The sequence below is a fragment of the Miniopterus natalensis genome, chromosome 5 (assembly GCF_054644295.1).
Source record: "Miniopterus natalensis isolate mMinNat1 chromosome 5, mMinNat1.hap1, whole genome shotgun sequence".
Classification (NCBI taxonomy): domain Eukaryota; kingdom Metazoa; phylum Chordata; class Mammalia; order Chiroptera; family Miniopteridae; genus Miniopterus; species Miniopterus natalensis.
In genome coordinates this window covers 56,793,288-56,865,376 of record NC_142085.1, presented here as the reverse complement: position 1 = coordinate 56,865,376, position 72,089 = coordinate 56,793,288, and the positions used below count along the sequence as shown (strand labels likewise).

The following is a 72,089-nucleotide window of genomic DNA, read 5'->3' as shown; positions in this document are numbered from 1 at the left end:
AAATTCCCTATTTAATGGGGCTGTTACCTGTACACCTTAAGTATTACTTTGCCTTTAAATACATTATCCTTCCCACAGCATTTCCACCACCCCAGGCCACGTTCTCCATGAGCAGCCAAGTCAAGTGTTGCTAGGGATGCTAATGAGTAAGGGTCCACTTAATTACCAGTTGATTACAAAGTCTCCAACTCCTCGTGTTTCACTGGAGCGCAGAGGGTTCTACTTTTCAGGAATTGAGTCAGCAGGAGTCTTAACCATGAATTGCTTCGTCTTAAAGAACTGCCACAGTAACCCCTGTGTGTTGAAAGACAGGATCAGAAACCCCCAGCCCTTGCCAAGCTCACCTGTGAGACATTACTAAATGAGCATGCCTGTATCTTTTAGAGGCTGTAGACTGCAAATAACAAAATACCCCATCAAAAGTAGCTTAAGTACCAAGGACATTTACTATTTTGTTTAACAATAGGTCTCCAGGTAGGTTGTTTCAGCTTGGCCCTGCACACAGGGATGCCGGCCATGCCTCCCCAGGAGGTCGCAAGACAGCCCTGGCGGCACTGCCCTGTGCATTGTTACGCGATAGCGTTTCGAAGCAGGGAAGAGCGAGAAAGGCAGGGCCCTCTTCATATACATTTCTTTACACAGGGAAAAGAATTCCCAGAAGCCCTCCAGCTGTGTTCTTCTTACATCTCATTGGCCAGAACATTGCCACATGCCCAATCCCTGCCAGAGATGAATGGAATGACTAGAACTATGATTGACTTAGATCAATCAAGTTTGGGGTTTGGGGGAGAAGCCCATCTTCTCCAAGCATTTTGCCACCACAACCTGAACCAATCTGGAGCCTGCTTAGCAGGAAGAAGGAGCAATGGCTGTTGGGTAGATGCTAATGATGTCTGCCACAGCGGGCTGGGTGAGCTAAGGGAAAGTGTCTCCTGGTAATGAAGAGGTTTTGAAGGTTGCCTGTTCTGACTGAAACAAGAGAATCCAAAGAGTGACACTCTAAGTGAGCTCAGGCAGGGTGCTCTAGCTTGGTGCTACCTGCTGAGGTGAGGTCACGGTCCCTGGCCTCACTGCTGCTCGGTCCTGCCAGCCAGTAGAATCAGGTGGAAAGTTTCAAAACCATCTCAGCCCGCACCCACCCAGATGCCCCGATTCAGTTGCAGAGGAGGAGCACCTGGGGAATGGGTTCAGTGTTTTTGGAGTTAGGAGGCAGCTGTAATGTGCATCAGCCACACGGAGAACCTAGCCTTCGTGATGGCCAGAGCTCTCCTGTCTGAGGGCCTCAGGCAGGACCCAACAGGAAGCAGAGATGTAAGAAGAATCCTTGGCTTTCGGAGCAGAAGGAATGAACAGGATTCTATGCACGACCCAGAGATGTCTCACAGACTCATGAGGCTATCTCTGGATGTCCCTCCCTCCTATCCACATGCCATTTTGGACACTTTTTATATCTTCTCTCCAACTGCCTCCTCTGACCCCACTTAATCTCCTTCTCCAAGTCCAATATCCAAAGTGACTGTCAGACCACAGTCCTGAATTGCCCATCTCTTCTCACAAGCTCTCAGTGTCTGCCCATTGACCACCAAACCAAACCCCAGATCCTCTGCGATCTGTACTACTACCTACTATAATAACTAGGATTTACTTGGGGGTTATAACAGGTGCCCCCCACAGAACCTGGTAGCCCAGAGAAGGCTGTAGTCCCTGGGGCTTGAGGCTCCAGGATAGATAGGCCTCCCGGTTCTCTTAGGTAATGATAACAGTGAGTTGCCTGAAGAAGAAATCCCCTAACTAGCCTGGACCTACTCTGCCACTTCTTGGGGCTCTCAAAATCAGGTTGTTGTTGTTTTTATAAATATGTTTGTGTACTGTTGAGTGATCATGAAATGTAGAGTCCAGCTTCAGGTTTAAATATTCGGACAGAAGGAATCCTAGTCGGTCCCAAATCTAGCTGAAAGCGTGTGGGCTTCAAATACCAGTACCTTTAAGAGCTAAAGATGTCCAGCACACATGTTCATTGGGATGAGATAGTCATATGATCCTTTATGCTACTCAGATAAAAGGTATTGCTATATAGGGTATACAATATTTTCTACCAAGACTGCAAAAGTAATAGCCACAAAAAAATTAAAACCTCATGATAATCACTTTTCCACTTGCAAAGTACATTTCTTCGTTGGAGCTCAGAACACTGCATTTCATAGAACTAAATACACACATGCATGTGAAACGGAGGGAATCTGAACATAGCAGTGGTTGTATCAGTGTCACTGTCCTGGCTGTGATACTGTGCTACATAGTTCTGCAAGGTGTCAACATTGAGGAAACCAGGCAAAGTGTACTTGGGACTTCTCAGGACCTCTCCATATTATTTCTTACAACCACATGTGACTCCCCAATGATCTCAAAATAAAAAGTTTAAAATAAACCACTTCACTCTCTCACTTCCTTCCTATTTCATTTCTGTAAGGCTCAAAGATAAAACGTGATACAAACACCAAAGAAATATCAGCTGGGACATAAACAGGATGATTGTCCCACGATACATCTGGATAAAACACTTTCTGTGTGAAACTTGACCACCAGTGTACTGACCTTAGCTGACCAAGAAAAGTGAGCTTCAGCATTGACAGTCTCAGTGAAATTATTCTTTCCTGGTTCTTTCTAAGTTCACACAGATTGTTAAAATACACAGGGTGTCCATCAGAGTCTTTTTAAATTTTCATTTTGTTTTCAAAGTTTTGGCTTTACTGAAGGATAATTGACATTATTGTGTGTTTTTTTTTTTTTTTAATTTCAGTGTCTCTGTTCTTATTAGGGTATGAAAAGAATAGAAACTTCTCAGTTTTGCAACCATTTCAATTCTGAGAGCTCAAACTCAAGAGAAGGAATTCTTGTGCTTGGACTTAGCAGTGTTCAAAGCAGCTCATTTTCTATCAGCAGTGGAGACTCCCAGCTCCTCCGGGCCCCTGCTGCTCTCTGCCCACTGGCTGTAGCTGCTCCAGAGCCCCCACTGATCCCACTTCCCGTGCCCTCTAATTAAGCTGCAGGGGTCAAGCCCCCAGCCAGCCCTGATAGGCCACCTCCTATTTCGGCCTTGCAGCCACATTATAAAGATCTGCCAGGCTTTGCACTAAGTGGCTTAAGGTCTTAAGAAGCCATGTGACTGCATCTTGTGCCAGCTGGTCATCGAGAACAGCTCCGGACAGAGCAGTTGTCCAGCCGGGACCCACTTGAGGTCTCAATTAGCTGTGGGGAAAGCTCATCTCGACTGGAACAGCATCATCGCATGCTCCCCGAGCACTCAGTACAGGAGTCCTATGCTGAAGTATAGTCCTTACTTTCAAGAATCTTACTGAGAAGAAGGATTAATGCCTCTGTAGGAAGTTTTATAAGATGCCCCAAACCACCTTTTTTGGTTGTGTGCTGTGTGCTGTGTGGTGTGTGTTTTTTGTTTTTTTGGGGGGGTTTTTTGCTGTATAGTATACTTCTTGTTTACTTGGGTCACACACAGAACCCAAAGAAGAGAGTGGAAATACTAAGCTAAATGGGAATGGTGAGCTCTCAAGATCAGAGATCTTGTCTCTTTTTTGCCCACCTTTGGGTATGCTCAATATAAGAATAATAGCTGGAACATATAGATGTCAATAAATATTTGTTAAATAGATGAACAAATGAATGTGGGCTTGAGAGCATGATATTCAGGGTCAGGGCATCATAATGAACAATCTTTATAAGGCAGATATCTTTCCACTGACAGTCACTCAGGACCCTCTAGCCTCTCCCATCCTGCCTCCTGCCAGTTATTTCTGGGCGTGCCTGTGGCTGTGCCACCTCACCTGTGCTTAGGAATAAGTTAGCTTACCTCCCCACTCCCACCATCTCATGGGCCCCTTGATGCCCAGGTATAGGAGGTCTTCCTTCAGGAGCTGTGGTCCTGCCATCCTCCGCACTGATGCCACCCTGGGGTGGGGCAGGCTCTCCTGATTCTGTCTGCATTTTGATCCTGGGCCCTGAGACCCCTGCTTCCACCCCGAGTTTCACACAGCCATTCACAAACAGCACACCCTGGGCGGCTCACCTGAACCTCCCTCCAGGGGGCTCAAAAGCAGTCCATAAGCCTGGCTAAGGGTCAGCCCCTCCTCCATCCCTCTCATTTTCTTGTCTCTCCATTTCTTCCTCTCGGTACCAACACACTCCTCCCTTTTTTATAAGCACAAGCCAAATGCTCTTCTGCAAATCAGCTCCTGCAAACGGGCACCTGCAGGGGTCACCAGCTTCCCAGCTCTATAGTCAGCAGAGGCCTGGTATGAACTATCCAGGAAAGAGCCCTGGGCTCGAGGCCCAGAGTCTGAGGTCAAGCATCACATTGTTCCCTCAACCACTTTGTAAGGTGGGAGAAATCACGGGAGCTCCCTGGCCTCAGTTTTTAGGTGCGTGAAATAAAGTGGGTTCTAGCAGTCTAGGTACCGTGAGAGAGTAAAATGAAGACAAGAGGCACAGGGAGGAGACAGAGGGTGGGAATCAGTGGTGGGCCAGGAAAGGCAGAGAAGGGAATGTTCCTCTGGGCAGGGGGAGGAAACAGCCCACCCCAGAAGCTAACGAGGGGCGCTCCTGTTGCAGTGCAGAGGTGAAAGTCACCCCTTAGGATCCTGGAGCTTCTTCAGGTTAAAGAGCAGACGCGGCTCTTCTGTGCATTCATGTGGGATGGCTGGCCACACTCCTCGTCCAGACCCACACTGTTTTTTCTTCTGTTGTTTGCGACTTTGGTGTCTTTTCTAAGAATCCATTGCCAAATCCAAGGACATGAAGATTTTCTCCTGTTTTCTTTTAGGAGTTTTATAGTTTTAGTTCTTACATTTAGAAGTCTTTGATCTATTTTGAGTACATTGTTGTATATGGTATAGAGAATGTGCACACTTCATTTTTTGCATGTGGCGATCCAGCTGTCCCAGCTATTGAAGAGGGAGGGAGAGACTTTTTTTTTCCAGGCACCTTACCTTGTGTCATTTAAATATCTTCTGATCCAGGGGTAGGGTAACCTAAGTAGAGTTTTTCAGGAAAAGGGGCTGTAAGATCCTGAGGGTGTGAGCTTATCAGAGTGACCGTGCAGGGCTGGTGTGATGCCCTGAGGAAACAAAGCCCGCTGCCCCTCAGTCAGACTGGCCTAGGCACCGGCCTGAGGCTGGCGTGAGGATGGGAGCAGTGGCGCAAAGGCGGCTTCGGAGCAGGAACAAGGTCAAGCTATGTGGAGGCCGCAGCAGGGCTAGCTTGAGGCCACCAGGGGGCAGAGCAGAAGGTGCCAAGTAGGGGCACATTAAATGGCCCCCACCTGCAGGTTTTATCCAGGGGACCTCTTCTAGGGAAAGAAAGGGTTGAGAGGACCCCGGGTTCCAGCATTTCTGGTGGTGGGCTCTGGGAGCCAAAAACTATTTTTGGAACTTTTTGTGTGTCCTCCCCCAAGAGTTACAATTAATTTTCCTTTTCAAAACGGGGTTCAAAAAAGAACATTCTGTTTTCCAGGACCCTGGTGTTCTGTGAGAAACTCTATACTAGCATTTCAAGGGAAGCCACATTCGCCAAAATGTAAATTTCTTTTAATGGCTAATGTTTTTAAGTAACTGCTTATGTTTGTAGCGGAGAAATAAGAGAAAAAAGGAGGAGTGATTTATCCAAAAAGCAGCAGTTTTATTTTGGGGAAGGGATGTCACAGAGAACTGATGTATTTCTGTAATATTAATGTATTTCTAATTTTTTAAATGTCAAAAACAGTTTACATTTACTGCCACAAATTCGGTGAACATTTTTCATTATATGCTAAGCAGAAAATTCGGAATTAAATGTTCAGCAATATTCAGACAAATGAAGAAATCCCCTCCCCCGGGCCATCCTTTGACACAACTAGGACAATCCAATATAACAACCTTCTAAAAGGATTAATTCTGCCTAAAACCAGCTCCTGAAGAAAACCACATGGCACTTTCTGAAAAATTCTTGATAATGTGCACATCTTTATTGTATTTACAATCCGTGAGCCTGGTGATGGATTGTGCGGCTCTGTCTCGGAACATTCTACGACAATGCTGACCAAGGGAACCTTCACAATCAGAACCGTAGGAAACCCTCAATAGTAATCAACATGTACAAAATAAAAGAGCAGTAAGGTTCCATGCTACTTCTATTAAATTAATAAAATATTTAAAACATACTCGTTGCCAGTGATGGTGTAGTGAAACTGGCACCCACATGTACATGGCTGATGACAATGTAAAACCTCTCTGCCAGGCAAAACCATTCAAAATATTTAGATGCTTCAGTGATTTGCATGACCCCAAAGAAGGAGAATGTTTTAGGACTGCTTAATACAAATTAATGTAAGAACATTGGTAAGCTGAAAGCCTCCTAAATATCTGGTGGGGGTGATTGGCGATTAGGTAAAATACTGTACCCACTTAATGAATATAAATGCACAGTCAACACGCTGAGATGCGCATATAATAGAATTTTAAGAGGCACAAGTAGCTCCATCAAGCCAGGGGGAGGGGCAGAATTGTAAGTTCAGTTGTTCCTTCCGTTATTGAAAGTTTCATTAACGTTGCCATAATTTTTTTGTTGTTCAATAAAAACGTTAAATAAATTGCACCAAAGGTACATTATCTTTGTAAGAGGATACAAAATCGAGTCTATGTAGCATCTCAATTTTTCTAACCTTTTCATTGATGCTTGGTGTGGGTAGACTGGCCTGTGATTTCTTCCACACAGTATTAAGTTGCACCCACCCACTGGGCCAGGAGGGCAAATTCTCAGGGTATGAAGCCATTCAGTGGAAATACTGAAGGAGAGGAAGAGAGACAGAAAGAGCAGATTTCCATCCCAAGGAGGCAGTGGAGCAAGGAAGCCAAATTCGGCTGCAGGACACATCTTTTGGGGCATTGTCCACATTTTGTTCTCCATCAGTGGGGTGCACCCCACAGAATGCAGGCCTCGGTGTTTTGCAGCGCCAGGTGCCTACCGTGGTAGACACAGCTTTGCCCACCCAGCAACCGTTCTCCACCTGCTCCTTGCAGAGCTCCCGGCAGTGAGCAGTGCAGCCCACTCGAGCTTGTTGGTTTAAGCCAGAAAGGAATTTACTAGGGAGCTCACAGGATCCCCAGGAGGGATGGAAGATCAGGCTCGAAGGTTACAGAACCTGGAACAATACCCAAATTATACCACCAAACTGCTTCAGTGGAGATCTGTGGCCATGGCCGCTAACATGCTGTGCCCAGGATGTTACCCCTCAGCTGTCTCCGAAAACTAGACTGTCTTTCTGCAATGATCCTCCACCTTCAATAGCAAATGGATTCTGCCTGGCACCCAATTCCTCGATTTTGAATTCAGTCTTATGCAGGGTGTCTGATTCGTGGCCTCCAGGTAACACACCTGCTGACTGGGAAGGGAGTTCTGCTCCTATCTTGGACAGGTAGGACTCACAATGTGCAATATTTCTCAAATATAGCGAGCCAGAAATATGACTAATGTCTACAAAACTTCACCAATTTTGTCCTATTGCCCATTTTACTCTTTGTGACCATGAGCGTTTGGGAAGGCCAGCCCCATTCGCAGCTATCGTGACTGCTGGAAATTCGTGTTGGGGAAATTCCATTTTCTTCTATGGTAACTTGCCAAAAAAGGCACGGGACCCAATTCTGACCAATGAGGCATGAAGAGACATCTGTTGAGGGACTTCTGAAGAAGGTTTCTTAGCTCTTAAAAAGAGGCCCTAGGATACAATAACCCTTTTGTTCTGCCTCTGAAGAGTGGTGGGTGGGGACTTGAAGCTGGAGCTGCAGCAGCCATCCTTGACTGACACACTTAACGTGGAAGAACAAAAAGATGAAATTAATCGGGTCCTCGATAACATCCCTAGCCACTGACTCACCCAATCATCCGACCTCAGGATTAGTTGTTAAGTAAAATAATAATTTTCCATAATGTTGAGTAGAGGTTTTCCTTGCAGCCCAGAGCATCCTGAGCAGCCACCTCTGTGTCCAGTGTGGCAAGGGTGGTTGAGATCAACAGAAACCTAAGACATTGCCACCTCCTTGGGCTGGAGGAGCCTGAGAGTGCATCAGTGAAAATAAAATGGGTGGAGTAAACACTGGCCATTTTAGGAAGGTCCCTTCTCTTCTGAACAGCTTTCCCCCTCAGGTGTGGACCCAGCCTCCACTCCCTCTCTGTAACAGCCCATTCTTCAGTGGAATTTTATTTCCTCCCTCATGTTCAGTAATTGGAGACACCCTGTCCTATGACTGAGAAGGCTGAAGGAGTTCCTGGAGGTTCTTTCTGGCAGAAATGTCCTGTCATCCTCCAAATAGCCAGGGGCAGGCTCAAGACTTAAACTCAGACTCTTTCTCTCAAGACTTTACATCTCCAACCAAGTGACTCAAGGACAGAAAATAGCAGTGCTGTTCATTCATTCCAGAAAACTCCCACTCCACCTGGCTGGGGCCCACGAGTCATTCCTGCTGCCTAGTTGCCCAAAGCTGCCCTAGAGGAATATCTGTTCCGTTCTAAAACCACCATGTTCCCAGGAAACAGAGATTTCAAAACCTGCCCCAATAGCCCAGCCAGAGACATTCCAGTGTGAAAGTTTACATACTTGAAGAAAAACCCAAATCAGAACCTTATGAAAAGCAGTTCCACCTCTTCCTCTAAGGATCGCTTCAGTGAATTTATACTGAAATGCTCTTTATACAAGAAATCCATCCTATTTCTTCTTCTGGCTTCCCACCCCGAATTGGGGGTTTTAAATTATGAAATAAAAAGGCAGATATGAAACAAGCTGCTAAAATTAAACAAACTCATCAAGAAGTTTACAGGTGAACCAACTGTTCACGAATCATTTACGTTTATGTTTCAAGAAATATTGGTATCCCAGATCTTTACTTGTTGGGTCCTTGAGGACAATTGTTTGAAATATTTGAAAAAGCATTTTTATTTCCCGGAACTGTAATAATGAGTATCATGTGACATCCAAGGGCAAGAGAAATAATTATTGAGGATGGAGAGGGAAAACAAAACCATTTCTTTTCGTCATTCTTTTTACTTACATAAAAATTTTAAAATTGTGCTGAAATGTGCATAACATAAAATTTAACATCCTAACCATTTTTAAGGGTATAGTTCAGAGGAATTTTTTTTTTTAAACCAGACCATTTAATGTTTTGGGTTTATCAAATATATTCTCATAAAACTTTCTAATGAAATCAGAACTGTTTAGCACGTTCTCTGAGGAAGTGTTAGTGATAAAGCTCATTACTGAGATAGCAGCACAGTGATGACCTCTCTTCTATTTTTAAACATTGAAACAAATGAGAATGATCCAAGAAATAAAGAGAAACACGTTTATGATACAAGCCACTTGCTTTTCCATTTTTAACCTCTAGCTAATTAAAAATAGTAGGCAATGGTCAGTGGGTCTTGCTATATTCAAAAAGAATTATCTGTCAACTATTATACTTTTAAAACTTTTATTATGGAACATTTCCAATGCATACAAAGTGAACAGAACAGTAGAATGAATCCCCATGTGCCCAACCCTCAGTTTTCACAATTATCAATAGTCTACCATTTTTGTTTCATCTGTAACAAACTGGAGACAGACTCATGGATACAGAGAACAGACTGACAGCTGTCAGCGGAGGGAGGGTCGGGGGCTGGATCACAAGGGTGAAGGGATTAAGCAAAGAAAAAAAGACTCATGGACACAGAGAGCGGTGTGGTGATTGCCAGAGGGAAGGGGGTGGGGCAGGTAGAAGAAGGTAAGGGGGGGATAAATGGTGATGGAAGGAGACTTGGCTTGGGGTGGTGAACACACAGTACAATATGCAGATGATACACTGTAGAACTGTATACCTGAAACCTATATAATTTTATTAACCAATGTCACCCCAATAAATTCAATAAAAAGTAAAGTAAAATATGTTCAAGGTATTGGAAATTATATATTGAAGCTCAAAACTACCTGCAAGCTCGTATCTGGAACCTAGATGTATATAGAACAAAAAAGCATAATTTGGGCCTCAGTACAAAAAAGTGCACAGAATCTATACATCTTCACAAGGTGCTGCCCTGACAGCTCTGCTCCCAGTGATGTAGGGCGAAGCAGGTGGCACAGGGCGAAGCAGGTGGCACAGGCCATATAACTCTTGAGCAGTGAGTACCACACATTTAACCCCTCGGCACAACTAGCCTCCCATTGAGCTCATGGCCTTCACCATGAGACAACACAGATAGGAATTAATTATGTGGAGGTTAGACGGGAACCATACACGAGCAGACGCCGTATACTGTCCAGAAATAGAGCAACTGCGGGCAGGGCGGAAAGAAAAGTGCTTTTAAGGACATACAATTCCAAGCATGAGACCAGTGTTAGCCAAGTTTACATTTGACAAAAGAGAGGGGGTGAGTGATAGGAAAAGAGGAAAGAGAAAGTATTCCTATTACTTTCATATCCAAATTTCCTAAAATAACTTCTATCATGATTCCCCTTTATAAATTAAGATTGAGGCTTAGAGAGGTAACTGGCTTAAGGGACTCCAGCATGTTTCACATAGCACCAGCGCAATATTGTAAATTTTTAGAAGTTAGAGGTCAAGTTGCTAAACGCTTTGCCTTTGATGGACGACAATGCAGTCACTAAAGACGTGCAAGAGACACAGAGAAGGTGCCATTGTTTTAAAACCTCTAACTCTGTTCTACACACACTCAGAACCTATGAATCAATCAATCCTCCAGTCAGTTAATTAGAGTTTTAAGTGGGTTAAAAAGCCACTCTTAAAAAAATAAAACCTATTCCTGGGAGGCTTATATATCAGTCATGCACATCATTGTATTAATTATTTTACTTCCATGGCTTTCTTCCTCATGGCTATTTGAGAGAGAAATGTGTCCTATTTTTTTTCTTTGGAAAGGAAAGAGAGGCCACTATGGAGCGAGGGGCACTTGGAAGCGGGCCCTGAGGGAAGCAGAGCGGGGCTAGGCACCAGAGAATGTCATGGTTTCTGGAAGGCAGAAAGAGGAAAGATGCCAATTGTCAAGAATATATCAAAGACTCTATTGCCTCTCTGGACTTCTCCAGGGTCTTTTTGGGGGCAACTCCTACCGCTATGACCACTGCTGAAAATGCTGCTTGTGATGTTACTGTCACGGAGAACGAGCTCTTCCCTTTTGACCTGCCATCAATCAACACATATTTATCAAGTGTTCAAGACATCCTCAAGCACCCCAGGGATTGCAAAAATAAGTAACCCCAGCTCTTGCCCTCCAAGAGCCCACTGTATGGATTTGGGAGGTGGTGTGTGAAGAGGCTGACAGGTAGATGAATAAATACATATATTGCAAGACAGAATGAGTGAGGTGCCACGAGGAGGGATGAACATTTGTGAATGCAGAAGAGGGTCTGGTTTGGGGACCGAGATGGGCTCTGGCTTCACAGAAGAAGGTTGTTTCCATGTGGGGCACAGTGAGAAAGAACCAATGGGGCCCATGAGAGCTGCCATGGGCAGCCTTGAATTCAGGGTAGAGGTGTTCATTCTCTATCTTGCAGTAAGGGGAGGGGGCACCAAAGATCTGCAAGCGGAGAGAGGTGTGTTTAATCTGACAGCACAGAAACTTAAATTTAATTTTATTCAGACACCAGATTAGGTTCTGTGGTGGCTTGTGACAAAACCATCAAACTATTATCCAAAAAAAGAAGTGAAATGAAAATGTAAGTCCCAATGTATACCCCTGTGGGCAGATAATGGGCCCGTTTCTTCTTGGAATACCATGGCCTTATTTTGACTTTACAGGGTACACAGATAGCTTGAATCGTGGAGAGAGGTAACCAGAAGTTAAAATAGCATGCTTGGGAAGGCAGTCCCTCTTAGCCAAGCAACATGACATTTTAATCTCCCTTCTTTCATTTGGACTGCCTGGCCCTGCCTCCAAGAAGGGTGCTGACATTTTAATAGTATCATTACACAACAAGCTTCCTTTGATTTCACTGAATTTTCCCTCGGACTTGCAGCTCTCCTGACATGGCCGAGTTCCCCGTCAGGAATAGCCCTCAAATTAAATTGCTTCCTTCACTTCTCTGGCCCCTAAGTTATGGAAGCAACATATTTCCAATATCTCCTTTGGGTTTTTATTCTCAAGTCAAATCTTCTGCTCTTGTTAGATTATCGATGCAGCGTTTTATGTCCGCAGAATGCCTGCATGGCTCTCCTATAAAATAAAGCCTCTATTAGCAAAAGGGGTCATTTCAATGACATTTCCTCAGCAGACATTTTATTAGGAGAAGGAAAAATAACAGAGGGGGAGAGGGGAGATAAGGTATAGGAATCAAGGCCAGGAAGTTTGGGACAAAGAAACCATTAAATGGCATCTAAAATATCACTTGTATAATAATGTATGTATCTAGGAGTCCGGGGGTCAAAGACAGGCAAAGCAGGGACAGATGTGAGGAGACAAAGGAGGTGGTCTCTCTCTAGGTCAGGGAGTGGGCTAAGAGACTGGAAAAGAGGCACGAATTCTTCTTCTTTTTTCTTTGGCTCTTTTGGGCCCCGGCGCCTGGCTGGAGGAGCAGAGGACTTTTAGGCTCCCTGTCCTAGGGCCAACCATCACCACAGCCTAAAACAATTCCACAAGCATTTACTGACTCAGGACTATTGCCCTGGAAATGGAACATCTCCCCTACCCACTGACACCTAAAAGCTTGTTAAGGAGAGAAAACGTCTTTCATTCCAGTTAATGATAGAAGGCTTAAAACACAAAGCCTGGCAGGGTAACACTTTCGGTGAACGAACTGGTGAATGACCTTTTCTACTATGGAAGGGGCTACAGGGAACAGGAGACTCTCCTAGGGGTGAGCTATTGAGTAAGGGAGGGAAGAGGAGAGAGAGGGAAGTAGGGAGAGAGGGGGGCAGGGGGAAGGAGTGTTTGGAAAGTGGAGAGTCTGTGACAGAAGAGAGACCTGGAAGGCATCATGATTTGGGGAAGTCACCTGTTACCTTCAGTGGCCCCAAGACATTAAGAACAAGCTGTACCTGGGGTTGACCCAAGGAAGCAGTGCTGGGCCACGTGACACTCCCCCACCTTTTGATTTGTTGCATAAATCCACCCATTTATTATAGCTAGCAGCGTCTCAGTGGGGGAGTTTCAGCTGGTCTTTCAGTTCCTTCAGTCCTCTGTTGGCCAACCATTGTGTCTGCAGAAGTGGTGGTGGAGGTCCAGGCACTATCTGCTGCTGCTTCGTGCAGGAACACCAGCGCCAGAGCCTATGGCTTGTCTCTTCATCTTGGTTTTGCCACAGAAGGCTGGTTCACTTAACATGAAAGCAGATTTCAGTTTTCTTCACCGTTTTCCTGAGAGAGGCACTGTAACCAGTCTTGTATTTGCCAACAAATCAGACCTTGGTGTGTTCAGCCACATCCTCACAAGCTGACTTCAAGCCCAGAAAGGAAATGACCCCCTTTATTGTAATGTTGACCAATTATTGTATAAATTGACTTCATCCTCAGGCGATTGTGTAATTAAAGTAACATTCAATTTGCTGGGGTTTTTTTAATGACTTATTGGCCAGAGAGTGGTATTTCAATCATTGAAACATTAAGAAACAGAAAAAGGAGAAACTGGGCACATTCCCATTTCAGGGTACTACATGGGAACATGGGCAGGGTCAAGATGAGAATTCTTAGGGGACAATCATACCACCTCTTGCTTCACCAGCCCAAAATACTGCTTTCTTCTACCTACCAGCTTTCCTATCTCGAAATAGGAGTGTCTGCTTTACAGGAAATCTCACTGGCTATCGCCGCATCCTGGTGAGGGGTATTATTATCCTGGTTAGGCAGCAGTCACTGCCCTGGCCTGAAGCCACACCACAGCTAAGTACAAAGCTGGGGACAAAGCCAGACCTGTGAGACTGTGGAACCCACACTTCTGACCACAGTGCACACCCCAGGACCTCCCCTGTTCCCCCAGGGCCTGAGGAGGCAGCATAGCCATCTCTGGGCGAAGACAACCCTTCCTCCCGCCAACCACCACCACTAGGATGTTTAGGGCACCAGCAGAGGGAGGATTAACCTTGCATCTCAAATATCCCCTGAGCCAAGAGATTTGCCAGGCTCCTAATGTGGCTGGGGGCAAAGTAACCCTGCAACCAAAGCTAGAGGGAAAGCAGCCTGGCTGAGGCCCGGTGGGAGAGGGTGGCAGGCACTCAGAGGTGTCTGTGATTTATTGGTGGCAGCCATTCTGACCAGTGTGAGGTGGTGTCTCATTGTGGTTTTAATTTGCATCTTCTGATGATCAGCGACGTTGAGCATTTTCTCATGTGTCTCTTGGCCATCTATATGTCCTCTTTGGAGAAATGTCTATTCAGGTCCTTTGCCCATTTTTAAATTGGATTGTTTAATTTTGGGTGTTGAGTTTTATAAGTCCTTTATAAATTTTGGAAAATAAGCCCTTATCAGATGTGTCATGGGTGAATGTGCTCTACCATTCCCTTGGCTGTCCATTCATTTCGTTGACAGTTTCCTTTGCTGAGCAAAAACTTTTTAGCTTGATGTAATCCCATTTGTTTGTTTTTTTCTTTCATTTCCCTAGCTTGAGAAAACATATCAGAAAAAATATTTCTATGAGAAATATTCACTTGAAAAGAATGCATATTCTGCTGCTTTGAGGTGAAATGCTCTGAAGATACCAATTAAATCCATCTGATCTAGTGTGTCATTTAAGGCTGCTGTCTCCTTGTTGATTTTCTGTCTGGAACATCTATCCACTTATGTCAAGGGGGTGTTAAAGTTCCCTACTATGACTGTATTCCTATTAATGTCTCCCTTTATGTCCATTAAGATTTGCTTTATATATTCAGGTGCTCCTATGTTGGGTGCATAAATGTTTACAAGGGTTATGTCCTCTTTTTGGGTTGTTCCCTTTATCATTATGTAGTGTCTTTCTTTGTCTCTTAGTACAGCTTTTGTTTTAAAGTCTGTTTTGTCAGATATAAGTATTTCTACCCCAGTTTTTGTTTCTTTAATTTCCATTTGCATGAAATATCTTTTTCCATCCCTTTACTTTTAGTCTGTGTGTATCTTTTGTTCTGAGGTGGGTCTCTTGTAGACAGCATATATATGGGTGTTATTTTCTTATCCATTCAGCTGCTCTGTTTTTTGATTGGAGCACTTAAGCCATTTACATTTAAAGTGATTATTGATAGATTTGTATTTACTGCCATTTTATTCTTTTAACTATGTTCCTCTTTTGTTGTTATTTTTCTCTTCTTTTTTAAGAAGACCCTTTAACATTTCTTGTAATACTGGCTTGGAGGTAAGAAATTCCTTTAGCTTTTTAATGTCTGGGAAGCTCTTTTTTTCTCCTTCAATTTTATAGTATTGTTGGGTAGAGTAATCTTGGTTGTAGGTCCTTGCTTTTCATCACTTTGAATATTTCATGCCAATCCCTTCTGGCCTGAAATGTTTCTGTTGAAAAATCAGCTGACAGTCTTATGGGAGCTCCCTTGTAGGTAACTGTCTTTCTCTTACTGCTTTTAAGATTCTCTCTTTGTCTTTAATTTTTGACATTTTAATTATGATGTGTCTTGTTCTGGACTTCTTTGGGTTCATCTTGTTTGGGACTCTCTGTGCTTCCTGAACTTGTGTCTCTTTTTCTTTCACCAAGTTAGGGAAGTTTTCAGTCATTATTTCTTCAAATAGGTTCTCAATTTCTTGCTCCCTCTCTTCTCCTGCTGGTACTCCTAAGGCATGGATGTTGTTATGCTTCTGTTGTCCTAAAGGTCCCTTAAACTATCCTCATTTTTTTAAAAATCTCTCTTTTTCCTTTTTGCTACTCTGATTGGGTGTTTTTTCCTACTTTGTCTTCCAAATTGCTGATTCAATCCCCTGCTTCATACATCCTACTATTTATTCCTTCTAGTGTATTCTTCATTTCAGCTACTATATTCTTCATTTCTGACTGGTCCTTTTTTACGGTTTCTAGCTCTTTGTTGAAGTTCTTACTAAGTTCTTTGATGTTCCTTTTTTTTAATCAAAGTTTAAAATGAACTTTACAATGCTAATTAACCTTTCCCACTGTTTGGTATCATCCTAGTCCCTGTGCTCTGTATTTCCCCAACAACAAATCATACTGTTTGCTTATTGATCGGCTAAATCAAACTTTTAACAGCCTATTAAATCACACCAGATTGACTAAGTTGTTTTCACAAAGTCAACATTTTGGACAAACATTGTCGTTCCTTCTTGTCTATCAGCCTCAGAGATAGGGAAGAGTTCCCTGTGGGGGGTTGTGGACATCAGAGGTGACCATATTTAAGGTTCCAGGCTAAATTTAGCCCTCCTGGCTGGTTGTTATTCCAGCAACTGTGGGCTTACCCAGCTGTATTTTAAGCTGAGCCCCAAATTTCCCTGTTTGGTTTCATGTTCTGCAGGATTTTGGTTTAGTTACCAAAATTATAAAGGATTCTTTTGTGGGCTTTCAGGTGATTAAGTTCAACCAGGGAGAGTGAGGGCAAATTGCCTTGCATGGACATAGGAATTTGTGATTTGAAGGGACCTGCCCAGCCAGTGAAGACATTCTCTGACCACTCAAGTTAATTGTCTGAGACCTAGAAAGAAGGAAGGCCATGATTACTAATTTGCACATTCAGAAAACTTACTGTTTTTATGTCACTTATTCTTCAATAAAACTGAAAATTTTTAAAATGCTTACTGTTTAGAAGCACTTTCAAAATTTGCAAAGCCCTATGCTTAATTACAAAACAGTATGCACAGTATGCTACCACTTATGTAGGAAAATAGAAATATATGTTTGTATATGCAAATTATATTTCCAAAAACCTTCACAAGGAACTGGCAATGCTGGTTGCCTCTGGATAGAAAAACTGAAGGACTGAAGGCCAGAGGATTGTGCTAGAATTTTTTTCTGTGTACATGGATTACTTACCATTTTTATGCTTTAAAAATGTGTTATTTGGATAGTGCATCTGTACATTGACATGTAAAATCATGGCTTCATTATTTTATTATTACCACAGTGGTTTGTAATGTACAACCTTCCAACTCAGAAACCCCAGGAAAGAGCAAGCAAAAAGTCACAAAAATGTGAGTACATATCCACGGTGAATTCACAGTGTGCACATGTGCACACACACTGACACACTTCATATTTTCAGCACATAATTGCAGCAGTGTAGTTTTTAAAACAGAGTACTAAATTAAAAGGCTGGAAGCAAATAAGCCAAAATGTTAATAGCACTTACTTGTGCATGGAGGAAATATGGGTTGTTGTTATTTTCTTCTTTATATTTATATTTAAAGAATTTCAACCCCAAGTTTTCCCTTAAAAATAGATGCTAACTCTGTTTTTTAAAAAGCAGTTTCTCATACAGGAAAATGGTAAAGGAATCACATAGCAGCAATTCTTCACATTTTATATTCAGCCTCTTATAAGAAGCATTGGGAATTCTCATTTTCACTTAAAGTCATGTGTCCCATAATGATGTTTTGGTCAATGATAGACTGCATATACAGTGGTGGCCCCATAAGATTATAATGGAACTGAAAATTCCCATCACCTAGTGACAGTGAAGCCATCATAACATCATAGTGCTATGGGTTAATTCACATGTTTGTGGTGATGCTGGTGTAAACAAACCTATTGGGCTGCCAGTCCTATACAAGTATAGCATGTAAAGTTATGTACAGTACATAATGCTTAATAATGATAATGAGCAGCTATGTTACTGGTTTATGTATTTACTATATTATACTTTTCATAGTTACTTTAGAGTGTACTCTTTCTACTTATTAAAGATTGTTTACTGTAAAACAGTAGCTGTGTTCCACCAACAGAAGCCACATACATCTTGTGTTTACCACGTCTCTTGATGGCATCATTTCTCTTGTGCTTAATTTAATCTCATGTTGTTTTGTACAGCAACATGCTATACAGGCTTGTAGCCTAGGAGCAGCTATACCATATAGTCTCAATGTGTAGTGGGCTATCCCATCTAGGTTTGTGTATGTGTACTCTATGATGTTCACACAACAATGAAATTGCCTATGCATTTCTCAGAACCTAATCTCATGCTGAGGCACACGGCTGTATTTGACATCATGAAGCAATGACGCATATTTGCTCATGTCTCATCCTTAGATATACTCATTTCCGCTCAACAAATGTTTATTGAATGAGTATTATGGGCCTGCAATGGGCTGGGTGCTAAGGGTACTAAGATGAATGAGACCCGCCATAGCTCTGTTCATGTGGGAAATTATTATCCTTTCTCTGAGTTTTCTGAAGCAATAAAACTTTTACATTGACTCAAAGCTTTAAATAAAATACTTCTCAGTCATCAGCATTGCATGTAGCCAAGGGTTTATGTCCCGCTTCTGAAGTCTTCCTACATAGGATTATTATTTTTGGTACCTTGCTGGAAGAAAGGAAGCTGGACAGGATGACCTTTAAAGGCCCTGAGTTTTAATCTTTTGTTGGTCTAGTCCTATTCAACAGTGAAATACCAAGACCCAGGGATGGCATGGTAAAGGAAAGACAACAGTTTATCCAAGAACAGACAATTCAAATTTCCTAACAAACCAATCAGAGTAACTCACTTTAAACTGTATATAGAACGGGACTAACCAACAAAAGGCACTTGATAAATACTGACAGGGGTAGAGGATGAGGGAGAGGTGGACACAGGTGAAAGAGGAAGGCTTGATGAGAGCCACTGGAAGTACCAGAAAAATGCTTGGAGGTAGGGAGGGGAGCTTGGGGCCTCCAAGGGGGATCCTGGATCCACAGAAAGAGCTTCTGCTTTGCAGTGTCCCCACTGAGGCTCTCTGGAAGCCTTTTGGAACCTGTCCCTTCATCTTGGCAAAATGCTGGCCTTCAGAGAGCCAAGCCAACTCTGGAACACCCGACTTACTTTGGGATAGTTGGTAAAGTAGGAATGTGGAAGTAGAAAGTAGAAAAATAACTGAGTCACTTGGTTTTGTTTTTTTAGGTTTTTTTGGTATGTTTTTTTACCTGCACCATAGAGACTTGACCCTGACCTTTAACACATCCTTTTAATACACTCTTGACCCTGACCTTTAAAAACACCCAACCCTGCGCCAATTCCTCCATCCATTAGTTTTCAGAGCAAAAACAGGGCACCATCTATTGCTGGAGTAAATCATATAACTGCCAATTGGTTCCACATCAAATCCACACTTTGTAATCTGGCGGGGCCCTCAAGGCTGTTCAGGAGTCACCTACTCAACCTATGTTCTCCCTCTCCTCATGGCAAACATTTTTTCCCTACATCCTCTGTTTTGAACCCTACTCTCTCAAGGGGTGACTTCATCTCCTTTTTTACTAGGAGAGGAGCCGTGTGCTGTGTTTTAGCTCCCTCAGTTTCCCTTCTTTGTATTCAATATTGGTCATTTCTTCCATTTCCTTTTGTCATGGAAAGACTTGAGGATGACTCCCAATAATTCCTACCTCCTGGTATTCAGACCCTGGTGGAATCTCTTCTTCAGTGTGGGAGGGGCCCGTGACTTTTTTCTAACCAATAGAATATGGCAAAGGCGATGTCACTCCTGTGATCACATGACATAAGATTGTAACGTTCATCTTGCTAGCAGACTTCCTCTACTGACTCTCTCCCTTTCTGGCTTTGATGAAGTAGCCCACCATATGGAGAGTCCCACATGGCAAGGAACTTGGGGAAGCCTCCAACTGACAGCCAGCAGAGAAGTGAGATCCTTAGTCTGATAACATGCAAGAAACTGAATCCTACTAATAACCAGAGTGTGAAAGTGGATTCTTCCCCATTCAAACTTCAGATGAGACACCAGTCCTGGCCAACACCTTGATTGCAGCCTCATGAGACACCCTGAAACAGAGGGTGCACTGAGCCATGCCCAGGTTCCAAATCCACAGAAACAGAGAGAATGAATGTGAATTATTTTCAGCTTCCACATTTATGGTCATCTGTTACACGGTGGAAGATAACTAATATACTCCTCATTTCCTCCTTTCTCAAAATCATAAATGCCCCTCCAATTCCTTTCCAGCTCCCCATTCCCTCCACATCTGCTTTTGATCCTACTCTGTTTTCTCTCTTTCAGGTTATTTCTCCAGGTTCTGAGTTATTTAAATCCACATCTCCACACATACCCATAGTCCCACACAACCTGGCTGATCATTTTACTTAAATGTGTGACCGTTGAAGGGGGAAGGAGAGAGAGTGAGAGAAAGGAATCTTAGGAAAAGAAGACAGAGACCAAAGGGACGGTTACCAGAAGGGAGGGGGTGGGAGATGGGCAGAAAAGGTGAAGGGGAATATAGTCAATAATACAGTGATACGGTTTGCATGGTGACAGATGATTACTAGAATTTAGTGGGGTGATCACATTGTAAAGTATAAAAATGTCAAATTATTATATTGTACACCTGAAACTAATATAGCTAATAATATTGTGCACCAACTACACTTAAGTTAAAAAATTTTTTAAAAGAAAGAACTGTTTTTAACCAGTTGGTGTACATTCTTCCAGACATTTTTCTATGCATATTTAAAGGTAGCTAACATTTATTGAATTCTTTTTATGGATCAGACACCAGGCAGTATGCTTTAAAATTAACTAACTTTAACCTTACAGTGATCCTCTGAGGTAAGTACTATTAATATCCCCATTTTATAGACAAGGAAACTGAGGTTTAAAGAGGTCAAATAAAACCCCATTGGTTGTAAGGTATCTATCAGTCAGCTTAGTCTGAGTTATGCTGCATTATCAACATTTCAGTGGCCGACAATAACAAAGGTTTGTTTCTCGCTTATGTTAATGAACTGTGTCAACCATGTGTGGCTCTGCTCCAGGCTGTCTTCATTCTAGGACCCATGCTGAAGCCTAAGGAGCACCCTCTGTCTGGGAGCTAGCTGATCATCAGAATATAAGCATCTACTCAGAAGGGGCATATCTCACTTCTACTCTCAAAGCAGGTCACATGACCAGCCTGGTGTCAATGAACAGAAAAGAATAACCTTTCCCAGGAAGAGACAGTAAATATTTTCAACAATAACACAATCCACTGAAAGTACTGAGCTTAGAGTTTGATTCAGTCTGCCTTTAAAATTTAAAAGCTCAACTACTGTGCATACATATTTGTTAACCTTAAAAGTAGGAACTCTACCCACAGTTGAATTACCTCCCTTTTAATGTAATCTATACTGACATCTTGCTCTATTTGTTCACACAGACTTAGAATATTCTTTTTCTTAATGTTGCAGTTTTGTATGGGGTAGCCACCATTTTACCATTGAAACCCTCCCCTTCCCTAAGGTCCCACTTGGAGGCCTCACCCCGGGAATGACCCTACCTCTTCAGCACTCTGGTTGCATTTGGTGCACACGTCGCCTCTGTAACGTACGTGCCTCATCTCAGAGGTACTTTTACAGATGTCTGTTTCCTTCACTAGATTTTGAGCACCTTGAGGCAAGAATCGTGTCTACCTAGAGATAACGATTTTATCTTCCTGTGCTTGTGCATGCTTGACAGAGATGAGATACTGTCTGTTGATTTTGCAATGTTGTGGAATTATCCTCTTTGCTCTCTCAGTCACGTCGTTACCTATACTGGTCCTTCTGTATTATTTAAATCTCGTGACCCCTTCAGAATTCACGTGGAATTTGTTGGTTAAATGAGTCCTCAAATAGCTCTGCCTTCCACACTTGTTAAAATTACAGCAGCAATAACAACATTAGGAAAACAAAATGGCAAATGGATATTAATACCTCCCTTCTTACTCATTAAAGGAAGAATCTTACAGGAGAAACACAAATGTAATAATGTTCTAAATTCATATCATCAAGTTTTCCCCTCCACTCTTTACAGCAAAAGTGACTGAATAAATGACAATCTTTAAGACAGAGCTGTCAGAACAATGCTGGGCGCAGAAGCATAGACTAATGCCCCAGTGCCAGGAGCACTCGCTAATCATCTAAGAGAAGGCCTTGCCATATGTACTCAAACACACACAACCCTCCCGGGGTTGAAATGCTCCCTTTCTGGTGCCCAGAATGTTTATTTTTTAAGAGTACCAAGTAGAAACACATTCCTAATCTGCATCGCAAACAGGGGGCACCACACTTTGAAGGAGAGGCCATGCCATCTTGGAGGAGAGCTACTGTCCTAAGCAGATCAGCCATAGGTTCTGTCACACCGGGGAGGATTTGCCCAGAAACAGGCATCTTACCATTATTAATTATTCTGTCATTAGCAGTCATCGGAGAGTCCTCTTCATCTAATTCTTACTGAGCACCTGTGTGAGTGGCATTGTGCAGCCTCTCCATGAGAGACCCTAAGGACAAACACTGCATCTCCTCTTGTCCCCAAGCCAGCTTTGTATACAGGAGGTGCTTTGGAAAAGGTGTGAGCAGAGCCCAGAACAACCAAAACTAACAGTATTTCTAAAAATGTGATACAAATACTGGTGGACTGTTAAGCCCCTGATGGTGAGAAGGTGCTCCCGGGGCCTCACCCACCTTCCTCACGGTCTGTCCCCTCCCCAGGCCCCTCAAGGCCATGACCAGGTTTCCGCTCTCACCCTACCTTGTGTGCGGCTCCCCAGCCCCGGTGCTCAGAGCCACTCCTCCCACAGGGACTCAGGCGGGCTGAGAGCTCCCGGCCAGGCCCCAGGGCCGTTATCACCACTCACCACGCCGCTTCCCGTCACGTATCCTGTGCCAACACTGTGTGAAGCCCATCTCACATTTTTCAAAATGTCCTTAGCATCATTTCCTGAGTCTGAACATTTGCTCTTGCTGCAAAACGGCATCCAAACTGAAACTCTCTTTACAAGTCCCCCGCGGGGTTACTGGGACCACAGCCTTCCAGGGGCAGGAGCAAACGCTCGTCTCTTATCAGGGGGAGAGGGGCGGCCCAGCCTTCCTGTGAAACCCCAGCAGCTTGCAAACCAGAGCGGGCCTGTGAGTTTTTATCTAAGTAGAGACCTGCTCTTCCAGTAAAAAAACACACACAAAACCATGTAAGAATTACACTCTCCCCGCGTATTTTGGCATGAGATTATTTTGTAGAGCCATTCCTCCTTTCTCGAAGCTGGGAGGAGGCTACCTGGATGCACTAGGAGTTTGGCTCAGGGCACAGGTGGCGGGTGTGTGTCTCCACTCGGCCTCAGCCCAGCGGCCTGTAAATGACGCTGCCTCACAAGATTTCTCCTTCCTTTAGCCTTTTGCCTGAGCCCTTCCAGCCCCACTTGCTTACATCATCCTGGTTGGATTTCAATAGCTAGTTGTGCCATGTTCTCTTGGATACAAACCACCCATTGGCCACCTCCCCACCTGGCCTCTACCTGCTGAAGAGCAGGAGGCAGAGCTTTGGGGCCGACGGCTGCCAGAGCTCAGCTGCTGCTGAGTCCGATGGGTTTTCTGTCACTGGCGGAGGGGAAATATAGAGGCACGAGAGGTCTGTCCTGCGCCAGGCGATGCTCGCCTGCCTGGGCGGTGAGTTGCACTGTGCTCATTTCACCATGTCCTGGGCACAAAGGGAAAAGATAGTGCAAGTCCTTTGTTCCCGTCTGTTGAACTGCAAGCAGATTATAAAATCTAGCTCACGGCTAACTGATAGGATAATTTTAGCTCCAAGGAAGGAGAGAATCAAATGATGGATAGGAGATCTCTGGAAACTGCAGCCTTTCCCCTTTCATTTGAAGGGTAACTTAGCTGAGTCCTTGGGGCAGTGGGATGTTGTATAAATGTCAAGCTGAGTTTAACTCCATTGTGCTCAACAATGAACACTTTTAATTATTTTAGTGGGTTTTTTAAGTAATAAATGCTGAGTAGCAGCCTGCTAGGCTGCAGCCGTCTTCAGTAAGGATTCTTATAAGAACAAGACTCTAAGAGAAAACTGAGGAAGGTAAGAGTGAGACTAATGTAACCCACTGGAATAATATACTAGAATTTTAATTAAGTAAATTTAAATGCACTGGAGAGCCATCTACACAAACAGTAGGCTAAAACTTACTAGGCTGTGTTTAATACTGAAATCAACATTCATAAGAAAATCTTAACTGTGTGTGTGCAACCAGCAGGGAAAGTGAACCCACTGGGAGCAGGGGACGGGGCACAGAGAGAACCCTCATTCCCTATTCAGAAAAGCACTATTAAAATCCTTGCAGAAGGTAGGAGGTCTCTGATAAACTATAATGGAAATTATACATATAGTACACACACATGACTTTTATAAAGAGATTAAGCCACAATCCATTTAGAAGTTAAGAATACAACTGAAAGCTCATTCCATTTTATAAGAAATAAAACTAATCCCTGTGAAGTCACTTACTCATATAGCTGGATACTTGGGGTGGACTCTACACGGTCCATGTAGTCCCTTGTTAGCTAATTCAGGTCTCTTTCCAGGCCCCACGCCTTGTGAGGCCAGGTCTGAGTACTCTCATTGATTAGGGTCAAGCACACTAAACAATTATATTTAGGAACACAGAGATGATGGATTAGGGATCGCTGGGGCCACAAGATAGAACACATTTACAATCCTAGCAACATTTGAATGCAGGCTCCCAGATCTTAAAGTAAAATCAGATAACCTCCTCATTCCAGATCATTAATGCATAAGCCATGAATTAGTAACGTTACACTTTAGTGCTTCCTAAATGAAGTGTGATTTTCCTTTTTGAGGTGTAATAATGCTGGGTAGACTGTTTGTTACAGTATTCTTTATACTTTTTGTATATTTAAACTATTTCACAGCTTTTAAAGTGTGCATACCATTTGACCCAATGATTCTACTTATATGGGAATTTATTCTATAGCTATGCTTACATATAAGCATTGTTTGAAATAACAAAAGATTGCAAACAGCCTAAAAGTTCTTTAAAAAGAACTGGTATGGATACTATGCTGTATCCATATGGGGAAACTATGCTGTCCACCCAAAGAAAGAGGTGGTACTGACTGCAGTGGCCGAGTTGTCTCTACAATACATCATTAAGAGACAAAACCAAGGAGCAGAGCTGAGTGTACAAAATTCTGTCATCTCTATTTAAAAAAAAAAAAAAAAGTTTATAAGTACAGGCAGGAGGTTATTTCTAGAAGGCTCTACCCCACTCACTCTCCCGTCCCTCCCCCTCCAAAAAAAGATAGCATGGCCTCCAGAGAGGGATAGAGTGGCTGGGGGACAGGAATTGCTTTTAATATCATAACCAGTTATTTTTCCAGTTTAACTTAGCTTTAATGAGATACCATTTGATGAGGGCTTTTTTGTACTCTTTGATTTTGTGCATGTATTATAAAAATAATTTTAATTAAAAATAACTTTTGAGCTAGATTCTTCAGAAGTTTTATGGAGTCAAGTATTAACATAAGATACCTTCTTTGGTCTATGAACTACTAGTAGAAGGTGGCCACTTTGGGAAGAGGAGTTACTCTGATCTTTCATAAAGATAAATGTCCCACATGGTAGTGAATCACCTGGGAAGGTGTGAAGGCCCAGCTTGAGGGTGGGGGAGGGAGGTGACTGGGAGAAGAGAGAGCCAGGGAGATACTCTTACTTCTAGGAGCTAAAAGCATCTTCACTTTTGATATGGTCTGAGTGGTTATGTCCCCCAAAATTCATATGTTGAAGCCTAAGCCCGAATGTGGGAGGTGATTAGGTTTAGATGAGGTCATGAGGATGGAACTCTAGTGATGGGATTAGCAGCCTTATAAGAAGAAGAGACACCAGAGCTTCCTCTTTCTGGTATGTGAGGACACAGCCAGAAGGTGACCATCTGCAAGCCAGAAGGAGGGCCCTCACCAGAACCTGACCATGCTGGCATGCTGATCTTGAGTTTTCCAGCCACCACAACTGTGAGAAATTAATTTCCGTTGTCTAAGCCACCCAGTTTATGGGATTCTGTTATGACAACCTGAACTGACTAATACAACCTAGCACAGAGATGGAGACTAGGAATCTCCCAATGTTATAATCACCATATCTACATTCTGAAATGCTTGCTTGTGGCCCAGTGTTTTCAGACCCCTCTAAAGATATATAAGAATTAGTCTGTGTGCTAAAGCCAATTTAATGTTCTGACTGTACCTCTGTCAGCCTAGGAGGTGGACTTCCCTTCCACCTCTAATGGCTTGAAATTTATGATGTCAACTTGGTCAAAGTACTTTGGCCCTACTCACCAAGGAGGCCCAATGAGGTGCAGGCCGCAGAGCCGGGAGGATGGCGGCAGTCAAGGCAGCGGGCTGGGAAGGCCACGGCGTGGGGATGTGGTGCACAAGTCCATCAGCGAGGGGCTGGAGGTGAAATGTGCACGAGGAAGCGGCTGAAGCATCGAAATGGTCCAGCCTGTGCCACCCAAGGGCGATCAGCCTGTGACCCACTGTCATGCCACCCTCTAGTTGTTTCACATTCACAGAGCCTGTTTATTGCCTAGAAAGCAAACATCTCATGTGAAGAGAGTCCTCTTTCGTCCTGCTCTGTGTTCTCTTTTCATCCCTAAGCACTCAGCAAACAGGAAGGAAGGGAGGGAGGAAAGGAGGGAAGAAGAAGAAGAAGGAAGGAAGGAAGGAAGGAAGGAAGGAAGGAAGGAAGGAAGGAAGGAAGGAAGGAAGGAAGGAAGGAAGGAAGGGAGGGAGGGAGGGAGGGAGGGAGGGAGGGAGGGAAGCAAGGAGGGGGGAGGTAGGGAGGGCCAGGGGAGGGAGGAAAGAACTATTGCCTCAGTGCCAGTAGAATTGTTAAGGTAAATATAAGATAAGGTAAGCATAAACTTTTAATTAAGCAGAGCTACAATTTTTCAATTTTAGGCTTTTTGACAGTATATCTAGAGGCATCACATGCTAGGTAGGTCAGTGGAAGCATGGCTCCTGCTCCTCAGCTGACTCCAGGACTCACTGAACACAGAGAGGACAGCCCCACACCATCTGGTCCCCTCTCATCCACCAGGTGAAGGTAAAATGACTTTCCTGAAGAATGAATCCAGTTCCACCACTGCCAGTGGTGCCCCTTGAGCACTGAATTCCTTGTGCTTCATTTTCCTCACCTATAAAATAGGTCTCATAATAGTACCTTCCTCACAGAGTTACTGTGGAAACGGAATTTCATATTTATTATATACATATAAGTATATATTAATACATGTTAATAATATATTAATATCAGGCACCCAGAGACCATGTAATAAATATTAACTATTATAATTAATAACATCACCAAATGCTCTAAGTTCTCCCTACCTTAAATAGTTTAGTGATATTAACAATGGGGTCACCATTTTGCCAGTGGTTCAAGCATTCTCCGTGCTCTGAATAATGAAGACATGTGCAGTGGTGGGTTGCAGGCAATAAGCTAACTGATGTTGTTTAATAAAGATGAGATTTATTCCACATGCTGGTGGCTGTTCAGTCAAGAAACTTAACCATGAAAATACCTGAATACACCATGTGTAGGGCTATTGGTCACTAAAATGTGCTCACAGGAAAAATCCCACTTCCTGTCATAATTATCACTAGAGAATGAATCCGTGAGGCCAGCCTGTTGGAGGCAGTCCTGGCCATCACACACCGAGCATGAGGCATCTTCACCTTTTGGAGACACTGAGCGCCCCCACCAAAGGCAGAGTAATTCCTACATCAATATATTATAGTCTGCAAATGAACTCATCTATCTGATGTGAATTCAATTTAGAGGATGCTGCCAGACAGAATTAAATATGCCTGTTTGAAAAATTACAGAGAGGGTGTATTTATAACAGTTCCATTTTGATTGAATCAATTTTCTAAGCATTTATCTTTTAAGAGTCCTAGAGGTCTTGCTTACAGGATGTGCCTCCCAGACAGACTTTGCACTACAGCCTCCGCTGCAGGAAAGGACCCCGGTGTGCTTTATTTGGGGCTTTGATAGCTTTCTAAGGGGACTGCTACAGAGGGAAAGTATGTGAAAAATCCCTTACCACAAACATTCCCACAAACAATTCTTCCATCCCTTACCGGGATTAATTATTGATCTGTATATTCTAGGGATGGCAGAGTTACAGCAAAGGGGTTATGATGGGACATGACTAATGAAAAGATCTCCAGACACTATTTGGGGACAACTGACATGATGGCACCAGTACTGATTAAGGTTCTTGTGCAGGAGATAAGGATAGCCCTTTATGAAACCCCTCCCATTGGCCAGGCTTGGCACAGGCACTTTCTATGCACCTTATCATTGGTTCCTCCTGTCAACACTGATGGGTTTATTTCATAGATGAGGAAGTTAAGATTCAGAGAGATTCAGTGAGATTGAAGTAAGTTGCCCAACTCACATAACTGGTTAATGGCAAGGCTGGCATTTGAACCCAAATCTGGTAGACCTCAAAATATATACTTTTACATCCCACTGACCTGTCAGTTTCAATAGGTAAAAGCAAGATACATATGGTCTTTTCCTCCATCACCATTTTCAGAGATATTTCCTTAGCATAAATTCAATCATTAGAAATACTTACTTTTAAAAATCATAGCCACTTTAGAGATTATTCTCTATTTTTAAAGGATATGATTGGAGATGGTAGTGTCTTTTTTTAAGGAAAAAATTTTCCCTGGATGAAATTTCAGTCCTCCTTTTGAGAGTTAATATTCTTTTTGAGGAGAGTTAACTCCCTTACTTTGTATTAAATAAAAAACCACAACAATGAGCTAGAATATAGATCTGAAAAGTTGTCAAAATGCAGTTCACAATGAGGTTTTTTCAAGACAAATATAAAGAGAATGGAAGAATAGAATGAGAAAGTATATTTACAGATCTAGAAAAAGACTAAAGTGAATGCAATATTCAACTAGATAATAGCTGAGAATATTCTAGAATTAACAAAAAACCCCACAGTCTTCTGATTAAAGAAACACAACAAACATTGACCAGAATAAACCAGATAAAACTCAGATATATATGGTGAAACTTTGGAACCTCAAAAATAAACTTTCGGACAACTTAAAAACAACCAGGAGAAAAAAGGCACATTGTCTGCAAAGGAACAATTAGACTGAGAGTTAACATCTCATCTGCAAAAATTGAGGGCAAAATAAAATAGAGAACTATCTTAAGAACTGTTGACCTAGAATTATATACCAAGTTAAATTATCATTCATGAATAAGAGTGAAATAAAGACATTTTCAGACAGGAGCTAAGAAAATTTTCCACTCACAGATTCATTAGGAAAGAACTACAAAAAAGATGGACTTCAGGAAATAGGAAAAATGAACCCATGAGAAAGAATTTAAGAAGCAATAAATTAGAAATGAAAAATCTAAAAATAAAACAATTACAGTTATACTAGCATCAAAAAAATAAACTATTACCCAGCTGGCATGGCTCAGTGGTTGAGCACTGACTTATGATCCAGGAAATCGAGGTTTGATTCCTTATCAGGGCACATGCAAGGTTGTGGGCTTGATCCCTAGTAGGGGGCTTGCAGGAGGCAGTCGATCAATGACTCTCTCATCATTGATGTTTCTATCTCTCTCTCCCTCTCTCTGAAATCATATATATATATGTGTGTGTATATATGTGTGTGTATATATATATATATATATATATATATATATATATATATATATATATATATATAATAAACTAGGAATAAGTTTAACAAAAGTATAAAACTTATACTCTAAAAATTACAAGATTATTAAAGTAAATTAAAGAATTCCTAAATAAATGAAAAGACATTGCATGCTTATGGATTGAAAGACAATATTAAGATAGCAATAGTCCCATATTCATCTACAGATTCAGTGCAATACCTATCAAAATCCAAGCTGGCTTCTTGTGCAGGAATTGAGAAGATGATGCTAAAATTCGTATGTAAGTACAAGGGACCCAGAATAACTATCTTGAACTAGAAGAAAAATTTGGATGACTCACACTTCCAGATTTCAAAACTTATTACAAAGTTACAATAATGAAGACAGTGTAACACTGGATTAAGAATAGATATATAAATCAATGGAATAAAGCCCAAAATTAAACCCTACATTTATGATCAATTAATTCCCAACAAGGGTGCAAAACATTCAGTGGGTAAGAGAATAACCTTTTTCAACAAGTGTTACTGCGATAACTGATCACTACATGTTAAAGAATAAATTGGGACCTCTTCCTCCCTCTATACACAAAAAGTGACTCAAAATTAACCATAGATCTAAATGTAAGAGCTAAAACTATAAAATACTTAGAAGAAACATAAGAATAAATTTTCATGGCCTTGGTTAGGTAAAACCTTCTTAGATAGGACACCAAACGCAGGCCATCACTAACCTGTTTTTTATATACATAGATTTGCATATTCTGGACATTCATAAAAATGGGATTGTATAATAATAGGCTCTTTCTTGACTGGCTTCTTTCATTTAACATAATGTTTTCAAGGTTCTTCCATGTATCAGTACTTCATTTCTTTTATGACTGAGTAATACTCCATTGTATGGATATGTCACCTTCTACTTAACCGTTCATCAGTTAATGGACATTTGGGTTGTCACCACATTTTAGCTAGTATGAATAATGCTGCTATGAACATTTGTGTGCAAGTTTCTGTGTGGACGTATTTTTTCATTTATCTTGGGTATATCTCTAGAAGTGTAATTACTGGGTCATACTATAACTCTCAGTTTAGCCTTTGGATGAATTTCCAGACTGTTTTCCAAAGAAGTTGTATCATTTTATAACCCTACCAGCAATGAGTGAAAGTTCTCATTCCTTATATCCTTGCCAACAATTTTTATTATCTGTCTTTTTGTTATAGCCTTCCTAATAATAATTGTGAAGTGGTATCTCATTACGGTTTTCATTTGCATTTCCCTAGTGACTAATGATGTTAAACATCTTTTTGTGTATATTTTCTTTTGAGATTCAAATCTCCATTTTAAAATTGGGTTATTTGTCTTTTTATTATTGAGTTGTAAGAGTTTTTTATTATAGATGCAAATAATTTATCTAATGTATGATTTAAAAATATGTTCCCATTTTGTGGGTTAAATAGTTTCACTGTTTTGATAGTGTTCTTCAAACCTTTTCAATTTTGATAAAATCTAATTTATATATTTTTTCTTCTGTATAGTATGTGAATTATTCTTAATAAAAATGTTTTGAAAAGAAGCAATGGAGAGTAAATAATTTGATAAATATATAGTCAAGCCTAACAAATATTGAATGTTTGAAATAATAGTAGCAAAAGCACTAACAAAAGTTATGAAGAAAGATGGAATTAAAATACTAGAAATAATATGTGAGAAGAGAGGAAGAATGATCACAAAGTATCTTGAGATCCTAATTTTGTTTAAAAGGAAAGCAAGGGGTGTTGATTAATCTGCAAGATTGTCGAATAGCATGCTTGCTAAATTTAAAACTAAATATTCAAAAATAAAAATACAATCACTTGAAGGAAGAAAATCGATCAGTTCTATAGAAGGCAGGAAAGGAGAAAAAAACAACTTGGTGAATGGAAAGCATAAAATGAAATTAAAGAATAAATTCATCACAGAATGTAATTACAATAATGTAAAAAGACTAAATTCAATTTAAAAGCTGAGGCTCAGATTTAATTTAAATAAATCTAGCTGTATGTAGTGTTTTTAAAATATATTCTTATTGATTTCAGAGAGAGGAAGGGAGGGGGGGGAGAGAGAGAGAAACGTCAATGATGGGAGAGAGTCATTGACTGGCTGCTCCTGCGCGCCCCATACTGGGGATTGAGCCTGAAACCTGGGCTTGTGCCTTGATTGAGAATTGAACCCTGACCTCCTGGGTCATGGGTCGACACTCAACCACTGAGCTGCACCAGCTGGGCTGTAGTGTTGTTTTGAATTGCATTTTCTAACTGTTTGTTCCTGGTATTTAGGATGAAATTGCATTCGGATGTTTTTCCTTGTCTTGGTCCTGACTTTAAAAGGGGTGGTTTTTTGGCATTTTGCCATTAAGAATAAGCTATAGAGGGCTTTGATAGATGCTTTTTTGAGTGTTAAGGAATTTTTCTTTTATTCCTAGTTTACTAAGAGAAAACATATTCAGAATGTTGAGGGAAAATAACTGTCAACTTAGCATTCTATACACAGTTAAACTATCATTCGAGAGTAAGGATGAAATAAAAAGATACACCATTCACAATACTATAAAAAACTACATGGTACCTAGAAATAAATCTAACAGAAGATGTGTTTTCATGGAGAAAACTCTAAAGCTTTATTGAAAGACATAAAAGATAACCTGAAAAAAATGGAGAGATACAACAATAGGATAACAGTAGTAGTTTTCCTAAATTTACACTACAAATTTAATAAATTTTATTAAAAATCCCTGGGGAATTTGTCACTGATTTGGATAAGCAGATCAGAAAACCCATTCAGAAAAGTAAAGGTCCAAGAATAGCTAAAAAAAATTTAAAACAGAGAAAGAATTCACCCTAACAGGTATCAAGACTTTTCACAAAGGTACAGTAATTAAAATACTCTGGTATCAGCATTTGGATAAATAGATCAAGGAGATAGATTTTCTGAAAAACCTCAAAACACTAACATATAAAGAGGAATTTGGAATATGACAGGTGATATTACAAATCAGCAGGGAAAATGACTATTTAATAAATGGCACTGAGACTACTTGTTAATAATATTTTCAAAGGGAAAGATTAGATTCATACCTCAAAGAATGCACAAAAATAAATTTCAAAACTGCTCATTAGACACTGTAAACATTTAGACAGACTAAGGGAAAATACATATGACATCCTAGAGGGCACAGAGCAAAAATTATCATGGAAAATGATAAACTGAACTATATAATTTTTAAGAACTTCTCAATGACAAATGACATCAATAACAAAGTAGACAAGCACAGGCCTGGAGAAAATATCTGCAACCTACATTTCCAACCGAAAAAACAGTATTCAAAATACACAGTAAGTTGCTAAAAATGAGCAAGAAAAAGAGACACAACCAAACACCAAAATGGCAAAGGACATGAAAAAGCAACTAGCAGAAGAGGACATTTAATGGCCAATAGACACAAGACAATGTGGTCAGCTTCACTAGTAGTCAAGGAGATGCAAACTAAAAGCAAAAATATTACTTCACACTTGTTAGAGTAGAACAAAAGTATTAACTCTGACAATACCAAATTTGGTGAGAATGGAGAAATGAAAACTTTTGTCTGCTGCTGGGGGCGAGGGGTGTAAAATGATAAAACCACTAGGAAGAGCGATTTGGCAATGCCTGGTAGAGCTAATGTATAACCTAACAGCAACAATTCACCTTTATGTGTCTAGAAGTTCCTGAGAGGTACTGGGCCTGAGGAGATACAAAAGAATGTTCTTTTCAATACTCCCTGTAATAGCTAAAATGTGGAAACAAGCTAGCTGACCCTCAGGAGTCAAATGGGCAAATAAAATGTGGATTATTTCTAGAATGCAACGCTGCACAGCAGTTAACAAGAGCTAACTAGATCTATGTCACCTACACAGATAAATCAAAGTACATAATGATATGTTAAAAAGATGAAAAGAAAATATTTATATATGATATCTATATAAAATTTAAAATAAATGAAACAATAGTATGTATTATTTACGACACATTAAAAATACCAAAATCTTCCTGGTTATGATTCACATCTCTGAGGTGGAGAGAGAGAGGGGTCTCCTAATCTAGATGTCCTAACACCACAGCATCTAGAGAGCTCCTTGAACTGATATGTCATAAAAGATCAGAGAATTTTTCGAGAATGATTGAGCCACTAATGAGAATTCAGAACCATTTATGTGCTTATGTACAAAGAACCCTAGACATTCAGTGGGTTCTGGTATCAGTGGCTAGTTCCTCTTCACTGAGGAACTGATGATAATGACCTTCCACCAGTGGGGCTAAGAGAATGGTTCTGGCACCCCCCTCACCTTCTTCTGCAGGTCCCAGGTTGCTCTCCCTCACCCAGCCTGATTTGTGCTGAGAAACCCCTTTCCTGCTGCAGATGTGTACATCCTGTGCTTCCTTGGGCACTCACCAGAAGTACAGGCCTGGCACCCTAAGTTTTATCTGCTGATATCTGTAGAAGGTTCTACAGCCCAGCTCTGCCTCTCTGATCCATGCCCAGGGCCTGTCTTGTGTCTATTCAGGGGCTGGGCTTAGCTTTCCTCTAGGTGCTGCAATACTGGGCAGAGGGCCTTTGAATTCCATCTGGCTTAGAGTCCTAGAACCATAATCCTTCCATACACATACACATGTGCACAAGCACACACACACTTTCACATACACACAAACACATACACAAACACATTTATATACACATACACACATGTGCAGAGACTCAGACACAAAGGAACACACTCTTACACCCTTCGCCTTCTCTGCGACAGGAATCAGGGCTGCTTAAATCACTCAGACTCCAATATTGTGCAGATATCATGTGGCAGATCTGATTTTGTAATGGAAGACAATGGGAACAATACAATTTGCTGTTCATGAACATATAGATCTCAAATACCAAAGAACAACTGTATGACACCATTGGAACCACTGTAACATAATGAATGGATCCCCTGTCACCCAAGCTCAAGTCCTGTGGATTTTCCTTCTCACTTTGGGAGCAGAGTTGATTCAATTACCCTCTTCGGTTCTTATCCCGTTACCATTACCATATGTGAGGGCCCTCTCTAGTTTTATTTTACTTTATTATATCTCCCCCTCTGTGCCGGATTCCACTGTCGTTCTCCATCTCTGCCACCCCTCACAGACATCCCCTGTGGTGTGTTTGGTATTTGCCCGATCATCATTCATCCTGTTGCTTTTCTACTAGGATGGCACAGCAAGACGGCGTTTGTCTCCGATCCATTGCGCCGATTCGTTTTTATTAAGCGGCAATAATGACTTCGGCGCCGTGCGGGAGTGACCCGCTGTGGCACCTAGCAGCCGAGCCATGTGAACATCTGTTCAAGTTGATGGTGGGTCCAGAGGTATCTGTTATATTATTTTCTTTGTATACAGAATTTGGCTCACAAGATTGTACACTTATGGGGAGAAAATGTTCTTTAAGTTGGGAAAATGCTCATTTTTCATGAACGAGTTGAGAGTTTTCGTCGGTGACTAGCTGTTCCACCGAGACTCCTTCAAAGCTGCGGTCGCGGCCCGCTGGCTGAGCCCCGCGTGCGGGCTCCGCTGGAACCTGGCCCGTAGGTGGCAGTCTCCCTTCATCATTCCTGGACCGCAGACCTCAGGAGGACAGTCTGTCTGCTCGGTTTCTTTCCCTCTTTTCTTTGGGTTTCCTAAGATCTAATGTTCCCTCCATTCAGCTTCCCAGCTGGAGAGGGTAGAGACCAGCTGACAGGGGTGGAGCAAGGGACAAAAACTTCATCTGGAATCCAAGTCAGAAGACCCAGGGTGTGCTCCTCTCCAGGCTCTGTAAATGGTAAGGAGTGTCTTTCACTCTAAATAAAGCCTTTGCAAATTGTCATGGTTTTCAAAAGCAATCGCGCCGATGCAAGTGTTTACCCTCCACACCTCTCTGCCAACACCCACCCACAGATTCGGGGTTAATCTTTGAGAGTGGGTTGTCATTAGACATTCTCCCCCAAATGTGCCCAGCCCTCACCCAGCCCCTCACAGAGCCTATTTGACAAGACAGAGTAGTGACAGGCAGAGATGAGGAGTGTGTATGCACGTGCCTGTGTGTGTGTAAGGATCCCCTCTTCTCTGTGTGAGAGAATTCTAGATGGGGTGTCAGAAGGAAACCAAGAGATGAAGAAAGGAGGCACCCCCTTCTTGCCTGCCTTCTGCCCCACTTGCCCCACACTCCAGGACAGAAGACAGGTGGAACACTGACCCAGCCCTGGCCTTTTGGAAAGCCTGCCAATGAGCTTCTGATCTGCTAGGACTGCGCGTCTGGCCCCCACTGTTTATGGAGCCAAAGGGAGTTTCTTGGTGTCAAATTGCCTGAGGATGGTGCTTGTTTATGAAGCCAAATGGAGTGGTTCATTAGCATTTGTAAAAAACTGCGTCAACAAAAAATGTCAGATCCAGTGCTGGGTGGGTTTTGTGTATTCCACTTGAATTAGCAAGTAGAATACCTTTTTAATCTTATTAACTCCTGGGTTCTGAAAAGGACACTCCCTAAGGAATGGGCTTCCTTGCCTGTGCTGGAAGAGGGCTTTCTTTCCCTGCTTCTAGGTGCTTCTCCTTCCCAGAGAAGAGACCTAATTAGATGCCCTGTCTCCTCCTATTTCCCCAGAGGTGGGTAGGCCTCAGGCTTTGGGATAACAAAGATCCAGGAAGCCCTTAGTATTACAGCAAGCGTTCCTGATTCAGAGGTGGCCAGGGGTCAGCCTATTCTAAAGGGGGCCACATTCATATCCCCCCAGAGGACTAGCACTTAGGGTAGGAGTGTGCGTGTGTGTGTGTGGGGGGGGGTGTGGAGGGAGTAGAAAGGAAGGGATGGAGGGAATGAAGGTGAAGAGAGTGGTGGAGGTGGAGGAGATAGTGGAGGAGCTGGAGGAGGTGGGAGTGGTGAGAGTGGAGGAGGGGTAGAAGAGACCTGGCAAAAACCAGGTTCAAGTTGGAACTTGACAGAGCAGTGGCCATGACAGGGAAGCCTCTGCCACCCTGTGATTCTGTCTTGGGTGTCTGGCCACTCTATGGTACACACCTGGAGTCAGTGTGTTTCTGAGGAACCAAAGGTAATCTCTTCTTGCTAGGCTGACTTCAGGGGAGACAGTCTCTCCAGCCTAGCTGGACAGTATTCCAATGTGCTGGGAGCCTGGGAGCCTGGGAGCCTGGGAGCCTGGGAGCCTGGGAGCCTGGGAGCCTGGGAGCCTGGGAGGGGGGCAGCCAGTCAGGAGCACATACCCACAAGGGGGCCGAGGTCACCTCACTTGCAACCTTAGTTAATTCTGAGGTGGGAACATGTGGCCATTTATGAGATAGACTCTATCAGGAAGGTCCATTGTCTCAGTGGCCATGTTAATTTATGACACAGGAAGTCATAGTTGAAACCAACATTGTAGAGATGCTGAAGTGTAAAGAAGCAGGACTTCAGGTTAATTTCTGTCTCAGTCAGGCCTTAGTTGATTATAATTCCAGGATGCTTTATCATTCTGCATCTTCCAGTGTATACCAGCATGGAGAATGGATGCCCAAGATCTGAGAACATAACAGTCTTTCTTCGCCCTAGACCCTTTCCCTTGAAAAGCTCTATAAATTCAGATTTCCTTTCCTCATATGGAGAAAACAACAACTGTGCTTAAAAGCACTACCAAGTCCTCACATCTATAAAATAAAACCTTAGCAGGATATTTAAATTCTGCTGGAACATGAGCCCAGCAGCCCTTCTTACTTCATCTCCTACCACTGACATCTCATTGGATTCATCCCAGTTCTTCTTGAAATGCCAAGGGTGTTTCCACATCCCCACGGCCTGGGCGTTCCTCTCAACCCACTCCACTTGTCAAGATCCTACTTATTCCTCAAGGCCTGTCTCAAATCTCACTTCATAAAGCCTGATCCATCTGGAGTAAGTCAACCAGCCCCACTCTGTGCTCTCGTGGGCCCTTTGACCCTCCACGGCATCATTTGCACACGCAGCCCTGTGGGCCAGCTGGCTGGGCTTGTCCTTCTCCACAATCTTCAGCTTCCTGTGAGCGTCAGCCACGTCTCAGTGTACCTCCTCTAATGCCCAGCCCAACGTTGCCCAATTAGTAAATCTCAACAATTGATGGAATTTGCAATCAACCACATTAGCTTATAAAAATAAACACAAATGTAAGGCCTAATCCCACCCCATTCCATGTACGAGGCACCACAGATTCACTTTTAACAGAAAAAAAAAAAGGAATTTAAAACTAGAAATGAATTAGCTAATTAAGAGAAAGACAAAGAATGTTCAGCCTCTCTGGAATTCAAAGAGTTGCTTGTGAAAAGAAGGAAATGCGAAATTTGGCAAATCAAATTAACAAATTCAGAAGAAATTACAATGGTCGTTGTTGCCAGAGTCACAGCGACATACGTTCTCGGGGCTGCTCGCAATGCAGCCAGTGTGGTCGTTCTCAAAGCAATTTTACAAAATGTCTCAAGAGCCTTAAAAATCTTCATTCACTTTGATTCAGCAACTCCAACAAGAACGGATTGCAAGGTAACAAGCTGTGACGCACATGAAGAGTTGTGTATATTATTATGTTCATTGAAGCCAAAACGATTTATGATACTGAAAAGTTGATAATAACCTAAATATCTAACAATAAGGAAATGGTTCAATAAATAATGGTGGGTTTGTATAACAGTTGCCGTGCATTAAGATGATTTTTTAAAATATTTATTATCATGGGAAAATGTATATGGTATAATGTTAACTGAAAAAATAAGATATAAAAGTGAATTAGCATTAAGATCCCAAATGTGATGTTATATACATATATGTATACACACACATATGTACCTATATGTGTATTTAACCTGTGCTATCTAATATGATAGCCACTAACCACATGTGGCTATTGAGCATTTGAAATGTGTGACTAGTCCAAAGTAAGTGATGCTGTAAGTGTGAAATACTTACCGGATTTTAAGGACTTAGTATGAAAAACTAATTTTTATATTGATTACATATGGAATAATATTTTAGACATCTTGGGTTAAATAAATTATATTATTAAAATGAATCTCATCTGTTTCTTTTTACTTTTTAAAATATTGCTACCAGAAATTTTTAAATTGCATATGTGGCTCACATTCTATTTCTATTGAACAGTGCTGCCTGCATTAGACAGCTGCATTTAAAAAGAAGACAGAGAAAATTGCTAGTTGGGGTTATCCCTGGGTTTTAGAATTACAGGTGATTTTAGTTTTGTTCTTTAAACTCCTGTGTACTCTCTCTATTGTCTCAATGAGCATATATTTCTAGTATTTCACTTCATTTGGGGAACAGCTATGTTACTTGGCCACCCCAACTGCAAGGGACACAGAGAAAATGAATATTTAGAATTTCTTAGCCTCTATACTAGACTTCAGAGTAACAGGAAGAAGAGAACACATGAGTAAGGACATGCTGGGATTGGAAGAGCTGCATGTGTGCCCTGGAGAGGATGCGTGTAAAGCATGTGACAGTGTGAAGGGAGTGGGGTCACAGTCCCAAGAGCAGGATCATTGAAATAGCCTTGGAGGACCAGAGCAGGAAGACTATGATCTTCCAAGTAACTTGGGTGATGAAGATTTGAGATCGGATTTGGCCAGGGAAGTGAATATTTGTTCTCTTAGTTGTTCAGCATCTGTTCTCTTTTCTCATGGTAACCATATCCTGACTCCCTGTTTGGGAACAACCACTAACCCCATTCTCAATCTATGGATTTCTGGAGGAGCTGAATCTATCCTGGCCCAGAAATCAGGAACTTGGCCTGGGCCTGAGCTAATCACTTCATCAAATTTCCTTAAGCAAAGTGATTGGTTTAGGAATGGGCAGCAACTCATTGGAGCCAATAACATTTCCCCAGGTATTCTAGGACAAAGACACTCATTTCTGCAGGCTGTGGACCTGGAAGGTATATAGTCCTGGGAGTTGCTGACAGCCATCTTATGGTCATGAGCCTATTTAAGGTTAGCTTCAACATTCAACCACTTCAATTGTCCTTCACAAAAGAAGTAACAGAAGTCGTAATGGTTACTTTTGCAGATGGTATTGATTGGGGTAAGGGCATGAAAAAGGTTGGTGTGCTGAAAATGTTCCACATCTTGTTCTCGGTGGTGGCTACATGGGTGTATAACAAGTAAAAGTTCACTGAGCTGTACACTTAAGTTTTATGCATTTTATTGTGTGTGTGTGTGTATATATACATACATATATATATATAATTTTTCAAAAATAAAAAGCAAATATCTATATTGAAGAAGGCTTGCATATAGGGTACTCAGAACTGTTCAATTGGGTCTAATTTAGATATATACAAGTTGAGGATAAACATTCAATGAAACTGAATGAAGCTGAATAGCCTGTGACATTATCTGTCAGGAAGGTATCGTTCAGTTCAATGTGGAACAATCTTTTGCTGAGCATCTGCCATGTGTTGTAATGCTATGCCAGGTACTGGGGATATTAAAATGACAAAGTTGCAGTTTATGCCTCAAAGAATTTACAGTCTTTCAAGGAGGCAAGCTACCAAATGGATAGTTATAAGATGGTATGACAAGGGTGATGATCAGGGTCTCACGGGGCACAGATTTGGGTGTCTCACCCACTCTGCGACAGATCGCACCAGTCACGCGTTCTCCTCTCCCTGTTACTCTGAAGTCTTAGCAAGGGTGGGGGTAGGAGCAGCAAGAGAATGAGATGGATTTTATCTCCTCGTCATCATCATTTCCCTTTTCTTTCATTGTCACAACAGGACAAGAGTCAGATGATCAGACTTAGCTTCTTAACTGCTATGATTCTGAACAAGTCACTTCACCACTCTGAGTCTCAGTTCCTGCAAATGCAAATGGAGCTTACGATGTCCACTTTACCTCCTTCTAGGCAATATCCCTAAGAAAAGCTGTGTAAAGGAGGGAGGTAAGAGGGTGACAGGTCTGGAGGTTGTGTATTCTGAATGGCTGTTGAGGTTCCTGGTGATGCTTCTGCTTGAGAAATCTTTGCATGTGGGATTTTTTCCCAAGCCTTTCAAAGATTGTGAAGATTCAATAAAATATTGTGAAAATGTTTATAGACTCTGAAGCTCTTGAGAGACGCTGAGTTGGACTTTGGGACCCAGACAGATCATTGTAAAGCTCTTGTTTGACCCCAAGTGTTGTTTGTATAGAACACTTGTTGAGGGTTTCCACCCGAGGGAACAAAAGCACAAAAGTTTCACTGAAGTCCTCTGGTCTAATCCCCTTAAGAGTCGTTGAAACCTCTTTGAATTGATCCAGAGGTAGCCAAGTACCTTCTTAAAACTGGAGGCTCTTTCAAATGTTCTTACTATTCCTGGTTCTGACAAAACCGCTCGAGTGTGGCTGCTACCTATTATCACTGTCCATACAGCAGCTGGAGCCAGAGATTTTGCCCAAGGTCACAATGCCAGGAGTGGCTGGACAAGCATTTTTCTAGGACTCACCCTAACTCCTCATGGCTAGAGGACACTAAGCCTGCACACTCACACTGGAGACAGGCTGTAAAGCATATGAAAAATACAGATTTTGACTGCATCCTGCAGAAAGAAGGTGACAGTGTCTGAGTAAGGAGTGGACACACAAGGAGTAGCAGGTTTGGAAATGAATCAGGAAGATCAGCTCTCAGACTGCTGCTGGTGTGTAACCCAGGACTGAAATCCTAAGACCAAATGCCTCAATGACCTTTGTATATGCAGAACCCAGCACAGCACCTGACTTAATGGGTGTTCAGATGGGCTAATGGTCAGGGTGGAAAGAAACAGATAGATTAAAGAGATCCTCTGGATAGTAGTCAAAATTTGTGAGTAGTTAAATGTGAAGGATGAAGGGTAAAAAAGAGTAAACTATGACTTTGGACCTGGGGAACTGGCAGACAAAAGGACATTTGGGTGGGATGATTTAAGTTCAATGTATGGCTCTAGTTGGAAGCCATGGTAGGTCAGCTGTGAATACCCTATCGGAGATTTTATAGCGTAATGTGATTTCATAATGAAAAATGTATATGAAATTTTAATAAGTTTTCCCAATAAAATGTAAGCCAGTAGAACGTTTCTTATAGAAACATTCCTTTGGATATAGAGCATAGACTCCTAGACACCTGTCCCCACTTCTTCCTTACTAATGGAGCTCTAATTTTGTCTGAGGCAGCAATGAGCCAGGCTCAATATTTCCATATTTCAGCCCCCCTTGCCAGATGACCATTGAAGTAAATTTAGCCAATGAGACATAAGTGGAAGCTGTTGGGTAGGACCAGCTCACTGGCCTGCACATTTTGCTCTTGGCCCTTCTAGTTTTCCACTTGCAACGCAGACCTGATGGCTACAGTTCCAACAGCCATCTGATGACCACGAGGATGAAAACCACATGCTAAGGATGGCAGATGGAAGAAACCTGGGCCCCTCGTGGCATTGTAAAGCCACCACACCAAGCCCTGGATGCCGTCCCAAGATTTCTGTTCAATGTGAAAAATAAAGCTTTTAACATTTATTTATGTCTCTTTTCAGGTTTCTGTTATTCACAGTCAAATGCAATGCCTCGTTGATACACCACTGTCTTAAAAATTATGAAATACCTTCAACTGCAGAATGAGTTAGAGTTTTGTAAAAGAAATAGTAAGAATAAGGCATTAGTCCCTGATTCAAAATAATAAGCGTCAACCCAATAAGCATGTCTATCATTTAAAAACCTGAAAAGAAGCCTGTGGGAGGCCTGTGACATTAGTCACTGCTAACACAGCCTCTGGTCTGCTTGAACCTCTTGGCTAAAAGGGTGAGAGAACAACATGACCATCAGTTTGAACTTAAAACCACCTACTTTTAGTGCCAAAGAGTCTAATAAATCCAAAGAAATCAGGGCTCTTGTGGAATTCTGTGAAAACAGGCTAACTCTTAGCAATCACATCCTAAGAAAACCACAGTTGCTGCGGGGAAGGAAGAAGGTACTAGGCACCCATGTCCACATCAGGCCCCGTGTTAGAGCTTATAACCGAGTGGGAGGATTTTGTTTGATTGAAAGCTCATGTCAGCAGATGGATTCTTCAACACAGGCTCTATCCTCAGGCCTGGCTCCAACCAGCCACTGATCACCTGACTGGCCGGGCCTAATGCCATTCTCCAGGAAACAGTTTGTGATTGGTCCAGCCCAGTTTGTAGGTGGGTTCTTCTGCCACACCCTCTGAAAGTTGAGGCAGGGCCTTTTGGGGGGAAGAGGGGATTTTATTTATTTTTAATGTTTAGTGGTTTGACTTATTTAGTTAGTTTTTCTTTTTGGTTCAGGAGTGCACCTCTGTGAGTTTGGCCGAGGCAGTAGCAATTCTTAGAACAAGGGAGGTTTGGCTGGGGGTGGGGAGGGAGAACCAATGAAACCCAACTGTGGATTATTAGAAACGAACAGCACAGGTGTGTATGATATTTTCCTGCCAAATGCAAACACACCCTCCAGGAAGGTGCCTCGGTCAGAAGCCTATCTGGTTTCATCCCTGAAGCTTTAGGCATCATTTCTGCAGCGTTCTCAGCCTAAGAGGGGAGCTTCATTTTGCCAATAGCTCTTACTGCAGAGTTCATTGCCCTGCCCTTAAATTGTTCTGTTTGAAAGAGCAATTTCTTTCTCCATATTAGTTCAGCTGATCTATTAGGTAACCAAAAAACAAACAAACAAAAAACCCTCTAAAAGGAAAAAGAAAAGAGAAAAACCTCAGCCTTTAATTCTACAGCTCCCTTGGGGTGGGGTGGGGTTGCGTGGGGAGGGGAGGATAGCTCCAATAAGTGCCAGCTTACAAAGCTCCCGCTCTCTTGATGTACCTGAAACAGACTCACACTCAAAGGTGAGCCCTTTCAGGAGCTGCCTCTGAATTTCTTCCCCACTCGGAAGTCTTTGGTACTTCCATGCCCTCAGTTGTGAAATGGAAATAAAACACTCAGAGGTCTTGACAAAGCAACATTATTATCTCCGGGCATATTCAGAGGAACAGCAGAGAATAGAGACAGACTTGAAGACTGTTGAAGAGTGAGTGTAGACAGACGCCCGTGCCCCTACCTGGGAACAGTGGAACGTGTGTGTCGATGACCTTACTTTTACAGAGCAGTTAGAGTTTGCACCACACATATTCTCTCATTTCCTAGATTGCTGGTGTGAGTCAAGTGACCTCCCTTAGCTCCAGTCCCACACAATGCAGGAACCCTGTGCCAGTTCCTGCCAGGTGGTCAGGCTGCTGCACATCTGATGAGAAGGAGCTCCCCACATTAAGGCCTCCAGCCCCCATTCTTACAAGCTCTGCATCCTTTAGTTTCCGTTTCCTGGCCTAGCTCTGTATCTACATCTCTCCACACAGGTTATACACTTTCTCCTCCTCTTGATCACTTAATTATGTGAAGATCACCATCATGTCACCCCACTGAGTAGTCCCCTTATAGGCCATATAATCCCTGACATTAATGATTTCCCCACCACTTGCCCTGCCTGCAGTTTGTCAATGAGCCTCTTACAGAGCACTCTCCTGGAGCCCAAGGCTCATGTGGCCACACATGCATGCAAGCTCAAGGTGAGTCCCGCTAAGCCCTGCACTTCTGCCAGTAACTTTTCTGTCAACCCCTAGTCATGCTGAGCCTCCAGGTAACTAAAACTCATAAATCGTCTCCAGTTCAAACATGTGTCTTTAGCTTTCCCAGATCCTTTACAAGAGTAAGGAAAATATGGATCAATAACTAATGCTGCCATTGGTCTAATTATTGTTAAACCCAAGTACAATTCTGTCCACTGACCTTAGAGGCTTCATCCCAATGTTCCAACCAGTCTTGAGACCTTCTAGCAATCCCATCTGTCATTTGTCATTATAAGCCACACTCTCCAGCTTTGTGATATCCATGACTTGATAGACCTGCTTTTTAGTTCTTCATTCCCGCCATTGCTACATTGTAATAAAAGCTGGCTCTGTATATCAGGGGGGTGAGCAGATGTGATAAAATCTGTCTTATGTAGGGTTTGTTCAAGGTTACACAATAGACCAATGCACTGTGGAGCTGGCACTGGATCTCTGGTCCCCTCAGGCCCAGGGTGGAGATTTTCCCACAGTGCCATGGGACTGCTGCATGAGATGTTTGCCTCCCACAGGCCCTGCTACCCCTGAATGTTCATTGTCCACTCTGCAGGTAGGGTCTCTACACAGTTTTCAGGGTGAAAAACTGTTGATTACCTTGTGTTGGCTGACACAGAGAGCTGTAGTTGCTTTCCATTCACTTTCACTTCAAGGACCTCTTACAAAACCCAGCTAAATCCTTCCCTTCCATGCACCTCCTCTACCTGCCCAGCTCACCGCGATGGGACGGATGTGGTCTGACCTAGGCACTGAGACACTTGCACCCTAATGCACCTCTGCCATGTTTAATTCTTTCACGTTGTTTGACAAGCCATTCAACTTCCCTGAGGCTCAGTTTTCTCAGCTAAAATAGAGGACCACACCACCCTACCTTACAGGGGTGATTTCAGCATCAAAGGAGAGAGTGATTATAAAAATTTTTTGAAAACTCTCCAATGCTTAGTGAAGCACATTCTTATTATTGAATGGGTACAGAGAACTCCAAAATGCATCAGTACCTAAAACTCATTTTTAAAGCAGCTCATTGTATCCTAACCTATTTATTCCTTTCTTTCTCTTTTTCTCATAAAGTCCAACAAAAATTTCACATTAAGAATGCTTGCAGGGAGAGCACTGAATACAAATTAACTATGCAGTGTTCTTTAGTCACTTTGGCAGGGAAGTGATACACCTATTAAAATACCCCAGTCAGAGCTAGCACGTACTCTGCTGATAACCCCAGCAGGCAATGACCTTGGCACCATTACAAGGGCAATATTTTCAAATGGATGAACTATTCCTGAACAAAGTGTCCAGTGTACTAGGAATAAACAGGCTTTTCATCAACCAAGCCTGTGTGTTTTCTGCTTCCAACAACCTTTCCCAAAGACAGTGTCAGAGAGGGGGGAGGACCAGGAAACAGCACCTCCTAGCAACCTGCCCAGTCTTGCTCATCCCTCCTGAAGAATCCTGTGACTGAACAGACCTCCAACCTCTATTCTCTCTTCCAAAGGTTTCATGATTTCTTGTCTGCACTTTTCCAAAAGTAGAACCCAAAGCTGTCCGTTGCTCTCCTAGTCAGACTCAGGGTGTTCCTGGGGCAGAGCAGGTGGGGGAATCAGCTTTTCCCATAGTGCAAAACAGAACCCTGGAGCCTCACAAGCAAGAATTTGTTCTGGAAACTCACGTACAGTATCACCGAGTGTCTGCAAGGCCAACTCTATGAGAAGGTGGACAAGTCTCCCAGCACAGTCCAAAATAGGGTACGTAAGAAGCTTTGAAGACAAGATCCTTGAGACAAACTTCTTTGGGAGGGCAATAAAGGACTGGATTCACCAGAAATGAAGTGCACCAGGAATGAAATGCAAAACTCAGCTGGTAAGACTTGCTTCCTGACCAGGGCCAATGAGGCTCAGCTGGCCCATGTAGGTAGCAGTCCTTTCATTCATTCTATGAATGTTTACTGAGAACTTACTCTGTGCCAAACATTGTTCTATGTTCTGCAGAAACAGAACAAACATGACAAAGTCCCTGCCCTCCTTACATTCTGGTAGGATTAGGCAAATAATAAGCAAATAAATAAGTAAATATATAGTGTGCCAGGTGGTGATAAGTGCTAAGAGGTGGAGGGAATATAGGTACCGGCGAGCAAGAGTTTATATCAGGGAAGGCCACACTGTTGAGAACAAACTTGACCAGAGGTCCAAAGGAAGTGAGAGAGGCAGCTACAACTCTCTGGGCCAGTGTGTTCCAGGCAAGAGCATGCTTGAAGCAGCAAAGAAGAGAGTGTTGCAGGAATGGAGCAAGCCAAGGAGAGAGTCGGAAGAGACAGAGTCAGAGACAGAGTCAGAGAGGTAATAGAGAGTCAGCTCACCTAGGGCCTGAAAGCCATTTTAAAGACTTTGGTTTCAGTTCTGAGTGATCTAGGAAAATATTGTATGTCAGCAGAAGTGGGGGAGCTGGGGGAATAAAGGGAGGTGGAACAGAAAAGCAAGATAACCTGATTTATGTGTGTAAAGATCTGGCTGTTTGTTGAGAACGGTATGTAGGCAGGATGAATATTAGGAGGACAATGCAACAATCTAAGCAAGAGCTGATGGGGTGGCTTGGACCATGACAGTAGCCATGGAAGGGTAAGATGAGGATCTGGATATTTTTAAGGTAAGACCTATAGGAATTGATAATAATGGAATGCGGGAAATAAAAGACAGAGTCACCACTAGACCATGGTTTTTGGCTTAAGCAACTGGAAGGATGGAGTTAACATTTTTCTGAGATGGGGAGATTATGGGTGAGGCATCAGGAGCATGGTTTGGCTATGTTAAGTCTGAGGTGTCCTTTAGACGCCAAGTGGAGATGTCTAGTAGAGAGATAGACAAGTAAGTCCTGGGTCCTGGCTAGAGATATAATCTTGGGAACCATCTTTGTACAGAAGGTATTTGAAGCCAAGAGCGAGGGTGATGTTAACAGAGGAGTGAGTGCTAAGAAGAAGAGATGCAAGGACTGAGCCCTGGGGGGAGCTAACACAAAGGAGTATTGACAAAGTTTATTAAACTGGGTTTAAGGATAAAAAAAAAAAACCAACACAAAAAAAAAACACAGAAGAGGCCTAAAGAATATGTAAAGAAAATTTTTTAAGAAGGAGCCATCGGTCAACTTTGCCAAATGCTGATATTTGGTGATATGTAATAATAACTGAAAATTCACTATTGAACTTAAGGATGCAGAGGTCACTGGTAATTTCATTAAGGTAGACTTACTTCTGTAACAAATAGCCCCAAAATCAGTGATTTAACACAATAAAAATTGTGTATCTCTGCCCTGTGCACTCCATCTGCACCTGCACAGCTGGGTGTGGCTGCCTGGTCTTCCTTTAAGTTCATTATCATAGCTGCAGGTGTTTGCCTGGCACTCTTTTGTTTTCCTACACCACTTATTCTCCTACTCTCCAAGACGACTTCCCAATTCCTCCTCCTTCCTCACGCACTCAACCCTCCTCCTCCACCCTCTCTCATTCATGTCACAGTCCAATCAAGTGTTTGGTAGACAGCCTTCCACATGGTGACTGAGGTACTCAGCCTTTTTCCATCTTCAGTATGTGGCCCCCGTGCTCACCTTGGGGAGGGAAGGGACAGCTCACACTGAGGCTCACCCATGCCCAAACGCCTGAGCCTGAAGGTGGCACATTGCCCCCCTTCACATTCTTATGGCAAGAACTAGTCACGAGGCCTCATTTGGATGTGTGCACAGAAGAGGAAACAATTTGGTAACCACCTGGCCGATCTGCCATAATGACCTAAGCAAGGTCAGTTTGGGGTGATGTTGGGAGCAAAAGACAGATTGAAGGGAGTTGAAGAGAAAAAGGGAAGTAGAAAAAGGTGGTAGCTAAAATGGGATTTGGAATCAAGAGGTATTTTTTGCTTTGTCTCCAGCTTGTTTGTAGGATAATGGAAAATTATGTAGTAGAGAGGAAGAAAGTGTGATCATGCCAGAGAGAGGGGACAACCACGGGAGAGATACCCTTGGGTAGATGAGAGAGAAGAGGGTCTAGTTCAGAGCTTCCTAAACTTCACTGTGCATAAGAATCACTTGGAAAGCCAGTCGACACACAGATTCCCAAGCCCCACCCCGGAGCTTCTGATTCAGCAGCTCTGGAGCGGAGGCTGCAGAACGTGCATTTCCGACCATCTTCCAAGTGATGCCAACCTGCCGGTCAGGATTGAGGCCCACGCTCGGAGTGTTGCTCATGGAAGCTTGGGAGCCCATCCTGTACTGGGGGTAGGCACAGACGAGGGTGGGCCGTGGGTATGGTGGTGAAAGCATGAACTCATCAGCTGATTGTCCCACGATCTCAGGGAATTAGGAAGCAAGGTCACCAGCTGAGAGTGAGGGTGGAGGAGGAAGGTTGAGTGCGTGAGGAAGGAGGAGGAAATGGGAAATTGTCTTGGAGAGTAGGAGCATAAGTGGTGTAAGAAAACAAAAGAGTGCCAGGCAAACACCTGCAGCTATGATAATGAACTTAAAGGAAGACCAGGCAGCCACACCCAGCTGTGCAGGTGCAGATGGAGTGCACAGGGCAGACATTCAGCCAGGGTCCAGGTTTTGCCAGGAAGGTACAATAAAGGGAGAGAGGGGTCAAAGGGAGCTGTGCATTAACTGGCACTGTGATAACCACGGACTGCAGCATCTAAGTGGGTAAAGAGGGCAGTTAGGACTTGAGGGTAGTGGGAGGAGGGGGGAACAGTGAAAAGGTGGTAAATCAACTGATTGTAGATCACAAGGAGGTTGAAGAGTCATTGGAGAGAACAGAACACTGAGCTGGAAGGAGGAATTGTGACAGGAGAGTGGGATGTTTGAAACTGAGATTATAGAGAGAGCGGGATTGTTGGTCATGGCAAGCAAAGTCAAGGTCATGGCCATGGGTATAAGTGGCCAAGATGCCATAAAGAACAAGATCACTGGAGCAGAGGAAGTTGAGGAACTGGGCGGCTGCCTATGGGAAGCATCATGTTTGAGGATGTTGAAATTACCAAGGATTATTATCAAGAGGATTGTTGAAAGTGCACTGAGAGCTATTGTTTTCAAACTCTTTTTACAGAATCTAGCGCTCTAAGGAGAGGAAGACATTCTGAAATATAAATTCGGGCCCCCAAGCAAAAATTTCCCCATGAGTCTCCTTCTAGCACTAATTGCAAAATAAACAGAGAAAGCAGCGGGGGCTGCCTGGGAAAGGCGGAGGCATCAGAGAAGAGCGCCGCGCTAGCGGGCTGGTGTTGGCCTCCAAAGAGCCCAGCTTTCCTCCGCTCTTTCCCTGCTTAATCTGAAGAATTAAGAGTAGCGGTGAGATGCTGAGAAACCTGGGGTGATTCATCAAAGCCCATGAATGCTCATATCTCTCCACTGGAATAGTAGGCCACTAGTTTATGATGCCTTAGTTTTCATATTTAACTACTGGGAGTGTTCTAGTGCAGAAAGACTAAATATAGACTTCAAATTAGGAAATCTAAAATGAGTACCAAAGTAGCATCAATGGAGAGGGCTGGAGGAGCTGTGAATTGGAGTGGGAGACACTTGGCCAAGAGGGTGGCATATTCTTCGCCTGAGGATCCCATTCTGTGACCGAGATGTGTCAAGAGAGAAAACAGCCGCCTCAGTACATTATTGAGAAGTGTCCTCCCTCCCGCCACTTGCCCGAGCGGAGCGGGAGCTCTCTGCCCTCACTGTGTGGCAGCCGCGCTGAATTCTACCCGGATCTGTGGAGCGGTTCCTGTCCCCTGGGTCAGACCCACCCCTGCAGCAGAAAGGGGACCAGACCCCGTGCTCTCTGCTCCTTAGACCCTCCAGGCCCAAGCGTCCAAACACGAAGCACAGCCCCTTCCCTTGTGCAAACTATTGCTGCAGATCAGTGTGGGGCGGGCACAGGGATGGGGAGAGCGGTCAGAACTGTCGCCAAGTATGTATCCCACCTGGGACCTTCCACTTGGGTGTAGCTGCGTGTGAAGCATGAGCTAGAGAGAGAAAGGAAGGAAGGGGATTTACATCCAAAGCAGACTGCAGTTGTCTCTGGGGAATGGGCTTATGAATGCCTTTCCATTTTCTATTTTCTCATCTTTATTTTCTAAAAGGAGTCTATGTGACTAATATGTATACTAATGTATGTGACAAACTCCAGATAAACATTTTTATTGTTAATAAAACAGTTAAATGGTCTAAAAAATTTAGCAAATGCTTTTTAGATGCTTAGAGAATTCACAATGTCTATTAGCATGTTAAAGGCTCTGAGAAGTTCTGTAATAAAAAGGAAAAAAGAAAAAAAAAAGAAACCTGTTTAACTTGATTTAATACAACATTGCAAATTTATTTGACTGTGGAATTTATTTTTGTTTTGTTTTGATTAGTTTATTTAACACCTATCATGGTTGTTATCATGTTTTGGGAAATGTTCCTCCAGGGGTAGGATATTAAGCCAGTAATCCTCTGGCCTAGGAATTTATTAGAGATCCCTTATCTGGACTTGAAGTAAGTAGCCAAAGACCAGGCATTAGTATGCCAGTATAGTGTAGCAGTCAAGAATAGAGCTAGATTGAGTTCAAATCCTGACCCTGCCATTTACTAGCTGTGACTTTAGGCAAGTTTCTTAACCTCTCTGTGCCTTATAATCCTCATGCATAAAATAGGAACGATTATGCACACACACACACACACACACCATACGATGGTACTTACACATAGTAAACACTATAGAAGAGTTAGTTATCACTTATTATTGTGCCAAACATTCCAGCCTAAGGTCAGGACCTAAAGCTACACCGCTAACTAGTAACATAACATGAGACAGGTCATCTCTCTGCCACAGACTTTAGTCTACCCACATGTTGAAACAGAAAGTGAGCCAAGGCAATCTCTGAAGCCCCTTCTAGTGTTGATATTCTCTGATTCCACTATCCCTTGCAGAAGGTGGCACTAACCTGGAGCATGAAAGGAGAGAGAACATAGGAAGATGAAGGGTGGTGGGTGTAAGAGCCCTCAGGCCCTGGGCGGTATCAACAGGGGATGAAAGGATTCCCAAAATGGAATGGGTGGCCTTGGAGGACAGAGTTATCTGCTCCAGAGCCCTGCCTCATACGGCCCTGGTTTCTCACCCCTCCCGGGTGTGAAGGAGAAAGAAAGCAGGGTCTCCTGTTCCTACCACCCCCACCTCCATGGCGCCACTGCCATTAAAATGGCTGCTTGAGATGAGGGCCTGGCTACACAGAAGAGTAGGCTCCTTAAAAAGGGTTAAGAGGAAATGAAGCTTTCAGCTTAATGAGCAGCTTTTCCTGTCTCTTCTAAGGACCCTTCACACCACCCTAGCCCCAGAGAAGCCTTTTTGGCTTCAGATAAGACACAACAGTGGCTACCTCTATAAAAATTCCTCCCATGTGACTTCATCACAGTTGGGAATGAAGAGAACTCAGTCTTAAAAAACTGAAAATGTCTGTATAAGAGAGAGCTTTGAATTGCTGGCAGCTGTGGGCCAAGGTAGACTCGCCCAACATAATGCTTATGAGGCTAAATTGGGAACATTTGAATGCTTGGTTTTACTTGTGCTTAAAAAAGCAAGTAGCAGCTCAACTGCCAGATGTTGGAGAACTTCAATATGCAGTTCATGGGAATGGTATCAGCAATGCTTTTGCAGGTGACCCCATGCCAAAGGAAGATGATGACTTGCTTTCCTAAAACTGCTCCTCGGGAGGGAGCCCTGTGGCTTTCATGTTTCACTTTCACTGAAGAAGTTAAACTAGGAACACCAAAAAGGATCTCTCAATTCAGAAAAGGATGGCACTGGGGCTTGTCAGCAAAAAAAGAATCTCTGAGAACCAGGGCTTCATAAGAGCTCAGCTCACAGTAACTAAGGCCTTTGCGTAATCACTGAACTACCTTCTTTCTAATTTGGTGTGTCAGTTAGGAATTGCTTTTGGTTACTAGTGACAGAGAACTGACTATAGTGGCTTAAACACCAAGGTTTTGTTTGTCATGAGAAGTGCACACATGGGTAATTACCACATGGGCTCAGTGGCTCAGGAATCAATTAGAATAATTCAGATCAGGGCTAGGTCTTTGGGAGTCCCTTAGTCTTTTCTTCATGGCCTCACATGGCTCTTGCAGTCCCAGCCATCACATGCATCCGTATCCCCAATGACAGAAGGCAGATGGGATGGAATGGCAAAGAAAGCTTTCCCAGGAGTCTCATTCAACAATTTCTGTTTTCATCTTCTACAAGAAAGGCTTGGAAAAGTAGTCTTTTCACTGGATATATGGTGCCTAGAATGACACCGGAGCTCTGTTACTAAGAGACAGTGGATTTCACATAGGAAACTAGCACTCTCTGTTTGGGACTTTCTAGAGAAATGTGTTTAGACAAGAAGTTGCTGCCTGGACTGGTCCTTCTGAGAGAGCTTGTTATATGAAAGGGCAGATACCTAGGAGAGCCTCTGTTGACCCATGAAGCTGACTTCCAACCCTTTCTCTGTGAAGGGCAAAGCTGGCCTCCATTCTAGCAGTGCCCCTCTTTCCAAGCACAACCTGGTTAGGAAAGAAGAGAATTCAGAAAACAGGGAAATCTCTGAAAAGCAGTGGATTCATTTTTTGATCAAAGGCAGTGTGCTCAGCACTGCGCGCATGCACGTGAATGTGTCTGCTAACACAGGAGGCGCTTTTCCACCACTTGTTGATGGAGTGAGGCAGGCAATGAATGAAGAAAATGTGGTTCTGAACCTCCAGATTAGAAGAGACAGACAAAACATGTAAACTAGACAGTCAGAGAGGCTGCTATAGACTGAATATTTGTGTTGCACCAAAATTCTTATGTTGAAACCTATTCCCCCAATGTATTAAGAAGTGATTAGGTCATGAGGGTGGAGCCCTCATGAATGGAATTAGCACCCTTGTTAAAAACGAACAATCAAAACAAAACAGAACAAACAGAGAGCTCCCTCTGCCCACCCCCCATGTGAGGACATAGCAAGAAGACAGCCATCTATGAGCCAGAGAGCAGGCTCTCACCAGACACAAAATCTGCTGGCACCCTGACCTTGGACTTCCCGGCCTCCGAAACTGTGAGAAATAAATTTCTGTTGTTTATAAGCCACCTAATCTCTGGTATTTTTGTTATAGCAGCCTGAGCAAACTAAGAAAAAAGCTAAGTGGACTCAGCACCGGGCACAGAGAAGGGAGCGGCCATCACCACCAGGATGGTCCCAAAGGTGTCAGAGAGGAGGGGGAAGATTCAGGGATGTGCCAGGGGAGGGGGACTGGTTGCTGCCTAGCCACACAGTAGGGCTCCCTCAATGGCAAGAGAAGCAACCCTTGGCCACTGTGGATCTTAGAAAAAATGTCCTCCCCATGTTTCCAGCTCTCCAGCCATCCACATAAAATAAAGAAGTAGCTTTAACAAGACCCAACAGCCCAGCCGGGCGTGGCTCAGCGGTTGAGCGTCGACCTAGGATCCAGGCGATCGGGGTTCGATTCCCGGTCAGGGCACAGGCCCGGGTTGCGGGCTGCAGCCGATCAATGACTCTCTCATCATTGATGCTTCTGTCTCTCTCTCTCCCCCTCCTTCCCTCTTTCTGAAATCAATAAAGATATATTTGAAGAAAAATAAAAACAAGACCCAACAAAAACCAGGGAAGCGCACAGCAGAGAGAGTACCACGGCTGAGAACCCCAACACCAGCATCTGTCGCAGGAGGGAAAATCTCTTACACTGATGTACGGGGGATAAGTTGAAGAAAGGAGGGTATTTTGCCCTGGAGTTTCTTCTCGGGCTTTCCCTAGACCCGGGAGTGAAATGGCCAGCAGAACCGGGACACTCTGTGGGTTGTGGGAGAGGGCCAAGCAAGTGGGGAAGAATCGGAGTGGCTTAGGTCCATGTTCCCAACTGCCATCCTGTGCTTCCAGCGGTTACCATGTGTTTGCAGATCACAGTAAACTTCAGGGAGAGCGGCTGCGGAATAAATCCCACCTTTGTTCATCTTCCAGCACTCCCATCAGATCACACTGCTAAAATAATGACTCTCCCTCCCCCGCGCACCAAGGGCTCTGCTCCTCTACATTAACGGTAGTGAGAACAGCAGGTTTTGCGGAAAGTTAGAAGAATTGCAAACTGACTGCTGAGCTTTCAACAGGTCATGAAATTTTTAGTCACTAAAACTACTTTTTCTAACGTTTAGAGTTTTTAAAATATTTCTTCTCTCTAGTGGCATCTCACCATGCAAATTATCACAGGCATACAAGACTGATTCCATCCTGTCCTCAGAAGATGCTGATAACGTGGGAAGGAATTTGTGTAGTGATTCTGGAGGTAGGCTACCTGGGTTCAAGTCCTGCCTCTGCCACTTATTCACTGTGGGAAATTGGGCACATTATTTAACCAATCTGTGCCTTGATTTTCTCATTTGTGAAATGGAGCTTGTAACACTGAGGTGTTATTATGAGGTGCCTATCTCAGTGCTATAACACTGTGAGGAATGAATGACTTGTCAAATGTAAACTGGTTAGTGCCAGGAACAGATGCCAATAATAACTAGCAGTGAATACAATCGTGCACTTGTTTACCCATGTGGCTTTTTAAGCGTTAATCCTTAAGGGTTAAGTCCTGCAATGCCCTGCAATGTGTTTGTCCAGTTAGCTACTGGGCAAGGAAGAGGCCTGGTATTCTGCATTCCTGTCTTTGCCCTTCCACTTGCCTTCCCAGCATCAGCATCTTCTCCAGCCCACGGAGCAGGTCTAGTGGCCAGGGCGAAGTCCCCGGCTCACCTGTGCTCGACACAGAGGAGGGTGGAAGAGAGGCTGAAGGACAGCACAGAACTGAAGGGGACAATAGAAGTTTCCTCAGCCTGGAGTTGTTCTTTTTACTTTTGGGCCAGCCTGGTGGAGTTGCTACCTTGTACCATTGCAGTCTATCCAAGGCATCCAATTATTTGTGCATCTGTTTGAAAAGCAGCCTGCTCTTATGGGCAGAGACGAGCAGGCCTGGCCCAGTTCCTCATGACACGGAACAAGCTAGCACTGCTCTTGGGAGCCCTGCCCAGTGGTCTGGCCTTGGAGGCGCTGCCAGCTACCCAGAGAGAGTTGGATGATTTCCCTGTATTGAGATCGACTAAAAAAGAACAAAGTTGCTCTCAACACCTGCTCACCCTCTCACAGCTATGAAGGCCAGGAGGGGAATGGGTAACTGCGGACCACAGGCAATGAAAGAGAAAGGGAAAAATAAAACCAGCAGCCCTTAGCGCAGCGCCTCCCCCAGTCCTTGCACCCGAGAAGGGCCGAGCGGCACTCGCCACGTCTCTGGGTGGAGAGCTGGGAAACAGGAGGGAAAGGCGGAGGATCGGGAAAGCAGCCCCAGAATAATTTCCTTTTTGTTTAAACTAGCTTAAAATTGGGCTTCTCTGCCTTGTACTCACTCTCATTTGTAATATATTTTGTTAGAAATGCAATACGGACCCCTTGGCATAAGCGAATAAATAGCCTTGGAGCCTGGTCACATTTCAGAGGAGTTGCAAGGTGGCTTCAGGTCCCCCCAAGGCACCCCACTGGCCTAGCCCACTCACTGATGGGCCCCTTTTCACTTTGTTCAGCCTTAATGCCCAGCCAGGGCAGCCTCCACAGAGCTTACATGATAGAAATCACAGAAGACTAAAGAGACTGGGATACTGTGAAAGGGGTTCTTACAGTCAAGTCTTACTCTTCACTGACTGTTGTAATCACGCCACTAGAGGTTGCCATGATGTTTGCAGAAGGCACTTCTCCTGGTACCTGCCCAGCTGGGTCCCGCAGGGATGGACAAAGGATGGCCAAGTTTGTCCTATGTGCCCCTGCCCACACTCAGGACTCATTAGACAAGGAGTGGCCCCCAACCCAGGCTGAGCCAATCTGAATTAGGACCCAATAGAAAAGCCTGGGCTCCTGGCTTGAATGGGGGGGTGTCATCACAGGTGCCATGGGTCCACCATGTTTGGCCCTGTGAGCCAGAACAACGGAAGCCAGATTGCAAACAGAGAGAAATCAAAACAGGTGGAGACTCAGAGGAGCCCAAGGGAGGCAGCTGCCTCAGGTCCCAGCTCTCCAGACCCCAATTCTGGATCCAGCCTCACTTCCCACTCATGGTTTCTGAGAGGTTTCAACTCAGTGCCTTCCTTTTTGCTTATTTATTGGGTTTCTATTACGGGCATCCAGAAGAACTTCCACGAAGGCAGTGATTCACAGTTTACTGAACACTATCACGTTTTAGCTTGTTTGGATTCTGTTTCTCATGCTACTTCAGGAAGAAGTCAGGGAGGTATAATCATCTATATTTACGGCTGAAGAAGCCCAGGCGATGACTGATGAGAAGTCAAGTTCTCCAAGGCAGTGAGGCAGCCGGACCGAGACCCAGTTTTGCCTCCATCATGACCCCTTGATATTGGACGTGTGCTTCCAGGAAAAGGGACTCTGCCCAAGGGATAATCAAAAGCAATGTGCTGCATTCCTAAGCACAAGCAGATATTTCAAGGAGAAAATAGGAGCTTCAGCTGGATCATTAGTTGCCACACCTTCATGGGCCTCTGTAGGCAGAGAGCCATGCTTCTAACTTTGAAAACAAACTACATACAGAAAGCAGAACCAGGCAGGGACTTTTTGGTGGAGAACCCTCTCTTATTAAAACATGTGAAGCCTGGCCCTGGCCGGGCAGCTCAGTTGGTTAGGATGCAGTCTCAATACACCAAGATTGCAGGTTTGATCCCTGGTCAGGGCATATACAAGAATCAACCAATGAGTGCATGAATAAGTGGAACAACAAATCGATGTTTCTCTCTCTCTCTCTAAAAAATTTAAAATAAAAACACACATGCAGCCTGTACTATTATATTACTTGAGCATTTATTGTACCTTACTTCTTTCTCCTTTCTTCTGTGACCAATGGACAGACATGTTACATTTCTCTTCCCTGCCTTTGTCTAGTCCCCACTCTGACATTTTCCACCCAAAGTAGTTTAACTTGGAAACTGGCAGTCTCTCCTGATGGTGTACATGTGTCCACGCAAACACACACACACACACACACACACACACACACACACACACACACAGGTCATGGATACCATTCTTAAAAAAAACAGCTTTCCTGAGATATAAATTCAGACGCCATACAATTTGCCTATTTAAAATGTACAATTTAAACAGCATGGTACTGGCATAAGAACAGATAAACAGATCAGTGGAACACAATACAGAGCCCAGAAATAAACCCCTGCCTATATGGTCAATTAGTATTTGACGAAGGAGGTAGGAACATACAGAGGAGTAAAGATAATCTGTTCAATAAATGATGTTGGGAAAATTGGACAGATATGTGCAAAAACTGAAACTAGACCACCTTCTTATATCATATACAAGAATAACTCATATATGTGGGTTAAAGACTAATATGTAAGATCCGATGCCATGAAAATACAGAGAACAACATAGGCAGTAAAATCTCGGACATTTCCCTTAGTAATATTTTTACTGATATATCTCCTCAGGCAAGGGAAACAAAAGAAAAACTTTTAAAGTGGGACTACATCAAACTAAAAAGTTTTGCACAGCAAAGGAAACATCAGCAAAATGAAAAGACAACCCACTGAATGGGAGAACGTATTCACCAATGACACATCTGATCAGGGGGTAATATCCAAAGTCTATAAAGAACTTAAACAACTCAACACCAAAAAACAAAAAACAAAACAAAACACCCTCAAACAATCCAATTAAAAAACGGGCAGATTGGTAGTGACAAAATCGTCATGGGGATGTAAAGCACAGCCGAGGGAATACGGCAGTGACATTGTGATGACCATGTGTGCTGCCAGGTGGGTACTGGGAATATCAGAGGGAACACTTTGTAAAGTATCTGATTGTCTGACCACTATGCTGGACTCCCAAAACTAATACAAAATAATATGGACTATAAACTGTAATTGAAAAATTTTTTTAAAGAATAAAAAATTAAATGTACAGTTTAGTGGGTTTTAGTATATTACACTATTTTTTAAACTGTGGTAAAATATATATAAATATAAAATTTGCCATTTTAACCATCATTACGTGTAAAATTCGGTGGCATCGGCTGCATTCACAGTGTTGTCCCGTCATCACCACTACTTCTCATGGATACCATTTTTTGCCTGCGAGCCCCCTCTTTCTCCCCCCCCCTTCGTTTCCTTTTGCTTTCAAGGAGAGAGGGAAGTCCATCCCCCTCAGCCCTGGCTTCCCCATGCGTGCAGATCCCCTTGCACATTCCTCTATTTAAACAGCCTAGGCCAAACTTGAGGACAAGATGTTGACTTGACCACATGTGAATTTCTGCCTGCTCTCAAGTCTCCATGACACAGAGAAACACCTTCTGGGATGTTCCCTGGGTGCTTAGCTCCCCTGGCCAAAGGGGAACTGCCTGAAGGCAGGGCTGTGTATTCTCAGCCTGAGCCCTGAGCCGGCCACCCAGGCTCAGCCAAGGTCTTCAGATGACCTTGGGGCCCGAAGCTCTCTCCAGCACTGGCCAGGACACAGCACCTGATTCTCAAGGAATTTCTCCCCAGCTGAATGTTGAATTTCAGATATTTTCTTCCTTCTTCTCTTCATCACTTTTGCTTGCCTCCTGTTACTCCTTACTTGTCCTAACTGGTGTGAAAAGAAGAACCTTCTGGAAATTCGATCTAATCGGATGTTGATGCAGACTCAGTATTTTGACATTCTGCCTCATTGCTGGTTGGGGAGGTGGGTCCTGAATGGATGTTAAGTGATGGATCCTTATTGCTGGGTTCTGCCAGTGAGCACCCCCTCATAGGAATCCACTCAGAGAGAAAGACAGGGAGGAAGCATGGAGGCTTTCCAGAGGGGAGAGCACAGCCCTCAAGGGGAGCCCCAGGGTCTCTCTACGCAGGACTGGCTTATAAACTTGTCTGGAAGCTCCCAATAAGCCCCATCTCCTCCTCCACTGAAAGCTGTCCTTTGGGGATGTCATTCCTGCCGTTCACCATGCATATGGACAATCAACAGCTGAGTCTCCTTGTGAGTATCTTTTATGTAATTAAATATACTAGCCTGACAGCCCCCCACAGAGGGGGTAATCTCTCCTGGATGTAAATGGCTTTTCTCTAATCCTGAGCGACAGCATGCTGTTGCTAGGTGCCTATTTTTTGCCTTTCAAATACAAAGTGACTAATGGGGCATATTTCATAACACATCTGCAAGTGTGTAGTTATTCTTATACTTCAATGGCCTTTCAAATATTATCTGCCAACACTTGGACTATGTGTTAGTATGCAAATTAGACATAATAAAGGTAGAAGGGAGAAGTTCTTTGCTCTTGAAAAATCATATTTATAAGGTTAATGAGACTGATATATTACAGCAGGGAACCAGGCTTAGAACACAGGACTTTTAAATGTAATAGTTGGCAACGATAAAGATCCTCTGGTATTTTTCCCTGCATCAGATCAAAACTTTTCATCTGTGCTGAGGTTAATGAGATGAAAAAAAAAATTCCCACAAAATCAAAACACATAGACTCCAACTCCAGGATCAAGGCAAACATTCTAAGATGAATGTTTTTGATTGGCAGTGACTAGAACAGGAGCAGTATTTTAAAAACATATGAATTTGCATTTTAAAAATAAGTTAAATATTCCAGTGAGTTATCCACTTAAGCCAGGAAAGTGGGCACTTTTATTTTGGGGATAAAAAGGAAAAGACCAGGAAAATTCAACCTAATAAAGGAAAATACACACAAAAAATTTACACATACACACATGTGCATCTACACCCTTTATAGAATTACGAACTACTCCAAAGACAAACAGGAATATGTTTGATCCCAGCCTGATCAAAAAATGGGATGTTATGATTTAGCAACTATTCTGATTATAGGGGAACCAACTCTGTCTTAGAATGTGTGTCTGTTTAATATTAAAATGGAAGCATAACTAAGTTTGTTCTTGCTAGAGAATCAGATATCAGCCAAATATATTCAATACTAAAGCAATTCTGATGACTAAGTTATTAGTAATGACTCCAAGGGCACTTTGGGAGCTTGTAGCACTTGGGACCATTATTACAAACATGAAGTTATACTGTCTTTGTGGTCATGCACCAAGGCTGAACAGCAGAATTCCCGTTGATAGGACATGGTATTGAGCAAATGTAGATGTTCTGGAAAGGTTTCCAGAGGCCAGCCTTGGTGGACCCACCCAGCACACCCAAAGAGGGTGAGTCCAGACCAGTTTTGCTTCATACTGGGTACACCTTGGCACAGTCCTGGGCACATGGTCCATGATGGATAAATGTTGGCTGAATAAATACTGTGAATGAATGAATGAATTAGTAAACAACAAAGTTAAATTGAATTTTTCTGTTGAGAACTGCTGATGTCCAAAGCTGAGATGAGTAACAAGCAGTCTCATGTCCTAGACAGAGATGCAACTTCTATCCTTGCAAGACTTGTTAAGAACTGGTCAAAATAATAGCCATGAATGATACAGATATAGATTTGGATGGATTGTATGGAAGTTCTAGTAAGAAGCATTGTGCATTTATTTTCCTTTTCCTCTCACTGGGGAGTGTTTCCCACATCCTTGAACCAAGTAGGAATGGCTCTGAGAGCACCACTTTGAGAGTGGGGGTCTACCAGAAGCCGAGGCTAAAATCTCCCTTCCAGGTGGAAGCTGCTGAGCTGCAGGGTCTTGCAGGCCTGCTCTGGCTGCCACCGTCGTGGGGAACAAAGAGCTCTTGGGCAAGGCCTTCACTTCCAGAGTTTGTTGGAACAATAGGTAAAAAAGTTCTTCTGTTGGCCACATGGCCTCTAAGGATGATAGCTGGGCTTGAGTCCTCTTGACAAGACCAGCCAAGGGCCCTGACTGCCAGGGTGAGGGGAGCTTACATTAGTTGCCATGTGGGGTATCCCATTGGCACTGGAACTAAAGGGGAGTCATAGGAGTCAGCCAGAGAGGGCATCATTCCAAGTCCAGGCCCTGGGTTGGGTGGGGCAGATTCAAGAAACTCACTAAAGTGCCTGACAAGAGAAAGAACCAGTACCTGAGCATCTGCATTCAGAGGACAACAAGGGCTAGATTCCACCAGGCCCAGCCGAGTAAAGACATTTCGGCTCCTTGCTCTCTTGCGCCCTACCTTGGGGAGTCAGGAGCAGCTAGAGAAAGGTAAGAACACAATGACGAAAGACAGCAGTGCAACCTTTTTGTACTTCAGTCAGGCCTGAGCTGCAGGAACTGGAAAAGCTTTGCATTTGATGGGAAATAAATTTAAATGTATACTGGAATGAGCTTTCTTAATACTGTAGTGTGAGGACGGTTTATTGATCCCTGAAAGGGACTGAATAGTTGTGGGATTTGTCTGAGGTGTTGACCAGTGAAAGAAGATCTGGTAGAGCAGTTTAGAAGGGCAGTGATGAGAGAAAGAGGGGAAAAAGTAAGCTATTTCCTGATTATATACCACCAAGCCCAGCCCATTCAATGCACTAGTTATAAGTGAATGAAAGAATACATGCATGTATGAATGAATGAAAGAAATCATTTCTGTATAACTGGTTGGCACTGTGGCCACCTACCCAGTGTCCCCCGCTCACCCTACCTATGACAAAAGTCCAGATGACTTCCTCCCCTCAGCTGCAGGCAGAGGAGACCTCTCCACCAGCTTTGGAGTGTAGCTGGGAAGAATCACCAGGTCAGTGAGTCAGGGAAGGCTGAGCTCCTGCCGCTCCTGCCTTCTCCCAGGTGTGCTGCGGGTTGGTCATTCACCACCTTATCACACACTGTAACTGCTCAGTGTTACTTTGGCCCCAGTAAGTAACGATTTTCAGCGGCAAGTGAGCAAAGTGCCCAGGTGTGACATCACCCTATATCTGGTGTACTTTGGGCTGGTGTACACTCCCTGGACAATTGGCTGAGAAGACAACAAGCAATGTGGAAACCTGTCCTTCTGGGGTTCTGTGTGTTGTGGAGACCAGGCCTGTGGGAGAAGAATGAATGGTTCCCACTTTCACCATTTCTCCCCAGACGAGCACAGCTCAGGTTCTTGTGGAGCAGTGTCAGTGAAATTCAGTTGGCAAGATCCCTTGCAATCCTGCTCTTGAAGTGCAGAGCTCAGGGTGGCTTCCATGGCATCATCCCATTTTTCTTTTTAACCTAATTGCATTGCCTTGTACTGACCAGTCACTTATCTGTCTCTTCTTCTAGGGCAGGGGTTTTATTTTATTCATGATTCTACCGTAAGTGCCAGGCAAAATAGACTCTCAACAAATGCTGGCTCAGTGAATGACCTTGATTGGCTCTGATGGGTCTTCCTAAGACAGGTGGAACTAGGTGGCAGACCCATTTCCCAGAGGGAGCAACCAAGGTACAGATAGGTAGGGTGGTTCAGCCACCGTGCCAGTGAAGCAGGAGGACAGTTGAGATTAGAGCAGGTGATGGAGCTCTAGAAATGACTGTGAAGCCACATGTCTCAGTAGACATAAGCCAAAAGCTAGTTGCCTGGAGGCCAGGGCCCCTCTCAGAGCACAGAGGCCCGGACAGTCATGATGCCACCACTCGGCTTAGTGGCATTTACAGATCACCAGACGGTTTCCTAGCCACCAACTCTCTTGCCCTTCACAGCAAGCTGGGGGCGTGTGGAGCAGACCTTATTATCCACATTTTACAGGTCCAGAGAAGTTAAATGATGTTCCCAAGGATACCCAGCTACTAAAGGGGGAGTGTGATAACCTTAGGTCATGTGACCCCAAGTCTGTAAGCTTCCCACGAAACCTGGGCAAACCCCACCAAACAAGGGCACACACAACATTTCAGGCTCCGCTGGGCGGGCTCCCTTTTGGTTACAGCACAGTTCCTTAGCGGCTCCTTCAATCCTGCCCCATGAGGGCTCACAGGGGGGCAGGCTCTTCTTCCCGGGAAGAACCATGGCGCAGCCCCTCCTCCTGGGCCCTCCTGTAGCCCACGGGCCTGTTTGCAGAATCTGGTCCCGCTGGGCCTCTATCACAGTGCTGTGCCTGGGCAGGACCGCTTGCTGAGGCTCGGAAGTGGCTCTGGAGCCAACACACTTGCCGCGTGGGAGAGGCTACTGTGCCAGCATGGTCATTTTCCACTCCAAGGGCCAGGGGAGAGGGGAGACTGGCAGTGTTCTTTCCTGTGCCCCAGATGTGCAGTCCTTGGTTTCCATTGGCAGCATCCAATCTCTTTCATTCTCTTTGAAGGAGCGTCTCAGCACAGAAAAAAGACTTCCAGAAATTAGGCATTTTCAGGGGTCTTATTCACAAAGTTGGGATCAGAAGAGAGAACAACTTTCGAGGTTTTGCTCAGATTGTTAAAAGAGATGCCCAAAGATGTCTTTTTAAGGTTCGGTTGGCTTCATCTTTTAATGTCAACACCAGCTAAAGGCTGAAGGTAGCAAATGACACACTGTCATATCTTGCCCAGGTAATTTCTAAAAGGAAGTTTATGGGGAGGGTGTGAAGATATTGTTTTTGTTTTTTAATGAGAAAGTATATTTAGACAGACTAAATGTGACAATAATAATAATAAGTAAATATAAGTTCAGAGACTTTGATTTACCGAAACTCATTTTCAAAGTAAGAGGAGACATGAAAGACAAAAATTCGACTCAAATTCAAATAGTTTCCAAGGAAAATTCCTGTAACCTTGAAGAATAATAAAGGCCCATGGATATATTTGGAATTTCTGAATGGTAGGACTGTTTCCCCAGAGCATTTTAAACATCCCAAGTGAAAAATGAGAACAAGGCCCAAATTGTTTGGTAAAGAGCAAAGAGGCCTTTCGTTTAAGAAAAAGAGAGGGAGATTGTAGGAGTCAAAAACACTGTGAGGGGCTGGAGTTTTGCATGAAATACGAACGGTGGTAGCTTTTTACCCAAAAACTTTTTACTCAATGCCACATGCAAAGAATGTACATTATAATCATCTATTTTTAAAGTCCATTTCATACCATCTAGCAACCTGTGAGTTTTCCGTTTGCTTTTTAGCCCAGCAGGAGGTGCCGGAGTCTGGGGATCTGCTGGGTGGGGCCTGCCAGGCACGCAGAGCCCAGCCCCCTCTCGAGTCTTTGCAGAACTCTAGGCCCACTTCTGCCCAAATCCCTGTCAATCTTGAGGCAGTTGGGCATCTCTGCCGTTATCATTTATTCTGTATGGCATTTCCTAAAGCCACCTCAAACCTCAAAAGTGGACATTACACTGGACCCTGAGGGAAATATATGTGGGAGATTCGTGCCTGCCCTTAAGTTGCTTATACTCCACTGGAGTGGACAAGCATCGTGTGACACACGTGGATGGTACAATAGTAGCCAGCATCGTCCGGCAAATGTAACGAAGTCCAAGCACTTTGTAAGTGCTAAGAAGAGAATGATTACTTCCATCTGAGAGGGCTGGGGAAGACCTCATTCCAGCAGAGGTAGCGCAAGGGAATGAGGGGTGAAGTGGGGTCTGAGAGAGGGAGGAAGCGAGAGAGCACAGTAGGAACACGGCCAGAGCCTGGATGCGCCCAGGACCTTCCCCCATCCCCCACACCCTCTGTGCCGGGACCAAAGTGCAGCGGGAGATGGGGCTGAGAAGGGAGGTTGAGCCCTACCATGTGAGGTCTGAACACCATGACAAGGACTCAGAGTTGATTCTGGCGGTAAAGGGGGGCTAACCACTGGGAGCAGAGGAATTATGAAGTGTTCAGGGGCCCCCTGTATGGGCTCAGGGGCCCAGGAAGCCTCTGGAATTGTATCCACTCCTGCGCTCATGCACCATTTGTGTGGCTGAGCATGTCCATAGCTTTTCCTAGGTTCTCAAAAAGCCTCACAGTGTTTCTGAGGCCAAGTTCTGGGGCCAAGCTGGAGAAGAGTCTCACCACCACCCTTCTCCCAGCTCCCTATCTACATCCCACACACAGGAGCAAAAGATGCTTCATGCACTCCCTCTCCCGACACAAATCAGCCATCAAAATAGGATCCTGGGGGGTTCCAGATGCCCGCGGCCCCTTAGGGCCTCCTCCGGGACCTCCCTGGGTTATTAAATTTCCAAACTACCCAAGGTTGTTTGTTTACACCACATTTTAATGTCAAATGAAGGGAGAATTGATGAAAAACTTCTGCAACAAGGTTCAGATTTCGAAATTTCCCTCTTTGACAACATCATCTCAATTGTTTAAAGCAAAGCAACAGACCCGTCTCACGGTTTTCTCTGGACTCACTGGCTCCTCCGGTGGCTCCAAACCAGACCCCAGCCTCTCCTCCTGTCTTCTCGCCCTCACTCCTCTCACACTTTCCTTAGTGGGCCAAACTACAGAGCTCTACAGCAATGGAGTTTTCCAGAACAAAGCCCAGGCTCTGCCTGAGATTAATTTTACCTGCTTCACTCCAACCACTAACTATGATGGCAAAGCCCCACAGGTTGCTTACGAGAAGCCTCTGTCTCTCGAGCTGTGGGCTGCTAGGCGTCCCCCCAGGGACCCTTGGGAAATGGAAAGAGGAGCCACAGAACCTGGGGGAGACAAGGAGGGCGTTGGTTGGATCCGATTTAAAACCCCCGTGAAGACTAGAGAGAGAGAGGGCCACACGCTGTACAGCTTCCAGAGTGCTTTGCTAATTTTAGAATATGAAGTTTAGAAACCTGAAGCACCACTCAGAAATGAGTCTGTCTTGGATTTTAAACATGCAGACTCCACGAACAAACATTTCTGTGTGCCAAGTGCTGGATGGGAGTCAGAGGCTCGACAATGTGCGTGCTATCTGTGCACCTTTGTCCTCTGCGCCTCTTGATGGCTACTGGGCGTCACTCCCGCGTTGCACCACAGTAGACGCCCTTCATCTCACCAGCCTGCTGTGACCGTGCAAGGTGAAGCGCCCGAGCCACCTGTGAACGCCCCTGCTCCCCACACACTCACTGTGCCGCCTATGGGTCTTGTGTATAGCTCATGGTAGTAACTGCGTGCTAAAGAGAATTTTCCTTCAAATGTTTGTTGAACATTCATTAGGTACTAAACACTGTATCAAGCCCTGAAGACAGACTTAGATAAATGAAACCCAGTCCTCTGCACTCCAGATGGCTTTATAATTATGGTAGACATGAAAGGAAGAGCTAACATTTAGGGAAAATAGCCTAAGAACTAAACAAAGGAGGAAGTAAACAAATGAACAGGCTTAGAATGGGTCTGGCAAAACTTTGCTTTGATTGGCGGGGCAAAACTGCTCACATTACCTGGGACTAGGCCGAGGACCTATTCTTCTTACTCCCTCCCCTTCTGGTAGCACCAAAGGGAAAAGAGAAAACATCCTACCCTCACCCCCACCTCGAAGGAGGAGAATGTACCTGGGAACTAGGCCGACTCTCTTCTAACCCATCGTATCCCATCTCATCCCAGCTCTGTGACTCTGGCAGGTGGGACTCTCACTACATGGTTTTGCTCAGAAATATAGAAAGGTCAGAACACCCCAGGACTCAGAACAATAAAATAGGAGGAGGCTGATCTGCAGGGAAAGTTCAGAGGTAGAACTGCAAGTTTCCAGAACTAACCCATAGTTACACACACACACACACACACATACAATTTATTTATCTATCTACCTATTCATCTATCCATTTATCCATTCACCCACCTAACTATTACCTTTTCCACTTTGCTTTTAGAAGTAAAAATTAAGAAAACAGAGGAATGAGGATTTGTGGGGTGGGAGGAATTGGGGACAGTGGGGGAGAGGTGAAGGGGTTCTTGTTTTAATGCAAACTAAACCAAGCACCACAGCTCTCTCTCCTCACTCTCCCTGGGAGCACATCCCACTTTGCTCTCCTCACAAATGCCCCTGGGATTCATGAGGAAAATAAAACAAAAAAAACCCATATTACAAAATCTACAATCCCATCTAATTTGAGTTTCTGAGTAACTACGGTCAGTCCTACACTCATCACCACCACCCCCACCCATGCTTTCTAATTTTAGAGCTAAGAGCATAGAACTTGACACTGGACATGTTTCCATTTACCATGAAAGGCATGTTTCTCCACAAACAGCTGGAGGGCAAGCTTGGAAAACAGGTTTAAAGATCAGCCTTGTAGAACTTTGGCACAGCAAGTCTCTGGAATCGTCTGCCATCCCAGCAAGAGGCAGGAAGCCTCCAGAACGAATATGTGCTCTGGCTTCTTTCAAATAAAATGATTTAATTTTAAGAGTTTCAATTCATAAAATAGCCCCAGCTAATTTTCCAAGGAAAAGGAGCATATTTTGTTTTTCTTCATTCTTCAAAGACTATTTGGGCCATGAAAAGAATTTATACTGAATTTCCTTAAAAGACTTAATTGGGCAATGTCCCCAGGACATTGAAGGAATAGAGAGTGGTGGGAAAAGCAAGTTTAATAGGGATATAAAATTAGAGATCAGTTTAGCCCTCTGATAATCACAAATAAATAAACAGTAGATAAAACTCTTTAGCAGGCTGTAGCCCATTTCTATAGTTTTATAGATTTATAGATTTAGGAGCTATTTCAACAGAAGGAAAGCAAAGTCTTCAATTCTGAAGCTGGCATTTCTACATCTCCATGGATGTCCCCTCTGCCCAAACTGGGGGTTAGTTTCTTTTATTGCCACATATGTAATCAAATTATCAATATTTCCCTTTAATCATCATCTTATAAGAGGAAAAAGTCAGCCGATGTCCTCAATGTAGTTTTAAAAAATCACAGAGGGCTCCTACCTGTTCCGACTCCCTGTCCCCTGGCTCTCCCCTGCCCACCCCTGCCATCACCTGTCCTCCCAGGTGGGCACCCCGCCTCCTGGCCCCAGGCGGTTGTTTGCCCTGCTTTCCTTTCTATTCCAGTGCTATTACCTCCAACAAAGAGCTCTTGTCTTCCCCTAGGACCAGCTCCTGGGCAAGGCACAGTCTCCCCAACTCCTCCCTTCTACCTCATCCCTCCAAACAAGCAAGTTGGTAATCAGTTCCCCTTTAATTTAAAAAATTTACTGCTAACCCCTCTGCAGAAATTGATGGTGGGCACCCAGAGTAACAAGCATGAGGAAGCTATAAACTTTTAAGGAATTTCCTCAGTTTTTCAAGGCATGCCCGATTGGCCCGACTTTTTCCTTCTTAAGTGGCCTCAAGAAGCTTTTTTCAGTTGGTGTTGGGTGTTGGGCAAACCTGTAGAGATTGTAGGCCAAGTTAAATTTGATCTGGCTTCTCTGCTGGAAAAATTGATCAGCAGAATTTTTGGCTATTGTCTAAAGTACACCTACCCAGGATGCCAAACACACTGCTCCTGCATCCTGTGCCCGCAGCAGACTCGGCTAAACAATCACAGATCTGTTTCATAGTGAACTTGGATGCTGCCCCAGAATCCTTCTTAACAAAGTGCTGTAAGTGGCCACTAGCAGCTCTTTGAATTTGGCACGTGAGTTGGACTTATTTGTCATTCCTGTCCCACCCTGTCCCATTTCCTGGGTGTTCTGAATGAGACACATTCATCAGCCAGTTACACAGGTTTTATCCACCTTGCAGTAAAGGTTGGCTTCTTTGCCACTTGTCTTAAGGAAGGGTCATCCAGCCCTGGCCTGGTAGCTCAGTTGGTTGGAGTGTGGTCCCGATGCTCCAAGGTTTTGGGTTCTGTTCCCAGTCAGGGCACATACAAGAGGCAACTAATGAATGCATAAATGGGTGGAACGACTCTCTCTCTCCCCTGCCCCCCACACACACTTTCCTCTCTCTAAAATCAATACATAAATAAAATAGATTTTTTAAAAAATTTTTAAAGGAAGGGTCATCCAACAGATAGACATTTGGCCTTTTTGCCCTGACTCTGCCAAGTGTGTCAGGCCTGAGGTTTTTAGCAAATCTTAACGTTTACCCAACTACAGGCAAACCTCAGAGACTGAGGGTTCAGTTCCAGACCACCACAGTAAAACAAGTATTGCAATAAGTGAGTCATAATCTTTTTGCTTTTTTGCTGGTGGAGTGGCTTGCCTTCAATTTGTAAAAAACACACAACATCCATGAAGTTCAATACAGCTAAGAGTAATAAAACGAGGTATGCCTGCAGTTAGTACAAACAAGTTAGTCAGGGGCTAACTACCAGCCTATGAGGCATTTGGTCCAAACATGGAAAAGGGAGTTTACCCAGTGCAGATGGAACAGTTTATCCAAGTTAACAGGGAAGGCAGGTGTGCCCACTTTCTACTGGATCCTCATCAGAAGACTTATGAACCTGGGGGGTGAGGCTCCTGGCAGATACGAAGGAGTGGAGGAAGTGACTGAGGTGGTGAATTTCCTTCATGCTCGTGTCCTCCACTGAGTCCATTTATGGGTCACTTGGAAGAAGTTAAAGCAGAGTGTGAACCTGCTGTTGATTTTAATGCAGACAGTTGGCTGGGTTGTAGAAACTTGTAGAGATTTACTAAGCGGCTTCCTCAGATCCAAGTCTTCTTAGCATTACTGTGCTCTGGCATGGTTCACACAATGGGTTGTACCTTCTTACAGTGACATGTTATCTGAGTGCATCAGATTGAGGCTGCTGAGGGAAAGAGAGCATTTCTCATGAGGACATGGAAGTATAGTATAGTATAGTATATAGTCTAGTATATAACATGAGAACATTCACATGGGCGTGTGCTTTGAAAAGGAAACAGAAACTGCCTTTCTCTCCCATTCCTGAACTGCCCTGAGTGCCACCAAGTCACAGAATTGAACTACAACAGAGCTATTTGGTGGAAGTGAGGTCACAATTTAAGAAAAGTCATAGATCAAACAATGTGAATCATGCATAAGTTTCTCTGGCTGCCTCTGGAGTTTAAGCTGGGGGCGTGACTGAGTTATCAAGCCTCTGACCCATGAGTGTGACTCAGTTTCATTGGATGGACCACCTAGATGACACGATATTTCCAGAACCTTGAAGATACATCATGGAACAGTGCTTAAATTGTCAGTGATGAGCCAAACTCTCTGTCTCACATCATAAATCAGCTGGAGGAAGTTAAAAGTCACCACTTTACTAGCGGCAACCTGCATCCAGAATTGAGACATGTTTTTGATTTTACCATAGTTCTTGAGACCAGTTCAGACTTCTAAATACCAATAATCTCCTGACTTGACCACATCTGATTAAAGACTAATTCATTCTAGGCCTCTGACTTTATATTATGACCTGAAAAAGGTGCTTTGGACTGTTATTTTATTTTAATTTTTATTTCTGATAAATATCTACATGTTCGAATAGCTAAAACCATTTACCATTAAACAGTTCTGTGCAGCAAACACGCGCCACATATGGGTTTCAGGTGGAATGGTTTACAAATGAAAAAAACTTAAACTCACGCCTCTCTTAAGGTAATGCCTGGACCTAACTTCTCTGAATTCTACATATTCTATGTATTCCAAAATTATTATCCTTTTAACTCACTTTTCTTTCAATTTCCAGACAAATAATTTTTAATTAAATTAAGCATGTCCTCACGCTTAGGTTCCTAATTCCAGTGTGAAAGAAAGATCCTTCTAGGCTCACTGCCATTTGTCAAATTGACATGATTGACACATCCTGTGACTAAGGAGGGACCAGTCTTTCCTGTTTCAGCTCATTAGGCCCTCCCCACTGGCCCCCTGGGTTTTCTGGACTGACTCAGTGCCCATCTCTTCACAGGCCCTTCTGCTCATAGACCCCCTCCCCTGCTGCAAGTGGTCCTTTGAAATTACCATTTTAATGGGTAAAAATAGAAGAAAAAAATGAACTTCCCTCCCAAGAGAAGGAGTCTTCTCAGTGTATCCTTAACAGAAACACCTCAGCCTTCATCGGAAGCTTCTGAGGCCTCGGAGCCATCCCACTGGCTCATGCCTTTTGCCCGCCACCAGCTTGTCCCATTCCCGGGCCCTGCGGGAGCCCTGCCTCCCTCCTCCCAGGCTGGGCTCTCTCACTCTTCTGTGCATTTCACTCTGTCAAGTGGGTCTTGAGCCTCCTGAAAATTTGGCACCTTTTTTGTCCTCGTGTATAACAGGAAAGAAAAGAGAACCTGTTGAAAAAGAATCCCAGGCAGCACATTCTTGGTCCTGGCAGTAACTGCCTGTGGCATTAGGGAGGTCACACGCAGTGTCTCTGGTTTCACTTCCGCCTCTCCCACCGGGGGTGTGGGACCAGGGGACCTCCACGCCCCGCCCAGGTCTTGCAGGAGAGAACCTCCTTCCCTCCTCGAGCCGTGGACAGTGGCGGCCGTGGAACTGAGCCCTCGTGGCTGTGGTGACAGAGTGGCTGGTCCTGCTCTGTAAATGCGTCAGGAGGGGCAGTGAGAAGGAAGAACAGAGTTCCAGAAGTCGGGGGACAGCCAGCTAGCACTTTTCACAAAAGGGCAGATAAAACAAGGAAGGAGAAAGACAAACATTGTATGACCTCACTTACGTGTGGAATGTAAAAAAAGAAGCACTCATGGAAGCAAAAGATAGATTGGTGGCTGCCAGGTGCGGGGGGAAAGGGGTGAAGGAAATGGATGAAAGTGGTCAAAATGCACAATTCCAGCTAAATAAGTCCCAGGGGGGTGATGTATAGCTTGGTGACTGTTGTTAACAACACTGTATTGTATATCTGAACGTTGCTAAGAGAGTACATTTTTAAAGTTCTCACCAGCCCCCCCCCAAAAAAAAACACACAAAGGACCTATGTGAGGTGATGGATGTGTTAACTAACCTTATTGCAGTCATCACTTTGTAATATTACATAAAAAAATCACCATGTTGTAACCTTAAACTTACACAATGTTATATGTCAATCCCATCTCAA

At 43.6% G+C, this 72,089-nt stretch overlaps 1 pseudogene; it reads right to left on the bottom strand.

The window, feature by feature from the left end:
* Positions 1-13,168: 13,168 nt before the first annotated feature.
* LOC148093108 (large ribosomal subunit protein eL43 pseudogene) lies at positions 13,169-48,543 on the bottom strand (annotated as a pseudogene).
* Positions 48,544-72,089: the final 23,546 nt, after the last annotated feature.